This window comes from Dendrobium catenatum, unplaced genomic scaffold (genome assembly GCF_001605985.2).
Source record: "Dendrobium catenatum unplaced genomic scaffold, ASM160598v2 fragScaff_scaffold_839, whole genome shotgun sequence".
Lineage (NCBI taxonomy): Eukaryota > Viridiplantae > Streptophyta > Magnoliopsida > Asparagales > Orchidaceae > Dendrobium > Dendrobium catenatum.
Window position 1 is genome coordinate 313,640 of NW_021319301.1, and position 72,089 is coordinate 385,728.

At 35.8% G+C, this 72,089-nt stretch overlaps 1 protein-coding gene across 5 annotated transcripts; it reads left to right on the forward strand.

Annotated features, from left to right (window-relative positions):
- The first annotated feature begins 11,703 nt into the window (after positions 1-11,703).
- Positions 11,704-52,590, forward strand: LOC110114043 (protein root UVB sensitive 5). Of its 5 annotated transcripts, none has more exons than XM_020846793.2 (15): positions 11,704-11,928; positions 12,003-12,053; positions 12,224-12,369; positions 25,324-25,424; positions 25,616-25,674; positions 34,261-34,307; positions 34,375-34,453; positions 34,528-34,600; positions 35,414-35,503; positions 46,147-46,206; positions 46,286-46,399; positions 46,540-46,600; positions 46,675-46,793; positions 51,887-51,982; positions 52,144-52,590. In XM_020846793.2, the coding sequence occupies exons 1-15, from the start codon at positions 11,753-11,755 to the stop codon at positions 52,393-52,395; spliced, it is 1,524 nt and encodes a 507-aa protein (XP_020702452.1). In that variant the 5' UTR covers positions 11,704-11,752; the 3' UTR covers positions 52,396-52,590. The 5 variants fall into 5 exon arrangements, with proteins under 5 accessions (XP_020702452.1, XP_028552573.1, XP_020702453.1 ...); XM_028696740.1 differs by having other exon boundaries at positions 25,336-25,424; XM_020846794.2 differs by lacking the exon at positions 12,224-12,369 and having other exon boundaries at positions 11,754-11,928.
- Positions 52,591-72,089: the final 19,499 nt, after the last annotated feature.

Sequence of the window (72,089 nt, forward strand, 5' to 3'; positions counted from 1 at the left end):
TTAAGTATGGTACAATGTCATGGCAACAATAGATTACCACTATGGTGACATTATTGACACCGTCAAAGCACTCAAATATGGATATGGAAGTGCCGAGTCTCTGTTTGATAGCACCATAACATCGGAGGAGTCAGTGCCATAAAGCTTAGCCAACTATCCCAAGATTACAACATCAGAGGAGTTAGCTCCATAAAGCCCAGTCTTTGTCTGTACAGCACCACAACACCAAATTCTAGCACCAATAAGCCAAGGGAGTGCCACTTGAACATTTTAGTACTACAGATATAAATGTTCAATCCATAATCTGTCAATGAAGCTACACATTGATTCATTAAACAGTGGTTCCATGTCAGGAAGTGGTGCAATGGAAGAAACCCTTGAGCATTGCGGCGTTAGTTCATTTTATGGGCGCCACGACGCAAGTGACTCGAGTCCCATGGTGCCAGAATCCATTTTCTATATTTTTTTTTTATAAATAGTTTATTTAGAATGTATTTATCTCATTTATGTATGAGATCATCATGACATATCCAAACTCATATATATTGATATGATGATTGATAATCATTTAGTTGTTAATCATCTAGAATTTAATCTAAACTTCAATCCAATCTTTAATCACACTTCAATCAAGTCTCCATTAAAACTTCAAATATACAATCTTCAATTAAACTCCAATCAATTAAAATCATCAAGTTAATATCAATCTATGATTACTTGAAGCTACAGCCTTACATTGTAGCCAAGTGATTTAGTACACTATCCAATCTAATGCACTATCGCCTAGTGAACATCACATGATTTCCCCCTTCTAATAATCACTAATTACCTAATTGATTGTTATTTATGTGGGTTAATGGTTTGGCTTAGGCCTTTAACAAAACCCTGGTGCAAATCATCAAAAAGACCCTCGATGACAACAAACATCAATGGGATGAGAGGTTGGTAGAAGCCTTGTGGGCCTATCAGACCACTTATAGGACCCCAAATAAATCCACTATATTCGCACTAGTGTATGGGTCCAAAGTCATACTCCCTCTGGAAGTACAAATTCCTTCACTCAAGCTCACAATACATAATCAAATTACAACTGAACAAAATGTATGACTCTGATTGGAAAAACTCGAAGGCCTTGAAGATCTCCATCTCCTATTTCAACAAAATTAAGAGTTGTATAAAGCCTGAAGGGTTCAAGCTCATGTTAAGTTAGTATGACCAATAACCTTCCAAGTAGGAGACTTGGTCCTGCTTCTTCGGAGGCCTTTCTTAGCTCACCGAAAGATTGGTGGGAAGTTTGAATAGACATGGGAAGGACCTTTTATCATATAGACAGTCAAAAAAGGGGACTAATATCATCTAGTTAATTGTAAAGGAAATCACCCGACATTTTCAATCAATAAGCATTTCCTTAAGAAATACTATTCTTAATGTAGCTGGGCATTCCAATAAAAAAATCTCTTTGAGTTTTGAATCAAGTTGGATCAATTTTATTCATTTTTTTTAGAATAAAAAATTAATTAACCCAGTTGTATTTTCTTAATGTTAGGTGTGAGTCCTTGAGTCCTTGTACTTCCTTTTCTTAGGATTAGATTCGCTAGTGATGGTGCACACCCTTTGTGGAACCATCCTAGTTTCAAATCCAATTTTAGTCCCCTGGGGTGAGAAGGCTTCCTCCCCACATGATCAATTACTAGTGATGAAAAACACCCTTTGTGGCACCATCATAGTTTCAAATCCAATTTTGATCCTCTGTGGTGAGAACGATTCCCCCGCCCCCTACATGATCATCCACAAGTGATAGAGCACACCCTTTATGGTGTCATCTTAGTTTCAAATATATTTTTAATCCTCTATGGTGAGCAATCTTCCTCCCCACATGATAATCCACTGGTGATGGAGAATGCCCTTTGTGGTACCATCCTAGTTTCAAATCTGAATTTTATATTTTGTGGCGAGCAAGCTTCCTCTCCACATGATCATCCACTAGTGATGATGAATGCCCTTTGTGGCACCATCCTAGTTTCAAATCCAATTTTGATCCTCTATGATGAGGAAGCTTCCTCTCCACTTGATCATCCACTAGTGATGGAATATGACCTTTGTGGCACCATCCTATTTCCAAATCCAATTTAGATCCTCTATAGTGAGCAAGCTTCCTCCTTATATAATCACTTAGTTTTTTTTCCCCTTAAGGTTAGATGAGAGCCATTCAGTTTTCTTACCTTTGGATTAAATTTATTGGTGGTAAAGAAAGCTCTTTATAGCACTACCCTATTATCAACTCAACATCGATTCTCTGAAGTTAGGTACAACCTTTCCTTAGAATTAAAATTTTAGATTTCACCATTCTATTCAGTCAAAGCCAAAATGTGTAGTATAACGAAGAACTTCATTCTACTGCACATATTAGAGGTCCATTTATTGATTTCATTTTTTTATGAGGACATCAGGATCTATTTAAATTTCAATTAATCTCTAATCCAGACTTTAGTCTAGACTTCAATCAAGATCTCAATTCAACCTTCAACTAATCTTATATTAAGTCCTCAATTCAATCTTCACTTTAACTTTTAATTTAGCCATCAATCAAGCTTCAATCATATCTAATCATTAGCAACCATTCATTTGATTGTGATTGATGTGGATGATTCAAATTCTATTAATCAAACCAAAGTCCAATTCAAATCCAAAAATTTAAATCAAAATCTAGGATTAAGGACCCTTGTTCTGAAACCCCTTTTGAGTGTTTTTTCAATCACTTCAAAATTCCATCAAATGACCCCCAATTTATAATCTGTTAGTTTTAAATTTATTAGACATATACTTAGGGTAAAACCCTCTTAATTTGAGTTCAATATGACACCTCTAACCCTACAATCTTCTAAAGGATGTAAAACCTTCAAATATTTATAACCTACGCCATTGGACCTTCCACTTTATGGAATTTAACCATGGGAGCCTTCCTGAAATCCTTGACCGTGTCCATAACTTTAGTTATGACATGTTTATCATAAAAATGTTTTTTTTTTGGACCCACTTTGACCCTCAGTTGATAAGGGGTCCAAATAACCAAAATGCCCTTTAAGGGCAAAATTGGGATTTTCTTCAAACCTCAACATGGCCCAGTCAAATAAACTTTGAAACCTATTTCAATGCATCCTAAACATCATTAGGAGTGCATTGAACCCAAATACATGTTTTGGTTTGACCAAGTTGACCAAGTTAACCATGGTTGAACAATATGCCCTTTAAGGATCTAAATGGTCATTTCAGATCAAATGACCATTCCAGTGTATGAGACCACTTCCATTGGTCCCAAATCACTCTCCTAAACATGTTGGACCCAAACTCAACCTCTGGTTTGAATTGGTTGACCATGTTAACCATGGTTAACCAGATCAACCATAAACCCTCTTCCATACTCAATCAAGCTTCAAATCCATTCTAAACTTCATCAAAACCTTTTGACCACCTTTCCTAGTGATTTGGATCTAATTGATCACTTTGACCCACTAAACAGATGACTTTGTTAACTAGATCTAGATTTTAGTCAAATTTGACCCATCTGAGTCAAATCACTCCACTTAATCAAACTAACTCCTTCAAACTCACCCTTATATTTTATGTGAGATCTTCCAAAACATTGGTGAGTCAACTTTGATGGGTTTGACCATGTCAACACATTGGGCTTGGTCAAACTCCCTTGCTTTTAGTCAAATCACTATGTGTATTCAATGTCCTGCATAAAAGATAAAAATCTTCATAAGTTATACACAACATAGTAGGGATAATGAATATTTTTAAATCAAATGATTATCAAGTAAGCCATCCAGCTCATCCTTATAGTTAATAATGTTTCTGACAAACAATTATCAGAGCTGATCCTTAGTCCACCTAGATAAAGACAAAATCATATACTTAAAAATGTTTTACTTTGAAAAATTTGCAAAAGATTAAGGTCAAGTTTATTTAGAATCTGAATCTGACACTCAATCTCTCAAGCTGTACTAGAAACGAAACATGAAGTGTTGGGCGGCTAACATGTAGGTACTCCAAAGCCCAAATCTTCAACAAGTGAATGCACCTAGCTATATTCAACATAATAGGCTTCATCTTAACATTGCCACACAACTTACAACATGTGCACATGGTATATGGTATAACAAAGTCCTACCATAGCTACACATTAATATTCTATCATCAATCAAATCAACACGATATGATTATGATGACATGTCAACAACTTGAAAATCATGCATGTTCGGGTGGATTGGTTTTGGCAATCTCCTAGCCTCTTGTTCTACCCTTCTAACTATAGCTAAAAAATGTGGGGCAAACAACTATTATTTTTTATCTCCCCAACTTTAATAAACTCTAATAATCTCATGAACATTGCTACAACATTATAGTATATGACAATGATCAAGGCTTGAATTGGCTAACCTTGAGCTCTTTTGAATACCCCATTGAATGAGTCTGACACATTTGTAGTCATAAACTCCATATCTAAAACCAACATCATGTGTTTAGTGACCAACATGTAACATCTCAGTCTAGCAGCCAATAATGAATATCAGGTTTTACCTTCTTAATGCCCATCATGCTTCGATTAAATATGATAGGTTTGTTAGTATTTTTGGATGTATACATCTTTTGACACATAAATTCAACACCACATGCTCCCATTTGTCGTGCTACTTTTTTGAAATAATCACATTGGTGGAAAAAGGAAATATTTCTCTACAGCCACGAACCAAACCAACATGTATGGCATAGATGATATAGAGGTTTGCCTTGTTGGTTACTATAGGAAGAAGCTCGTGCATCTTCTTAAGAAACTAAACTCAATATTTTGTAGACTATGACTCCACTATTACAAAAGCAAGTAGAAATAGGCAGTTATTCACATCTAAGCCCACTACACTTAGTAAAGTTTCTTGATATTTACCAAGCAGGAATGTGCCATTAAGGCTAAGAATAGGCTGACAAAAGTTTCACCCACTATGATCTGAATCATATACAATGTTTATGGCATAGTAGAAATAACAACTTCCATGAACAAATTCAGAGTCATGTAGGACTCTTCCCATCTACAAAAAATTGCCTTAATAACCTTTTAGCGAGCATCCCAAGCCCTAATGCAGGAAACATTGATATTAAACTTAGCTTCAATTCAACAAATTATTTTCCTTGGCTTCATGTCCATCTATTTTCAAATGGTGGGTAGTATATAAACTTATGAACTACAAATTGCAATAAAAGTGCCCAACATCAAGAATTATACTAGCACACATATGTTGATGCGTAAATGTTTACTAAGACCATAATGTAGACATCATAGGAAAGGAGCCACCAATCAATCATGCTTTGCACATGCAACCATAAATTTATATCTATTTGATGCGATAACAAGATATTGAACATTATTTCTGATTGTCATCCTTGTATAACAAATTGTAAATATGATTTTTTATATGAAATACATCACTTAGATCAATTTGTTGCAAATTTGTTGTTTCATGAATTACACTTTTGATGATTAGCAAACACAATTATTTCTTTTCTTATAACTGACATTTTAGGGCCAAGAAATCAGATGACAAATCAATCCAGTTCAAGATTGCGTAGGTTAAGGTTGTGTTAGTCTGTATTTTGTTTTTTTCTCTTCTTGAGTCAATTTGTAATGTTCAAAGAGACTGATGCTAAGTAACCCTACACACACACACTTGAGTGAGTTAGAATTTATGTTTTTAATCAAATCGGCCAGGACGATATTTACATCGGCCTGGACGATCGGGCTCAAAACAGAAGTTCTAATCAGGGGTTCTTAATTAAGGCAGCCGTCATTAGCCAATCGTCCTGAACAATACTTGTATCGGCCTGGACGATATGCTCAAAACAAAAAGATATTGCCTGGCCGATTTGAGGTAATTAAGGTATTCTGTATTTTTGGCAATCGGTCAGGACGATCTTGGATCGGCCTGGATGATATTCACAATTATGCCTTAATTAATCAGACAAATCAAGGAAGTAATTAAGGATGATTGATATGATCACATCATCCTGAACGATCTTAGGATTGGCCAGGATGATCTATTCAAAAACCTTAGTTACTTCTGGATGATAAATATCGGACAGCACCAATTCAGGGCGATGTGCTGGACTATCGGGATCGGACAGCTTGAATTCAGGGCGATGCTCTCGACGATTTTCCTCTGATTTGAACTGATCGATCGGGACGATCGTGATATCATCCTGGACGATCAAGCCAATTTTCAATCGTCCAGTTTTCATTCAGGGCGATGCTCTAACCGATCTTATAGGATTTGTACTGATCGGCCAGGATGATTTTCATATTGTCCTGGATGATATAATCAGCAACTTGCAATTAATGAGCTCCTTTGAAGCTCTTCTATTTAAGATCTCTTGTTCAATATTTTGACATCCTTGCTGGTGCCTGACCGCTGGAAAACCTAAAGGGAGAGAGAGAGAGGAATCTAATGAGGGAAGCTTGTGAGGGATTCACAAGGGTTCTCCAACATTGTCACTTCTTCTTCTCTAAGTCCTTTCCTTGAAGGGTTTGGGATAGTAAGTTCCAGCAAGCGATCGAGGTTCTCTGCCTGCCTTCAGGAGGAAGCAAAAGGAGAAAGGTCTCTGGCTTGTCGGGTGTGGCAAAAAAGGTGCTGTAAAGGCTTCATCCGTTCTTTATCTTGGGTCTAAAGGAGTCACATTGTAGTGAATATCGAGGGCGCCCTCCGGGAAGTGGACGTAGTCCGAGTTTACCGTAACGCATTATAAAACCCTTGTGTCTGGTTTTATGCTTCTGCATTTATTTTCCTTTCGCGCTTATTTTTTGTGGTGATTTTGGTTTGTAGTGCTGCCTAAATATTTTTTAAAATACCAATTCACCCCCCCCCCCCCCCTCTCGGTTATCCTTGGGCCAGTTCTATAGGGCTTAACCTCCTAACGAACTTTCACAATTCCAATAAGAATAAAATTTCATCTTTCTACTACATTCCAACTAGAGAGATCTTAAAGTTTAACTTCGAACCCCCACTATTCTGTGGTCCCTAAAAGTTCATCATAGTTATATTGGTTTACCATTATGTGCTCACTACTAATAGTCTTATAGTAATCATCTAGGATGACAATATGTATGCCATCATTACAATTTCATTTCCTTCATTCAAATATGGTAATAGATTATTAGCATAATCGTAACCCTACTCGCACGTATCCTAACTCATAGTTTTGTAACCATCATCAACAACAAGGAGTGATGTATTGAAGGGTCAGGATCTTCGTGCCACTGTTGGTTTTGCATATCACTACTGTAATATCCAAAGACCATTTTTTTCAGGTAGCCGCTTATATTGTGTGAAGCTTTAAAGTAGTAAGCTAAAGCTTTTTTATTAAAAGGCATTAATTGGATCAATTAAATGTGGAATAAATAATTACATTGAGTTTTTTAATTAGCAACCAAATAGATGTTTTGGGAAACTATTGGAAGTCGGTTGTAGCAGTGGGACCACTCTTTTATCCATCTATGAAATCATTCATAGGAAACTGCGCTGGCTCAGTAAAAGAAATCGAGAATCCTGTACAAGTTCAGCATAGTGGTTCCATTACTGTAGCAAGAGGCGAGAGTTGGCTGGTGCGATATACATGTAAAAAAAAATTACTGTAGGAAGTTGAACTCCTAGACAGCATTCCTGCAGTGAAGTGCAACACTTTGAGGAAAGGACGTTGGGTAATTTTCTATGAGAATGTTCAAACATTGTTTGGGAAGATTTTCTGCGGCAAAATCTGAAGGCAATGGTTAATTTGATAGTACAAGAGGATTTCAACACTATTGACAGGAAGAGAAGTCAGGAAGTAGTGTAATTCATTTTGTCAGTGAAGGCTGTGGAGAAGAATTATTTATTAGGTAAGTAAAATGCGCAAGAATTTATAAGATTTTAAATATGATTAATATAGAACTATATGATGAGTGTAATTGATGTAAGTTTTCAAACTATGATTTGAAACAGTGAGGAAATTAAGACTAGACCTGTCAATATTGGACCCGACCCGAAAACCCGTCCGAACCGGCCCGAAATTTTCGGGTGGGTTGACCCGAACCCGAAGCGGGTCGGTCGGGTCCGCGAAACCGACCCGTTTACAAAACGGTCGGGTTCGGTTACCCGAGGTTGCCGGTACCCGAAAACGTTCTAATTAAAAAAAAATGATTCCTGGCCCTTCCCCCCCTGCCCCAGCCCGCCCTTGCCCGAGCTCCCGACTGCCTCGAGCAGCTGCCCCGACTGCGGCCTGCCCAGCGTTCCTTCGCGTGCGACCCGCGTGAGGCGTGACGGCTGAACCGCGTCCCTTCGCGTGCGACCCCACGTCCCGCGTCTGCTCAGCTGCGCAACCGTCGTCCGTGCTTCATCGCGCTCAGCCGCAGCTCGCCGTCCGGGCGCTCCGACGTCCGGGCGTCCCGCGTTCTTCACGGTCGCGCTGGAGTAGATTTGCTGAAATAGGTGGGCGGTTGACCCGAAACCGCGACCCGAACCCGAAGCGGGTGTTGGTTGTAGGCGGTAGAAATCGACCGTTGAAAAAACGGTCGGGTCGACCCGAACCCGAAATATACGAGGTCAATTCTGGTTGACCCGAACCCGACCCGTACCCGAAATTGTACGGTTCTAATTAACATGCCGTTCGAATTGAAGAGTGACCTAATCTTAGAAGATAGACAAAGGTAAATCCTAAATTTCCTAACTTTTAATACTAGCTCAATTCAAAAAGTTCTTTGAAGATCATAATTAGGTGATAGTAGGATTATTAGTCTTATGCAAAGAGGAGGTTTTGGAGTGATTTATAATAGAGAGCAAAAGTAAGAAGTGAAGGTTTGCAAAGAACAAACCGTCAGACGAACCGAATGTAAGTAATGCAAATTAAAAAGTATATTGAAATATGTAATGCTTGTTACTTTTGCATTATATATTAGTAGTTGAATGAATGCACGAGAAATGTGTATCACAAGTAATTTTCTGCTAAAGAATGTTCCTAACCTAGTTTCCATATATGAAAGACCTCTTATATATTTTAATCATGAAATTTCCAAATAAGAGTTGTTATGTTTCATTAAAGATTTTACTAGTTGGAAAGATTTTGAAAAGAATATCCATTCTTAACATATGATACATAGTTGCATATAAAGATCTTTATGAAAGCAACAATACAAGTATGAGTTATGTTATAAAAGTATATTGAATATCAATTTAACATAAAGTTTGGCTATATGTATATGTTGTATGATTTACAAGGATAGTTGGGACAAAAGGGTTCCCAAATATATAACTACCTTGTAAGTGGGACAAAAGGGACCCCAAAAGAAATGATACTTGCATAGCAGGTGGGGCAAAAAGGACCCCTAAAGAGGCAAAGGGGACCTCTATGAAATTCAATGGCGATAATACCAGGTTTTTCTGGGCTCCATTGAATTTATTTATGAAAGAATAGCCAAACATTTTAATGAGAAAATTGATATTCAGTATGGATCTAAGATAACAGATAAAGGTAATGTCAAATGAGATGTTTTGTAGTTTCTCTAGTAGTTAAATTTTATTCATGTTTTCCTGCTCTAAATTTTCTATTTATAACTGCATAACTTATTGAGCCTCACAGCTTATCAGTATTTTCATTACTGGCTGTTGTTACAAGAAAAGGTAAAGAAAAAGTGGAGGAAGATTGATAAGTAAGTATTTAAGTTTTATGTCAATGTTTATTTAAATTTTGAAATCTACTATTGAGGTTAATAAACTTGTTTAATGTCGTAATACTTTGAGTTGTTTTGGATTTCATTATTAGCTCTGTATAAAGTCTTAGATGTGAAGGAAATTTGGAGAATTATTAGATGCTTCCTTTGTTATTCCAAATGACATTTATATGATCTTTTATTTAGATCTGAAATGAACTCAACAGAAATTCGAGGTAAATGATGGAAATGTTATGGTTGTGTATGTAACACTCTACAGTATGGTTAAAGAGTAATGTGGGGTGTTACAACTACATTCAAATCATACATGTTTACTTACAAATCAATGAAAAAGTTAAATATTTGACAATTAATAACATGTTTAATGGGGTCAGCTCATTTGGCTCTTCTTCTACTTGAAGCCTTGAAGCACCGTCGAGCACTTCAAACCTTTTATAAAGGCTTGAAGAATCATGAATTTGGGAAGTTAGACGCTTAGTATTATTTCTTGTCACGCTCAGCTCTTCAACTTTCACATACAGGATAAGAATTCCAAAGTAGTATGACATAAAACAACTTTGCACACCTCATAATCTTCAATATTTGAAGCAACAAACTCATTCCTCACAGGCACTCGACCAACTAAGTTCATTGAAAACTTAGATACATCATACTTGATTGCTATGAGGATCCTTAAGTAATTATTTAAGTTATGTAGCTAACAATATAGTTATGTATTTATCAATTAAGCCTTTAACATATAATATAAGTTAAAAATAAACATCGGCTAGAGAAGCATCATTAAAATTGAATAAGTAAATAAAAATTTTTATGTAAAAAAATCCTTTAGAGAGTAATTATAGCGACGGTAAGAGTTGTCTTTCTACAATACTATCAGATAAATACAAATACAATATCAAATACAATTGTACCAATTTAACACTTTCTTATATATGGAGAAGCTATTGCTAAAATATAATTTAACACTTTCCTAGGATATCAAACTAAACTCTACAAAAATTTAAAATCTAAGAAAGTATATGCAAAATTTGCTGAATTCCCATATTTCCTTTTGCCAAATGAAGCCAACCTCTTAATTGTTTGGCAAAAATCAAAAAAAGAAAAACCGCAAAAAAGCCCTAATCACCAAGTCTTCTTTTTCAATTTCTCTCCACCTTCAAATGTTCTAAGCAAAATACTAAATTTACAACAAATAAATAAAGCTAAACATCTCATTTAAACATTGCTTACTCACCCACTCCCTCTAAGCAACAAAATTTTGGAGCTCGACAGAAGACGAAGGACAAACAACCGAAGGAGGAAGTTGAATCAACAGAGACGAACTCGAAGTAGTGGAATGTGGGTTTTCTACCGAGATTAAAGTTGCCCATTTAATGGGCGACTATGGCTCTACCAAGTCATAAAACCTAGCTATCAGGTATGACAGGTTTGATTAGCCGCCTCAGGCATAAGTTGTCCGTTAAACGGGTAACTTTGCCTATTTTTAAACTTTCTTTTAAACATAGGTAAACTCTTTAATCTATTTTTAATTAGGTCTACTTTAAAATTTTATCTCAATTTCGAGTCGAACCCACCCTGACACCTTGTCTCAGGTAACAGAGATGGGAGCAAGCCATGCTGGAGAGTAGGAGGCATGCAAGTTGAATCACAAGCATAGGAGTTTTATGGATACTAGAGGTATATTGTTGATGTGGTTAAAAGATCTAGTAGTCTCATAGATAAATAATGCAACTTATTTTAGACGGTTGGTTGAAAGCTTTGACTATCAATTAAGAGATCTTGAATTTGAATCTTATATATATAATATGTATTTGAATTTCACTTAATTGATATAAATGTCCAAAATAATAATAATAATAATAATAAAGTTTAAAAATAAAAGTTAACGCTGTGTGTAAGTCTCCAAAATATAATAATAATAATAATAATAATAAAACTGTAATCCCCAACCAAACAAACAGAGTAAGCGCTTCGTATCCTTCCACCACTACTACATAGATGTCCGTCGCAGTTGGCCTCCTCCCTTGCTCCACACCACCAACGTTAACGTCTGCCCGAGCTCAGTTGAGCTTCTTGTCATCTACCCATTTTGTTCTTTCTAACCCAAACAACTGCACTCTCGTTTGCCGTTCCTCGCTCGATGCATCCAAGCAACCAGGAGAGTTCGAGCAGAAGTAAATTTTCTCCCGCTCTTATTCATTTTTTGCTTAATAAGTAAGCCCCAATGTTCCTTCTCATGCTATTTTAGAGTCTCACGATCGATCTTGGTGGAACGATATGAAGATGGAAAGTCAAAGAGGTACTTGCTTTCCTCTCTTTCCACTTCTTCCATTTTACATTCCGGCTTTCTCGAATGTTAGGGTTTTGGGTTGTTCAAAGATACAAATTATTCAAAAAGTGAAAAATAAATTCTTTTTGCCGTTTAGGTTTTTAGACTTCCCAATCTACAGTGATATTTTTGTATGCTAGATACGTATTGGACACCAATCGGCATCTGCAAAGCTTCTGGGAAGCAGAAGAAAGATTATTGAACAAAGTGCAAGATGATGACTTCTCAAATCTATCTTTTCTTTTGAAAAAATTTGGAGATTTTGTTCTACCTGCATCTTTTCCTGGTAGTTTCCCCAATGCTGCTTGCTAAATTATTTGTTGCATTGTTCATTACTAAATATTTTGACTAGTTTGTTTGATGTTCAGCCAATTATTTGTTCTTGGCAATTTAATTTTGTATTTACTAGGAAAACAAATACTGGTGAAACTGTATGCAATTTTAGTAGATACAAAATTTGTAATATGATTATTTAATAATTTTTTACAAACCAAATGATGTTTAGGCATGTTATGTTAGTTCTTTTGTCTCTATCATGAAGGAGGATGCTTAAACCCTAATTTGTTCTTGAAAAATTAATAAAAATGTTTAAGATTTGTGGACTTAAAGCTTGGTTGTTAAAATGGATAAATGCATGAGGCATATTATGTTATAATATAGTATTAGGGAGAGTCATGGTAAAATTCATAAACTTAAAAATCAAATGATATTTAGGTATTGGTTGATTATATATGCGAATGGGAATGCTAAAACCCTTATCGGATTTCATTGTTTCGGCTCCCCTCAAATTCTTGATTTCCAATTTCAAAAATTTGGTACCCACTCTACTTACCACCGACACATACACTCTATGATGTCTTCAACTCCTTAAGTATTTTTTTGCTAATGGTTTTGTTGGACATCTCATCGGTGCCACTCATCCTACGGACACCTCCAATCCCGACTACAATCTTTGGTGTCTAATCAATCAAAATATGATATTTTCCCTTTTCCCAACTATATTCCCTTCGATCCTCCATTATGTTCTTTCGTCCTCCACGACTCAAGAAATTTGGTTGGTTCTTGAACGCTGTTTACAACCAATGAATCGCTCTCGGCCCATCCAACTCAAAAACGAGCTCCACAACGTTCAAATGCACGATCTCTCCATGCAACAATATCTTACCCAAATCAAAACCCTCGTTGATAATACCGCTGCATCCGATTCCAAGATTGATACCGAAGACATTATTCTCTACATTCTTAACGGCCTTCCCTCCACCTACAATTCGTTCAAAACTATTATCCGCACATCCCTGCATCCAATCGATCTTGACGTTCTCTACTCTCTACTATGCAGCGAGGAAATCAATCTCCATAATGAACAACAAAAATATTCAAGTTCCTCCTCTGATCAAATTGCTCTCTACACAAATCGCACAAGCAATGCTAAAGGACGTGGTTAATCTTGACCTCCCAAAGGACGAAACTTCTGTCCTCGTTCATTTTTTGAACCTACTACACCTTCGCAATCAGCTAACACAAGCTCCTCGCAACCAACGTGCCAGATATGTGGGAAACTTGGTCACTCTGCCTTTAATTGTTGGCATAGATGCAACCCAAAATACGTGTCCAGCACTTCTTGGACACCACGAGCAATTTTCACTCGACAACCCTCTCCCCCTTCCAATGACTGGGTTCTTGACTCAAGAGCTTCAACTCATCTCACACATGATCTCGCAAATCTGCAGCAATACTCCTCATACCAAGGTGTCGACTCTGTCTCCACAGCCAACGGCACAACTCTTCCGATCCAAAACACTGGACAGGGTCTACTTCCTCTGCCCGATTCGGCTCGTATGCTTTATCTGCATAATCTTTTACATGTTCCATCTTTGACTCATAATCTTCTTTCAATTTCTAAATTAACTGCGTATAATCAAGTTTCCATTTCCTTTAACACTAACGGTTTTTTCATCTCGGATCTTCATGACAACCGTCCCCTTCTTCATGGTCATCTTCGTGACGACCTCTATCAAATTCGGTCCATGCCATCTACCATAATCGCAGGTCTTCAAGCCAATACCACATCCTCTTCAGTCTGGCATTCGCGCCTCGGACATCCTCATCACCAGATTCTCTTTACGTTAGCTCATTACATTTAAGATTTATGTACTCCTCCTTTCGTCTACATTTCATGTAATGTGGCCAAGAGCCGCAAACTGCCATTTAATAAAAGTGATTTTGTTTCTTCTCGACCATTTCAAATAATTCACTCTGATGTCTGGAGTTCTGCAGCTCAACAATCTTTAAATGGTTATAAATTTACGTAATTTTCATCGATGATTTCACCAGGTTCCCCTAGCTTCATCTCATGCATTCCAAACAAGAAACTTTTATTAAATTAAAAAAAAAATGCTTTCTCATTAAAAATAAGTTTCATACTACTCAAATGTTTCGTTCCGATGGAGGGGGCGAATTTATCAGCAACTCATTCAAGGAATTTCTTCTCTCTAACGGGATAACACACCAGATTAGTTGTCCCCACACCCCTAAATAGAATGGGCTTGCGAAACGAAAGCATCACCACCTTTTGGATATCACTCGAACCCTTCTTCTTGCCTCTAATCTTCCCATTTCCTTTTGGGCTGAAGCTGTGACCACATCCAACTATCTAATAAATCACTTACCTTCCAAATCTATATCCCTCCAAATTCCCTATCAAAAGCTTCATGGCACACCTCCTAACTACACTCATCTCCGTACTTTTGGTTGTCTTTGTTTCCCATGGCTTTTTCCTTACGCTCCTAACAAACTATCGCCTCGCTCTCAAACTTGCATCTTTCTTGGATATTCTTCATCTCACAAAGGCTACTACCTATGTAGCACGGATACTCCTATTTATGAGGCATGCTGTATCGGACACGTGTCAGATATGGATACGCCTTCGATACGACACAGATATGTGTCGGATACGGCTTTGCCGTGTCCAATTAAAATATTATTTAAATTTGATCGGGCACACGTATCAAATATGCGTGTCCTATTAAAAAACGAAAAAAAATGGTACCAGAACTCGGTATCTCTCAGTACTCGGTGCTAGGTACCGCTCGGTACTCGGTACCACTTGATACCGCTAAGTACTCGGTACCACTCGATACTCGGTACCGCTCGGTACTCAGTACCACTCGACACTGCTCGATACTGCTCGGTATTGCTCGGTACCTCTCGGTATTGCTCGGTACCGCTCGGTACTCGGTACCACTCGGTACTCAGTACTGCTTGGTACCGCTCGGTACTGCTCGGTACCGCTCAATACTTAGTATCACTCGGTACTCGGTACTGCTCAGTACCGCTCCGTACTGGGTACCGCTCGATACTCAGTACTGCTCGGTACCGTTCAGTACCTCTCCGCAATGCTTAGTACCATTCTCAGTATGAATGCTCGGTACTGCTTGGAACTGAGGGGTACGAATGGACCCCCGACATATCTGCGACATATCTACACTTTTACTTAAAATTTTTTATGTTTCAAATTCATGTGGTTTAATTTGTGTCAATACATCGTAGGATAATGAGCTCTAGTGGCGTAGGAATTGGATCTGATGATGGTCTATCAGAGACAAATTCAAATTTTTTTGTCATTTCAAATATTATGCTTTGATTACTTTCTTAATTTTTATGTATGATTTATATATTATAATGTCGTATCCACGCTATATCCGTATCATGTATTTTTAAGAATTGACGTGTCCCATATCTGTATCGTGTCGTATCCGTGTCGTCGTATCCGTATCGGTGCAACATAGTCTACCACTGTCTCAAAATTCAAACCAAACAAATTCATATTTCTCGGCATGTCGTTTTCCACGAACACAGCTTCCCATCTAAACCAACTGACCCGGTCCCTTCCTCAATCAACTCTTCTCCTCTTCTTCTTGATACAACTTCTATCTTCTCCTCTACTCCCACTCAATTTCCCACTCCAACCATTACCTCTTCCACCAATCACACTACCTCCTCTCAACTGCCCACATCCATCTCTTCACCCACACCACCATCGACAAACCTTGTCCCTACCTCAACCTTCTAACCCTCTCACTCAACTCACCCCATGCAAACCAGACTAAAATATGGTATTTCAAGACCTAAGCAAATTTTCAATCTCTCGGTTACCCACCCTACTCCTGCCATTCCTACTTCCTACACTCAAGCAGCAAAATCACCTTAATGGTGATCCGCCATGTCCTCAGAATTTCTTGCTCTCCAGCAGCAAGGAACCTAGTCAGTAGTCTCTCCACCACCTAACCAACTAATTCTAGGCTGCAAATAGACATTTTGTATCAAAACTCACCCTAATGGCCACATTGAAAGATACAAAGCTCGCTTCGTCGCTCAAGGCTTCACTCAACAATTCTGCATAAAATATAATAAAACATTCAGTCCAGTGGCCAAAATGCCAACCATTCATATCCTTCTCACGTTGGCTCTTCATAGTTAATGGCCCGTCCATCAACTGGATGTCTCCAACGCCTTCCTTCATGAAGATCTTCAAGAAGAAGTCTATATGCGGCAGCCGCAAGGCTTTACTGATGCTCAACATCCGAACCACTTTAGTAAACTCCATAAGTCACTATATGGCCTCAAGCAAGCTCTTCGTCAGCGGTTTAATAAACTCACGACATTTCTTCAAAATTTCGACTTTGGGTTTAGTCATTCCGGTCCTTCTCTCCTCTTATATCATCATAAACATATTTAATTACACATTCTAATTTATGTTGACGATCTCTTAGTTACAAGTAATGATACCGCCACCATTCAGAAGTTGTTCGATCAATTATAATTGAAGTTCATACTCAAACAAATGGGAGCAGATCATCCGCACACCCACTGGATTCTTCCTTATTCAACAACACTACACCAACAATCTGCTTCAAATAGCTAGATTCACTGATTGCAAACCTGCTCCAACTCATATCACACCAAAATCTACCTCCTCGCAATCCTCCAATCAGCTTTACACAGACCCGCAGCGTTACCGCAAATTGGCTGGCTTACTTCAGTACCTCTCATTCACCAGACCTGATATTGCCTTCTCTACAAACTACATCTGCCAACACATGCATTCTTCAACAATTCATGACTTCCAAGCTCTCCAATGACTCCTCCATTACATCAAAGGCACTTCTCACTTCGGTCTTCCACTTACCATCGGCGATCTTCAACTTTGCACCTATGCGGATGCGGACTGGGCAGCAGATTCCCAAGATAGGAAATCCATTTCCGGATATTGCACCTTTCTCGGTAACACTCTCATCTCGTGGTCAGTTAAGAAGTTGCAATTGCCATGTCCACCACAGAAGCTGAATATCGTCCACTCTCTTCTGCTACCACCGAGCTCTCTAGCTCCGACGTGTCGTAGCCAAATTTCAAATTCCCCAAACCTCTCCTACCGTCATCTACTACGACAACACCTCGACCATTGCGCTCACCAATAATCCGGTCTTCCACGCACGAACAAAGCACATCGAAATCGACTTTCATTTCATCCTCGAGCATATGAAAGCCGGAGCCATTTCCATTTCCCACTCAGCTCAACTGATCAACTTGCAGACATTCTTACTAAAACTCTTTCGGGAGCCAGATTTAACGATCTCTGCTCCAAATTAATCATTTAACAAATGAATGTCTAATTTGAGGGGGCCTGTTAGCACTGTCCACCTCAGCTGCCTACGTGTCGTTATTTAATTCATTTCTTGTATCACATTGTTATCTCCATAGTTATATATGCATGTATTCCCTGTACAAGATATATACAATATAATACAACTGTTCTTCTTTAATCCTCTCTTTACTCCTTTCTTCATCTCTACAACGGGTCTCTCAATAACCTATTAAGTTAAAACTTGGTGTTTTAATGAGTTCTGATGTGACAAAATTCATCACGGGTGGTTTGAACAATGCTGTAAAATGATAATATAACTTCTTATACTATTATATGATGTAGTGTGGGGAAATAAAGAAATCATGAATAAGAAATTGATTGTGCAGGAAAAGACAATAGACTTGGATGGTTTGGGCATGTCCAATGGAGAGCAAAAGATGCAATAATAAAGTGTGGTGGAGAGAAGTGATGTGAGAGAAATATGAAGAAATAAAGGCTTGAAAAGATATTATGATTAGAAGTTAGGAAAAGAACTTGTACTTCGTGGAGCCTCAAAATAATAATAAATGGCAAATAGGATGCATATAGTAGTTTGTATAATTTTGATATGGCTAATAATGCTGATCATGAACTCTAATGTTGCACATACCCTTTGATTGAATGAGCAAAGCTAAAAAAATGAATTGAACAAACTTTTGTTAAAAACTTTTGACTAAGCATATAAGATTAAAGTATGACGACATGTTGCATGATATGGAGGCACCTACATTGTGCTAGTTTGTTTGAATGTATGAATTCAATTTGATCTTTTGATCAAAAGTTAGATTAAATTTGTTTTTTTTTTCTCACCACAGCCACAGCTTTTTGGCCGCTACTTGCCAATCAAAGAAAAAGCGATGACTCTTTTATTTTGAAATATTATGTAAGTATATCCATCCTTTATTTGGTGGAGTAGTAGGAACATGACGAGTTATTATAGCCATTGCTTTACCCCCTTTACTTACACCCTCCTATCCACCACTACTATTGCATACTTTACACCTAGGGAACTCCCCACAATAAAAAATATTTATTTCTTAGACAAATTGTTCCATATTTTGTGTTATAGCTTTCTAATGGGTATTGGAAAATAATTCATAAATAATTATCTTTGTGAGGCCTTACTCCAACTGTATAAGAGTTTTAATATGCTATTTATGCTTATTTATGTCATTTCACTAGTGCAAATATGTATTTTTTAAAACCCCTTCTTTGTCAGGCCTTTCACGAAAAATAAGCCTATGTGACTTAAATTATTATATTTTTGTTGTTACAATACCATTAGATTCCTCTTTCAGTATTGTAACATTGATGCATCATGTTATTATTATGGTTATGATATTAGATATATTTAAGAGCAATTACTATGAAACATAGACTCATCACAGTTAAAAAAAAAGACTCATCACAGTTAACTCTATCTCTTTTTTTTTTCATTTTGCTAGAATTTGTTTTATTTGTTATTTGCTTTATCATATCTACTAGTCATAAGAATGAGTTATATTTTTAAAAAACCCAGTGAAGGTCATCTAATCCATTATTGGCAAAAACGACAGCTTGCCAAAGTGCAATAAGGGATACCTCGTCGAACCCTAGATTGAAAATGTTGGTTGGTTCCAACAATGCATTTCATTGTTGTATGCGTTTTGGACATCAAAACATAATCAATTTGTTTTGACACTGCATGCTGATGTAGGCAGGGGGGGTCAAATCAAATCCTAATATTTGATTTTTGACTTCTCTAGCTCATTAATGTCAAGTAGTTGTGAAGCTCATTATGAGCTGATTTTTTAGTTCATTTATGGAACTAAAAAATTAGCTCATTACTTTTTTAACTTGGCTTTTCGCCTTCCCCCCTTTATTCTTCTCATTTCTCTGTAATTTCACTTGCCTTTTCCTCTTCATGTTGCCTCTTGGACTGCTGCGATTTTCTGCTGGTTTTCCTCCCATGGGTTGCTTCGGTTTCTCTGTCCCGTGGTCCCCCTTTTACCGAAATTAATTAAGGCTTTTTGGTCCCTGTGCTTGGCTGCTGGGATCCGTGAGTTTTAACCTGGCTGGAACCGTGGCCTCTGTTTTTTGCTGTGCCGTTTGGGATTTCAGTAAAAGGACTGTTGGCCTTTCATTCCTCATTTATTTGAGTATATGAAGAGATTTTGGGCTGTTTTTGTACAGAATTTGAACAGTTTTATGGGACTGTTTGGTGGCTGTTTTGGGAGAATTCCAAGAAGACTACAGATTTCTTGGACAGATTTCCTACTACAGTTTTAGGTGCCTTTTGGCCTTCTATTTCAGCTTTTAATTAATATTTTGGGGCCTGTTTGTATCCTCTTTATACCTATAATATATAGAAGATGTTTGTGACTGTTTAGGAGGTGAAAAATGTTATTTTTGGAGTAAGAAAACCTGAGGGTTTCTTGGAAAAAGCTTGAGAGCTTTGTTCCACTTCTTCTACTTGTATGGAAATCTTGCGATCTCTTTCCAACCTTCGTCTTGGCTTATAATCTCTTTCTTCTATCCGCAAGTGTCATTCCATCTGTATCTTTCTTCTCTAAGTGAATAACTATAGGGTGTCTTGTTTGAGTCGTTTGTAGGGTGTTTGTGTTTCTAAGTGTCTTGTAAGCATCTTTAATGTTATGTCAAAAGTTTGTAAGTCCTTTTATATGATATAAAAAGTTTGTGTTTGTTTTAATTTGTCTAGTTTCTATGAGTTCTTGTCGTTTTCTATTTCTTAGAAAGGTCTTGTTTTTATTATAAAAAATTTGGGTCCCTTCCCAAATTTTTGATTGCATCAATTTTGGTATCAGAGCAAGTTTGGAAGTCCTAGGATTTGGTTGTCAAATTTAGTTTGTCAAGTCAAGTCTTGTCGTGTAAGTCTTGTCGTGAGTCCTTTTTGTGAGTCTAAGTTTTTTAGGTTGAGTCTTTCTTTAAGTCTTTTTTTTTTGAGTCGTCTAAAAAAATGGAAAAGGACAAAAATAGTAATCCAATGGAAGAAAGCAATCCAGAAAAACTTGAAGATCCTCTTTCGATGGACAGATGGATTCCGTCAGAATCAACAGATCCACTACAGTATGAACTGTACAAACTTTAATCATGGATGCATTTGTGTACAAAAAGATACATGAAGAAGAAGCAACATTTACAAGATCAGTTTCTACAAAAACGAGAAGAGATCCTGAAGAAATATGAAGCTAAGATCAAAGAGCTAGATGATCAGTATGCACCTCCTCGAAAGAAACCAAGAACTGACTCATCGGGAGCTGAGTCCTCAAGAAGGGGAGTCTGATGTAGGCAGGGGGGGTCAAATCAAATCCTAATATTTGTTTTTTGACTTCTCTAGCTCATTAATGTCAAGTAGTGGTGAAGCTCATTATGAGCTGATTTTTTAGTTCATTTATGGAACTAAAAAATTAGCTCATTAATTTTTAAACTTAGCTTTTCTCCTTCCCTCCCTTTATTATTCTCATTTCTCTGTAATTTCACTTGCCTTTTCCTCTTCCTGTTGCCTCTTGGACTGCTGCGAGTTTATGCTGGTTTTCCTCCCATGGGTTGCTTCGGTTTATCTGTCCTGTGGTATCTTCTTTGTTGAAAATTTAATCCAACAACATACCGAACTAACTCTGTAAATCTTTCTTATACATGTTTCCAATCACATCCAATTAGAAAGGCTCCTGCTAAGTCATTGTATTCTCATCGCCTCTATATGTAGTGTCAACTCTGTTAGTTACTGACAGAGGATTGATGTTCAAGTCAGTTGTATGCTTTTATTAATGAATTTCCCTTTTTATAGACCTTGAAGGCCTAACATGAACGTATAAAACAAATATCACAGTCAATACCGCGACCGTATATTTGTTTGATGGTTCGAGCTGTGTCGAGTCGTATCTACCTGCATAGAAGGATCGAGCTCGAACTTGGGTTTATTGTCTGACCCGCGCAACATCCCTAGACGTCACGTGTGTGCTCATAACACGCTCGTCGGGGCTCATGTGGGTGTATGATTGTATATGCATTTTTTGTGTTTATGTTTATACATATTGTAGTACATTTGTGAAGGCATTTTTTTGAATATTTCAGTTGTGCGGGCAACTATCGTCTGAGTGTGCGCAACATTCTACTTGAGAGCTTATGTATGCCTTAAGTCCGCTTGTATGAGTGTTGCAGATCCGGTGGCGTAGCGTCGCATTATGGTCATTTGTCCGTTTCATACAGGTAGACTGTCGTGCACTACTAGTCGCTTTCTGCAAGTAGATCATTATGCACTAACTAATCTCCTGTTATTATTCGTAGGTAATTGCATTTTCCTCAATTCTCTTGTACCACTCACATAGTTTATTGAGTGTATAACTTGCCTTATACAACGACCTGTAGGGTCTTGTATTTGTTGTAATATTGCAGCATATCTACTATCGCGGCCTGCAAGTTTTTGTGCATTTGCCTTCTATTGGATAGTTGTTTTGGTTATAAAGATGCTTCGGTATCCTTGCTACAATAGCTCGTAGTACTTTGCATACGCTAGAGGTTTCCCTACAATGATTCGCAGGAGCTCACATCTGTTATTTATCTTTCCCCACATACGACTATGAGAACATTTATACAATCATTGCATGCTAATCACCATGACTTGTAGATGTATGGTGTGTTTTCTTATGTCCTTTTTAATTCTCGTAGCAACTGCCACTTGTAGTCGAGTGAATGTATTTATTTGTATATTGGTACTTGGCAATAGGATTGAGTTGCATCAACGTTAATTTCCCCATTCATATTTTTAGGAGGATTCATCTTACTTGCAACATACCCAGTACTATGACTTGTAAGCACAATCGCTTTATCCATTACAAGTCTTTTGTTATCCACGGGCGAGATGCATTTAATGCAAATCTTCTAGCACCGCTCGTATGTGTTCATACTTATCACGTTTCTTATGTATTTTGCTTTTGATGTGTATGAGATCTTCTATAGTGATTCGTAGGAGCCTGTACTTGTCATAGTCCTGCATTTTGTTCGTCGTCACTTGTAAGTAGATTATCGTGTGCATGACAAGTCTTCTACATTGGTCTGCAAATATCCAACACATTGTAGATTTTTGTCTTTGCTTGCAATTCGTAGTATTATTTAGATGCTTTGCACATTTGTTTGCAATCAAATTTCCCCTTATTTTATTGCTTGTAAGGTTGAATATTATTGCTTGTATTTTGATGTCAATTGTAGGACACATTAACAATCATTGCATGTCTATCATCATTGCTTGTAAGTAGACCAGCATGTACAATTATCAATTGATTGTCATTGAGTGTAGGTAGACTACACTGTTCATAACTTGTATGTTGTCATTCCTTCGTTACCGAATCAATGCCTTTATTCTATCAGCTAACCACTGTTGATTGTAAGCTAGCTAATATGACTGTAGGGATGTCATGGCATTCTCTGCATGTCTCTTTGAGTGCATTCGTAAGGTTGTTTGCATGGTCGAATTACCATTATTATTTATTGGCATTTGTATTCTGACAGATATGACCATTGAAAATGAACTGCGACATCTGTTGAAGCTTTCATATCATTGCTTATGAGCATTTCGCCACATTCTCTTGAAGTTCGCTTGTAGCTTGTATGACTGATGTAAATGTCATATATCACCGGTCATTATTTGTAGGTGAAATGCTTTGCCAAGGGTTTTATATATTCGCTTGCAATCAAGCTACACATTATTTTTGATTTCCATTGCTTGCAGGTTTCAATATATTCTCTTGCAATCAATGCCATACGCTCGTACTATTTGCTTGCTTGCCGGTGAAATGCTGGAATTTTATTTAACATCAATCATTAATTGCTTATAAATGCTCATTTGAAACTTTAGCGCAAGTCCCCTGTTTTATTGATTGATGTTTATTTGGATGACCCGGATTTATCACTTAGCAATTGTATTTTGAATCTTGATTGTATTTTTATTAACTTAAAGTTTGGTTCCTTGTATTTTAGTTTAGATTAATTTCCATATAGTTTGTGCTGAAATTCAAGTTCAAATTCAGATCATCGTCATATGGTTCAAGTCCAGGTCCTCATCATTTGATTTAAATTTAGGTTATTCTTAATTGTTCAAATTATGTTCAGGTCCTCTATTTTTGTTCAAGTTCTAAGCGTCTTTAGATGGAATTTCGACAGCCTCCCGGTGTCTCTCCCGTTTACGGGAAACTACAAGAGTCTGGATTTTGGGTCGTGAGCTTTGCGGCTAGGGCAGAGGAGGAAGATGTCGGGTGTGGCATCCGACTTCGGCACAGGAAGGCACGGCCGGATGCGACCTGGTTGGCGAGGGTTTGGGAGGTCAGAGGGGTGAAGTCGTGAAAGCTGCGGGAGGAAAAGGATCGCAAGAGGAAGTTCGTGCAAGTTTGGGTGTGGAAAGAAGAAATGAGGGCCTCGTCTACCCTCTCATTTTAATGACATTGAATAGTAGCGATCGAGGCACGCGTGAGATGACTGCAACGGCGCCAAATGCAGTGGTATGGGCGACTACAGCTAGTAATAGGATGTGATACGAGCAGGATTTGGCTGGTGTGTTTTATATAAATTTCTTTTGGGTACTACTTAGAGGTCAGCATTGTCTTTGCCAAAAATGGGTACCCTTCACTAACTTTCTTAAAAATATGACTCCTTATGGCTAGTAGATATGATAAAACTAAGACAAATTGTAACAAAATAGAACTAAGAAGAGCGAGAGGTAACTGTGGTGAGTATATATTTCATAGTAATTGCACATAAATAGACCTAATGTTAGTTCAAATTTAAGCACAATAATGACATATTCTTAAAGAAGAACCTAATGCATTAATGATTTGTCACATACAAACTAATTTGTCCTGAGAAGTTTAGATATCCACAATCACCAACTGCATTGAATTCTTCTTTTAGGTCTGTCAAACATGACATCAACAAAGGCTGCCTAAGTATGTAAAAGTGGGTCTGCAATTACTAATGATTTGTCATATCAATTAAATTCACTTTATTTGACATTGTATACAAAATAAAAATTAAAGTTAACAAGTTCTAGATTAATCAATTATTTATATTTTTATATCTTTAATTAAATATTATTTTTAGAAATTTAAGCAAACATTAATAAATGTTAAATTTAAACATGATAATGTTTAAGTTATTTATTTTATATTTATAATTATATTTTTTTTGAAACTTGAATTATTAAAAATTATAATACATATTTTTAAAATTTTAAATATGATATATATCTTCTTTAATTAATAAATATATATCTCCTTTTCCTGAATAATTGCTGATTAGGCTATTTTAACTTAATTAATTTCAAAATACGCTCCTAAAAAATGGCCTTTATTTGGATTCATCACATTGTTCATAAATAAAACACTACCACATATAGATTACCTCATTTTGGCAACTTTGAATAGTATTGATAAACAAAGTATGACATTCTAATGATTTTAGCTGAAGTTAGTATATTTCATAATCTAAATATCATCCGTGACTGTATATAGTTATTCCTTTCTTCATGACGTTGTTATTTATTGTTATTTTTAAAAAAAATTGCAGCTTCTGTATCAGATGATTACTTGGATTACATGCTTTTGCAATTTCCGACAAATGTAACAGGATGGATTTGCCATACATTAGTTACTTCTAGTCTTCTTAAGGTAAGTAGTTATGAATTTCTTTGATTTCAAGAAAAGATGTAACGTATCTGCATGGAATATTTGCTAAAAGAGGGTTTTAACATATATTACAGTGTGATGTAAGTTTTTTTGTCATGAAAAACTTTTATGATCACTTTATGGATTTCTTTGTTGGCGTGAACATCAATATGCTGCATATAATGTGTCCCCAGGCTGTAGGTGTTGGCTCCTTTTCACAAACCGGTGTTGCTGCTTCTACTGCTGCCATCCAGTAATCTCATCTACATTTTCTGTCCGTTTCTTTATCCTTATCACGAGCATTTGAACTTTCCTCAACTTAATAGGCATTTTTACCACACATATATTTACATATTTATATGTTATTTATTTCAAGTAGATTATAAAGAAATATAAATTAAAGTTTCAGTTGGGATAGCTTTTGACCATTGATTTTTTACTACTTTCAAAAAAAAATTTGTACTACAAAACTGTTTTAAAAAGCAGTAAGAAAACTATCTCAAATGAAACCGAAAACTCGAAGGTCTTATTGTTGTTCAAAGTATTGTTTTCCATGCATGCCATAGATTCTATACATATATACATATTCTCTAAGTGAGATGAGATTAAAGTGACTTGAGATGGCAAGAGCAACATAAGGCAAAACAAATGGATTACATGTTCTTACATGACGCCCTCCATATAAGAGAAACTTGCTTATGATTATTTGTGAGACCTCGTTTGTTTAAATTTTGTTTGAGTGACAATAGGCATGCCATAGGGACTCTCTTGCAATTTCATTTTAAGTATATTATCTTAGGGATTTTTACATATATAAAACCTCAAACTATTAAAAATATATATTAAACACTCAAACTTTCATATTTACTTATATACCACCTAAACAACATTCCAAGTATTTGAAATGAAATTCCGTAACGTTCCGTCAAAACACGAAACGCCACTTCTCCGAGCCGCTGATTTTTCCTGCGTGAAAGGTTCTGCGACGAACCGTCGCCTATTCTTTGCTAGATCAGGTAGTCGTTGTGGCTCTCCCTTTGCACTCTCCTTCTCACATAAGAACTAATACAGTAGAACAAAATTATAAGCTAGAAACTGTGCTTCAGAAGCATTCTTTTTCTTCCACCAATACTATGAGAATGGACTCTTCTTTCATATAGATTTAGAAAACTTCTGTTCGTCACAACTAGGTTCAAATATTTGATATTCATCATGTTTAGATTTTCCAATCAAGTCAAAAAATTTTGAAAACCTAATCTTTCTTCCACAATGTCATCTCAAAGTTCTTTGCAGCATTGCGATTATTTGTTCCTCCCTTAGGAAAGGAAAAATAGTAAGACCTACAGCTAATCCACGCCACCACAACATTTCATTGTCACCATTACCTTCCAATCTATTTCACTTCGATGATATACTTCCCAGGCATCTGTGGTTGACCCTTCACTTTCTTAAACTTTTTTATGTTTTGCTCCACATCACTCAGCTTCCTTAAATTTTTTGTCAAAGCATATAACTTGACTAACAAATATAGTTCGTACATTGTAAAATTTTTTATCTAAAAGATAAGTTTAACTTTTAGGAATGCATAATTCAGAGATAAAAAAAAATCTCGGAGAATGTTGGCAATTATGCACTTTTTCACTATTGCTAAATCCATAATTATTCACATAAACAAAAATGGATTAGAGTAATTTTTACTTCACTCAAATTTGGTGGATATTGGAGTGAAGTGCATGGTTAGAGTTGAACAAAGTATGTGATGAGGTCATCGACAGACATTTTAGGCAGGTCTACTGGCGAAGGAATCGTAGATCGACGGCTACGATTGGGAGCTTATATTTCTGATGTTGCCATGTCATTTTATGTTATTTTTCTATGTATCTTTTATTTCAAGCCGTAGTTTACTATTTTCCCTATATGAAGGTTTAGTCTTTGTTGTAGCCCGGTGGGCATTTGAGTCATGTTATTTTCATGTTATTTTCTGTCATTGAGGCCTTTATAAAGAGGTCTCATCCTATTATATGAGCTTAATGTTGGATTAATAAAATTTATGAGATTTTCCTTTGTCTTCTTGCTTAAGAGCTTGAGAGAAAGAGAGGAGACCTAGGAGAGGCTCCACCCGAAATACCCAACAGCCCACCTCGGTGAGCTCTTGATTTTACTTGTGTTTTTGTTGTTTTCTTCTTTCCCCACCACCTTCCCCATACACCCGTCCCCCTTCCCCTTGCCCTTTGCCCGTTTCTCCCTTCCCTCTGTAGCCGCTTCAAAAATTTCCCACCCCCACCCAGATCCCGCCGACTCAACCCCCATCTCCTCCAGCCCACCGCCTCCCTTAGCCCAGCCCTCCTCTTCCCTCGTAAAATCCCGTCGCCCCCTTCCTCTTGAAATTTGAATTTCATGATTTAATTCCTTCATTACTTCTTTCCTAAAATAACACCCTACATTTAGGAATAGATTTAAATGAAATCCTATCTGTTTTGAATTCAAATTTCAAATCTCCCTAATTGATTAAAATCTGAAAATTGAAATCAGGTTTTAATTAGCCCCATGGGCCCCACTAATTAATCAAATTCCCTCTCTTTTTTTTTCTTGCTTGGCCGGCCCCTCATCTAGCCTATTCTCTCTCCACTTGCCACCTAAGCATCCACTTATTAACCTCTTAATTTCCCCCCTAATAGCCGCCCCTCTCTCTAGCCTAATTTAGGGAGATTTTAATAACAAATAATCTCTTTCTCCAATCCAAGAAATTCTGAAATTCAAATTTAGATTTTCTCCAAGAAGGATCTCCATCCAAATCCCTCTCCCTAGTTCACGGCCCAACTCCTCCTTCTTTCTTTTCTTCTTCCCCTCCCCACTTCAATGTTGAATGGCGGATCCCGAATTCGAGTAGGGGCTTGTGTTCAACGCCGACGGTAGTCTCAACATCCTACGATCCCCGTTCTTCGACGCGGGGTTTACGCACGAAAACACAGTTGGTGAATGCTTGGAGCGAATCCTCCCATCACTTGTGCGCATCATCGACCGCCAATTTCAAGACTACGATTTGACAATCACCAGGCGCCATCCACCACCTCCTCCACTGGCGGCTACCTCTCCGGTAACAAAGTCTTTCGTCTCCTTTTCCGTAGTGGTGCTCTCCATCTTCGCATGGTTTCTTCTTCTCCGCTAAAAGCCAAAGAGTGGTTGAGTGAGAAGGTGCTCGAGGTGAATTTTCTCACTGTTAATCGTGGGATTTTGTTATGAGCATTTAAGCAGTTCTTTTATCTTTGAAAATTTATGAATTGTTTGGTTATCTCAAAGCAACTCTTCGCCTAAGCAAGTTGATTACCTAGAATACATTTAATCCTTTATTTTATTGGTGATAAATATGTGTTGGCAATGCTTTAATTACTTTCATCTTAATTTTCGCAAGCAACTCCTGTTTGATTCACATCAGTATGTGGATGGAAGTCAGAAAACCTTAAAGCTTTAAAGAGATGAAATCAATTTAATGTTGCTAAAAGAACGAGTTGAAGCATTTTGTCATCGGCTACGGGGTCAACCATTTGACTTACACTATCATGTTAATGGGACATCACCTAAGAATTACATGTTGGTTTCAAGCAATGCAAATGTAGTTGACATGCTTAGCGGTTCTTATGAAATGAATAGAATTGAGGTGACGGTTGCAATGAAATATCACAAAGAAGATATCTCACAAAACAATCAAACTGAAATGCGTCAGTTTAGCTCAAAGATTAGGGATATAATGATATTGTTGTAGATGATCTGTGCGATGATTTCTTTATACCCTAAACTAATGAGGCAAACAGTCTATGTGTTTGTTCACGGTTTGAAAATGCTTAGAGTTTGAAGCAAGCAGTTAGGTCTAATGCAATTTTAAAGAATTATGCTATAAAGATAAAGGCTAGTGACAAAACCAGAGTCATAGTTACTTGCGCATATAGAGATTGTCCATGGAGAGTACATGCATCATTATCTCCTGATGGTTACTCATTCAAAGTTAGGAAAATAGAATCAACTCATTTATGCCCTGGGGTCAATAAAGCAGGAAACAAGCAAGCTACTATTAGTTGGGTAGCTCATAAAATCAAGGACATTGTAAAGAAAAATCCTGATATCACACCAAAAGATATTAGCAATAACTTGGAGACAACTTACGAATTATCATTGTTATATATGAATATTTGGAGATCAAGAGAGTTAGCAAGAGATGTAATGTTTGGCTATGTTGACGATAACTATATATGGGTGCCTATGCTGAGGTCAGAGTTAATCAACAGGAATCCTGGTTCTCACATTACATACATGTGTGAAAGTAAAAGGAATTCATTTAAGCGATTCTTTGTTAGCTTCAAAGTATATATTTACGGTTTCATTGCTGGATGTAGATTTTTAATTGGGGTTGATGCTTGCCACCTCAAATCAAAGTATCTTGGCGTATTGCTATCCACCAATTGTTTGGATGGAAATAATGGTTTGTTCACAATAGCGTATGCTGTTGCATAAATCAGAATCTAAGAAATCTTGGAAGTGGTTGATGAGGAACTAGTTCGAAAGTTTTGGCTGTGAAATTGAATATTTAGCTTTCATGTTCGACATGGAAAAAGGCCTTGGTGAAGCTATAAAACTTGTTTTCTCAAATGCTGAGCATAGAGTGTGCATGAGACACCTGTGGAAGAATATAAAAAAAATATTTCGTTGCGAAGATGGCATCAAGCTTCAGAATTTGATTTGGACGGCAACAAACACTTATAACCTAAATGTTTTGCATATGAAAGTTGAGGAGATCTTTAAAATCAGTCAACAAATGTACTCTTACTTGAATTCTTTGTCGTGCAAGTGGTCTAAGGCGACGTTCTCAAAGCACATTAAAAATTACTACAATACAAACAACATGTCGGAATCGTTTAATGCATGGGTTGAAAAAGCTAGAAGTAAGTCAGTCGTTGATTTGGTCGACATGATTAGGGCAAAGGTTATTGAACAGCGCTCGTCAAGAAATATAATTTCCTCCTCTTGAAGAGGTCAACTAGTTCCTCATGTGGAAGAGTACATTAGGGACATCACAACTAGGAAAGAGCATTTTATCATTCGCCAGTCAACATCGAGTACAACTGAAGTTGAGGGTCTTCATGAAAGGCACGCGGTCGACTTAGAAAAGATGGATTGTACTTGTGGATTCTCGCAATTAAGCGATATACCATGTATACACAGTACTGCATTCATTGGCACTACACAACATTCTTTATGTTATACATATGTTGATGATCACTACCATGCGTATATGTTGGTTTTCTAAATTTTTTTTCCTAAATGATTAGATACAAAATGGCATATGATGGTGCAATTTCGACCATACCAGGGAAGGAGATGTGGGCTGCAGTTAGTGATGGTGAGGTAGTTACAACACCACTTTCACTACGACCATGTGGTAGACCCAAAAAAAAAGGCGTATTAAGAATTTCTTAGAAACAGGGAAGAAAACAAAACTTGGACACATGTGTAGTCGCTATAATTTATGCGGCCATCATAGAAGTACTTGTAAAAATCCATTAAATGTGGAAGGTGAAGAGATTGGTACTGAGATTACACATGAAGATCAACATCCTAGTTCATCGACTGCTCATGCCAAATTGACTATACGCCGTCCAAACTGAAGATCTGATGTTGTGTTGGAATAGAGCTATTTATGTTCAGTTTTGTCTTTTGAATGCCTACAGATTTTTGGGAATTCTAATTCTATTAGGGTATTCATCGCCTAAAACAAGAAGTTAATTCAACCATATGTATTTCTTGTAGCCCCTGCCTAAAATTCAGATGGATACTTTCAATCCGATACTTTCAATATGATACTTTCAATCCACGACATATTCAACACATATTCTACCGAACATTCAATCTAATATTGAAACAGCATGGAACAAAGAAACATATGTTAACCACAGTGAACATTCAACTCATCTTGAAACCAAATTACATAAACATAGTCAATGTTACAATCAACAGTTATAATTATAGCTCGTGAGGATATATCTAACAGTTATAATTACATTCAAACTTAGGATTACCAGGATCACCAACAAGATTTTTATCTGCAAAAGTTCACCTCTAACTGACACAACATCAGTTTGGCTAGCTTCGAAAACTTTAGCAGTAGTATATGAATTCATATCGTGCGGTGAATTATTGACTTCATCACTCCAACGAAAAATAAACTACAATCGTCTTATGATCGGTTCTGGGAGCATCTGTATAATTTTTTTCCATTGCTATGCGACTTTTATGACGTATATATTGTACATTGCAAATTGCAATGACAATATATTTGATTATTTGGGTTTTTTATTGGCGCCGCTGAGGAGCTCGAACTCATTGTTTATATGTAAAATTTTAAACAAGATTATTATATGTAAAAGTTTAAAGAATGAAGACACTTTAGACATTAAATAGAACCTAACGCCAAACAGATTATACAATGTAATCAAAATTTGTGGCTGTCAAGTTTCTTGCCGACCACGGATAACGAAGAATATCCATTCAAATGGTGAAAACAAAAACAATATGCTGAATGTGCAAATGGATTTTACAATGCAACCCATCCTCTGCAATGCCGACGTGGAGAAAACAAAGAACGATTGGTTGGAGAAGACGAAGAGCAAACAACAACTCAAACATTCAAATGGGGAAAAAACATCTAAACCTTTCGTCGTTCACGAAATGGAGATCAGGAAAGGAAAAACCGCGCCGATAAAGCCAAGGGAAGACGGGGCGTGTGAAAATCTTCAAACGCGATGGAGAAGACCCGCTCTCGCTCGACTGAAGGGGAGCCAACGTGCGGTTAGGGCTTTTTGACGGGTGCTTAAACGGAGTGATAGATTAGATAAAACTAGGGATTTTAGGTGCTATATAGTAAATATTGAAGTTAAGTGTTGAATATGTATTTTAAATAGTTTGAGGTGTTATGTATGTAAAAATTCCATTATCTTAAATATCTTGCTTGTTCATGTTTTTTTTATTTTTTTAATGAATTTTCTATCTTCAAGATGAAGATAAGGTGCGTGATATTACTAGTAGAAATGAATTGAACCTTTTTCTGATATTAAAACTAGCCTCGAAGATGAATCTTGAATTTTGATCATGTCTGGTGCATTGTAATGTGAGTTTAAGTTTATATACCTAATTAAATCATATTTTTAAGGACTTAGCATGGAGATTCTAGTTTGCTTCTGCACATCATCAACTCATGAGTTTTGTGATTTATAGAATTTTATTTCCACTTTACTCCTACAAAGTTATTGTGACAAAGTAGGTTTAGAAGTTAATTTTTTGTATGTTATGCATGTATTTGAACAGGATTATTAACTGTCCAATCTCAAGCCAACCTGAATCTTGATCAAATCGGTGCAAAGTAATTTGTTCCAATCTCAAGCCTAGCAATGTCTAGCTCCATCTGATCTCAATTCAAGCTAAAAATGGCATGTTATGTTTGATTTGATCTCAATTCAAGCCAAAAGTCAATTTGATTTCGACCAACTTCATTTTGAGATAAATTCGTAGCCTAACAAAATACACCATCGGTGCATCTAAATTTCAATATGATCTTGAGCTAAGCTTAATTCAATCTATATTCAACTCTCTTTAAGTTTGATTCAAGCAAATCTAGCTCATTGAGCTCAGTGCAAGCCAAAAACAGTTCCAATTTTTAAAATGTCTTTGTTCTCAAGTAAAATACGACTCTATCCAAGAGTTCTAGTTGCACATTTTGATATTAGGAATTTCAATGAAGATCATGCACCACTTTAAGGTCTATTTTGCGCTAATTGCCGTTTTCAGGCAACAGCCACTCTTTTTTCATTTGCATCTAGGTCACTATTATAGATCCTCAGTCTAAAAAGGCTTTAGCCCTTGTTTTCACATTTAATGGATCTTTTAGTGTATCTTGTGTTACTATTCTGATAATATTTCTTAAGTTCTTTTAGAGTGTTGTATTTACATCAAATTTACCCGAATTAATGTTTTCTTTATTGCATTGTAGTTATTTTATGGTAATTCTTTCTTTTTATTGTCCTTATTTAAAATTTCTTTGAGATGCAAAATTCATCCTGCTGATTTACCTAAAGAGATCCCAATCTAAACTGTTTTGAATGTTGGTTCCATTTTTTTGTGCGCCTTTTCACAAATTGCTTGCAAGTGCATAAGAACTATCTTCCTTGGCCAATATTAACACAAGGAGAAAATGATCAAAATTGTCCCTTTGAGTTTTTATGAAATATCAAAATGGTCCCCAACTATATTAAATGACCATTTTGGTCCCTCAAAATTGTCCTTTTGAGTCTTCATGGGACTATTTTGATTTATTTTTAAAAACATGAGGGACCAAAATGGTTCTTTAATATAATTGAGGATCATTTTGATCATTTTTCTTATAACACAAATATAGTGCATCTTTTGTCTGTATAGTGTTTACCTGGTCTAATATCTTTTTCATTATCTATAATTGGTAGTTTCCCCAATAAAAACCATGCTTGATCATTGTGATAACATTAGCATTAGCTTCATTTCCGGGAAATAGCAATCCATATAAAAGCAATTGGGAAGTTGACAGAGTGCGAAGGCTTATTTAGGTTATTGTCATGAAACTCATGTTATCTTTTAATCGTAATCTGGTATATTACTGAGGAATGTTTAAATAGTTGATCATATTATTGAAGAATGTTTACATGATCAATTGTTTAGCCATAATTCTGAAATCTTGCCATGCCTGTTTGGATTTTGGTTTTTGTCACTTTATGATTCTCAAACACATTTGTTTGAGTTACAATTATTTATTTTTCAGATGGGTATCAAAAGATGGCTTAGGCGCGATTGGACGTCTTTTCATTGGTACGAACTAGATTTTAAAAAGTAAAACCACAACTATTTCTCTCAATGGTAATGATTTATCTCATAGGTGGACGCTATGGTTACCTTTTTGATGATGATCCAAGACAATGGAGGATGTATGCGGATATTATTGGAAGTGCTGGGAGGTTTATATTTTTCCTTGACCAATATTGTTCTCATTTAATTAACGATACTTTTGATTGATTGGCCCCTTTTGCAGTGTCTTTGAGCTTACCACGCAACTATATCCTGCATATTTTCTTCCACTTGCTTCATTAGGGAACTTAATGAAGGTAATCAAATATTAACGTGCTTTTGTTTTGGATACTATGATTTATTTCTGATTTAGCTAATTAGTTTTTTTTTTTGGGTCACCAATATTTTTTTGTCATGTATAATAATGAATGGAGTCACCTTAGATGGTTTGGTCACATTAAATGGAGGCCTTCTGATGACCCAATTAGGGAAGTTGATGTATTAAATTTGACTGTTAAGAAAGATAGAGGTAGACCTAAAAAGACTTGATTAGAAAATGTTAGAAAGGATCTTTCTTTATTAGATTTAAATGAGAATTTGATTTTTAACAGGACATAATGATGAAAAAGGATTCATGTAGCCAACCCCACATAGTGGGACAAAGGCTTGATGATGTTGTTGTTGCATAATAATGAATGGATAGCCAAATGGTATTTAAGAAATAGAATCCGAAATTATACCTACTATATATGGTATTTATTTAGCCAATATTTTTATGCCACCAATTATAGTATGATTTATTCCAGATTTTTTCAATTATTATTATCTTGGACACCAATAGTTTTGTCTTGTATACCGAATGGATAACCAAATGTTACTTTATGTTCCCTTCATTTATTTTACATTCCATTCTACCTTTTCAACATTTGCTTACAATGTTGACAAAACTAGCAGGCTAACATGATGTTTGAGGATCTATACAATTATCATGCATTTAAGTTGTACAGTTGGTTGAAATATTTCCCTGCTCTGGTCTGGTGTGGCATAAATGTCAACCAAACTAAATGAGATGTACATTTTACTTTTCCTCAACAGCTCTTTGGATTTCTAAGACAAAGCTGTGTACACAGGCCATAGCAAGAGGGCTGAAGGATCCTTCATTTCGTGTAATTCAGAATCATTTTGCTATCTCTGCAAATCTGGGAGAAGTAGCTGCGAAGGTACTATAAGCTTATACAACAAGCATTACAAAATTATTTACTAGATCACTTAAATGTCATCAAGCAACTCGTACTGTTAAGAGAAACGGGATATTCTCTTCGAATTGTATTCTAAATAAAAATGACTTCACCTCCCAGTTAGGATGGCATGGATGTATAGACAATAATATAGACGTTCAGTATCTCATTTATTGTTGTCTTCTGGTCATTGTGATCCTCTATTCTCTTGATTTAAGTGAGGCATTCATGTTGTAAGAACAATAACTTCGAAGGTTTGAAAATTGTTTTCTTCTTTTTGATGGGGAATAGAATTAGGTAAAGTGTGCTGTTTTGATTCATGGTCCATTTAAATAGTTGCAGCAGTTTGTAGAAATAGTTGTTGAATTTTTGTGATAAAAAAAGATTTTTTAAAGCTTTCGTGATTATTATAATTTTTTTACTGTTTAACAGCAGCTCTAATTTGTAGGACACTAGTAGATCTAGTTGCAAAAAGATGCTTTTCAGCAACAAGATGGTTATAGTCAAACAGAAGTATGATAATAGTGTAAAAAGTAATGCATAGAAAAACTACCTCAAATAGACCCTTAGTTTGTTCATCGTCTAAGTTCTCTCATTTTGTTGCCCCTATTTGGTCAATCAGAGAAACTTTGTGAGTAAAATATGGAGAATAAACTTTCACTTTGTGAATCTCCGGACACAACTATAGGAAGAAAGGAGAGAGATTCTCATGATGTAATAACTTTTTGCTTCTACCTAGTGTCTTATGGGTCACCATTGAAGACTTTTATAAGATTTAGGCTTCGTTTGGAACGGCTTTCTTACTGCTTCCTAAATCAACTTTTTAGTACAAAAATTAAAACTTTTGTATTAGAAAGCAGCTTTAAGAAGTAGTAAGAAAGCCGTCCCAAACTAAGTCTTAGTTTATTTCAGGCTGCTGCACAAGCTCAGCATTGATCTAGGAAGATGCATCATTTCTTTCAACTTATTGTAGGATGCTACTATATCAGTTATTGATGTGCTTATAGTACCACATCCTGGTATATTACCATGCCATGAACTATGATATTACCCGGAACTGTATTAGGGTCGAAATAAATGGCAGATCAAATTCAACCAAACCTGTCCAAATTTGGTTGAGTCCATTTTTTTTAAATAGGGACAGTATCACTGAGAGATGTATGACCAGTTGTTGAAAGTTTTGATGGCGAAATAATGGTGGAATACTGATTAGCCCTATTCCTAGTAATTTTGAACTAGTAGAGCTATTCGACCTTTTGGGTTTACATCATCACGAAGCATGGGAAAAGTTGGTGATCAAATTTTATTGTTCAAATTGTTATGAACTTGTAAATGCCCAATCATTTGTTAAAAAACACCATCTACAAACAGTGGTAGAGCTAGGAATATTTTTTTAATAGAGGAATAAATTGACTTTTTTATTATCTATGCTTCTATTAATTATTATGATAAAATTTTGATTATATTATAATATTGCAGTTATTTCCATATAAAAATCAAAGCTACTAGGAGATATAAAGGATAAAAATGATTAACTATACTTCTATTTTAATATTTTAAAAAAGAATAAATAATAATAATATAAAAAATAGTATAATTCCCTTCCTACTTCAAGCTTGCAACACGATCCGTGTATATCATCGTAGACGGAATGATGATGTGAAAGGTAAGTATTAGCTAGCTAAACAGTCAAATATACAACATAGTATCTGTTGTACATATATGAAGGTGACATGATATGATGGATCTCATTTTGAAGCTCGTAACAAACTTGAAGTATACTTTGACGTCCTACAAGGATGATATTTAGCATGGAAAAGTGGAGATACTTTCTATGATCACTCATAGATAATGGCATCGAAGGTCGATGGTAAAGGCATTAGGAAACTTCTTGCACAATGGGGACTAATGGCGCTTCTCAAGAGCATCCCTACTGACTGGGAAGTAAACTTGTTGGGGTTGTATAAGGCTAGTATATATCTAGAAGTGGATCCATTCAAGTTAGTAGGAGATTAGTACAAGCTACACTTATCTAGAATCCAAACTGACAGGCCACAGGGTAGTGCTGAAGCTGCTCGATTTGAAGACACGAAGACATGGTACCTTGTAGTACTGTCAAAATCGGGTCACGAGTTGGGTCCAACCTGAAACTGACCTGACCCCAACCTGACCCATTTTTTAAAACATGTCATTTTCTCGGACCCAAACCCGACCAGCTTCGTACCCGGGTTAACTTGACATGACCCACCAACCTGTCTTTGTTTTTAGTTCCGATCTAACCAAACGACGAGCTGCTAATGGAGGCGAGAAAGATAAGCCAGAAAGGTTGAGGAGGCGGCACCGTCCATCTTCGCCAGTGGCAGTGAGGGCTTCACAACATAACTTGGGATTGACTTCGAAAACGCCGCGGGAGATGAGTGACAGAGACTTCGGATGTCGATAGATGCAACAGACAGCTTGTTCTAGTGAGTAGGAGGTGAGGAAGATAAGGCTAGTGTTCGAACTTTGGAGTTTTGAAACAGGTCGGTTTGGTGAACCCGAACCTTACATGTTTGACAAACAGGTTGACCCTAACCCAAAATTTTTGGGTCAGGTTTTCAGGTCGTGTCAAATATTGACACTCTTAGTAACTTGGTGCTCAAGTGTTATGAGATCACTATGGTTACTAGCCTGGGAAGATACGAGTAGAACATAAGAGGTGGCACTCATCATACAAGAGGACAATATTCTTGGTAATCAATGGCGAGATGCACATGACATCAACCTGATTGGTTGTACCTATAGTTGATATCACTAACAAATAAGATATGAAGTAGTAAGATTTTGCATTTGCTTCAATTTTTATGTCAAGCTCCTAAATGCAAAATCTGAGAATGCTTTGCGAAGTAGCTAAAAGTGTTCAAACACCCCTACAATAGCTCTGATCTATATGTTAAATTATGTTCTGTAGGTGCTTTGTCTTTATATCAAACTCCTAAATGCGAAAACTGAGAATGCTTTATGAATGGGCTAAAACTCATACACTTCGATGATAGCAGCGTTGATAGAAAATTTTAATCAGAAAGAGCTATTCAATTTTAAAAAAGCCCTTAAAACTGTAAAATCATTCATTCAAAATCTAAACTCAAACCATATTAAAAGCCTAAATCCTTAAAATAAAATATGTCACAAAAAACTTAAAACTAAAATCCATCCACACTTCGCAATGGTTTGACGAGAATGTGAATTAAAGAATAACTTCAGCTCACAAAGAGCAGTTGTTTTGTGGAATGTATTACTACAATTCATTCTCAAATAATTTACCGCCAGCGGGAATGTAACACGTGCCCTCATATTGGGTGCACTACAGGAAATTCTTCAAATACCGGCGGTTAGGCCGCCGGTTAATACTGGCGGCCAAACCGGCCGTTTGGCAAGTTTATGCCGCCGGAAATAGCGGTGGTCACAAAATCGCAGGGTATACCGCTTGCCCTTAAACTTACCGGCGCTATACCGGCAGCCAAAACCGCCGGTGTTAAGTAATTTTATTACCGGCGGTTCATACCGCCGGTAAAAGCCCTAAGATGAACCAGCCCGAGCCTCCCATTTCATTTCATCTCGTGCTCTCTCTCTCTCTCTTCGGCTTCGCTCGCCCCCTCTCCTCCGCCCGCCCTCTCGTGCGACCGAGATCATGTAGGCCGCTGACGAGCTGTCTCCGGCCACCGACGAGGTCCCTCTGGCCGTCGACGAACTCCCCACTGCAAGGCCGAAGTTCTCTCCCAACTCCCGTGCACAACGCCGCCTCCGAGGTGAGCGTTTTTAATTTTATTTTTATGTTTTTTATTATTACAGTTGGTTTACATCAAGGAACAAGTCTAAGTCCATATCTTTTTGCTTTAGTCATGGATGTTCTCACTAGACATTTGCTAGAGGATGTACCTTGTTGTATGCTTTTTGTTGATGATATTTTACTTGTTGAATTTTGTTATTTGGGTTAGATTACATCAAGGATCAGTCTTAATTCAATATATTTTTTCTTTAGTCATGGATGTTCTCACTAGACATTTGCGAGAGGAATGAACCCAATATTGTTTTTGCTTTAGTCATGAATTTTCTAAGTAGACCTTTGCTAGAGGATGTACCTAGTTGTATGCTTTTTGTTGATGATATTCTACATGTTGATAAGACTAGAGAGGGAGTTGAAGGTAAACTCGAATTCTGGAGGTCAACTATACATTCTAAAGGTTTTCGCTTAAGTAGATCTAAAATTGAATATATGGGGTGTAATTTTATTAGCAATAGACCTAGTGAGCGGTTTGTGACTTTGGGCGATCAAGTAATTAATAAAAGTACACGTTTTAGATATCTTGGATCATTTGTTTAGAGTGATGGTGAAATAAAAGGGGATATTATCAGCACAATTCAAGTTGGATGGTTGAAATGGAGAAATGAATCGGGCTTGTTGTGTGATAGAAAAGTCCCCCTCAAACTTTAGGGAAAATTCTATAAGATGGTGGTGAGATCTGCAATGCTTTATGGTGCCAAATCTTGGTCAATAAAAGAGAAGCATAATACTAAGTTAAGTGTTGCAGAGATGAGGGTGCTTAGGTGGATGAGTGGCTTTACCCCTAGAGATAGAATACGGAATGAGCATATACATGAAAATGTTGGAGTACCTCCAATGGATGATGAGATTAGATAGTGTCACCTTAGATGGTTTGGTCACATAAAACGATTAGATAGTGTCGCCTTAGATGGTTTGGTCACAGCCTTCAGATGACTCGGTTAAGAAAGGGGACTTATTAGATTTGACTTATATTAAGAAAGGTAGAGATAGACCTAAGCATCCTCATCTCTGCAATACTTAACTTAGTATTATGCTTCTCTTTTAATGTCAAACATTTGGCACCATAACATTTTGAACTCTTTTTTGCTTGGGTGGATGAGCGGCTTGACCTTAGAGATAGATAGGATACTAAGTGAGCATGTACGTGATAAGGTTGGAGTAGCTCCAGTGGAAGATAAGATTAGAGAGAGTCGCCTTAGATTGTTTGGTCACATAAAAAGGCGGCCTTCCGATGACCCGGTTAGGTGAGTAGAGATATTAGATTTGACTTGTGTTAAGAAAGGTAGGAGTAGACCTAAAAAGACTTGGTTAGAAAATATTAGGAATGACCTTTCTTTATTAGATTTAAACGAGAATTTGACTTTAATAGGACACAATGGAGAAAAAGGATTCATGTAGTCGACCCCACGTAGTGGGAAAAAGGCTTGATGTTGTTGTTGTTGTTGTTGTATCATAGGTAAATATGTGAGTGTTCTAGGAATGAATGACACTTATTTAGATTATGAGTGGTGGAAATATCTAGTTCAATACGTAGTGCTTGTAGGAAGAGGCGGTAGTGATGGTTAAAGGCATTATTATCTCATGCAATTCAGTTCCATTAGTGATGTCTAGTGGTGCCACAATGGAGAGCAACACTATTAAGTGCTAATAATGTGGAATGGCATTTGCAATTTGACAAAGAGATGTTGTAAGATAAATAAGAAGGCATAGTCAATAAAGAAAGACGAGAGGGGTTTCCGCTTAGTGGATGGAAGAAAAAGATGATAACATGATAGAGATGCATGTAATGGAGGGATATTACAAGTAGTGCATGGAGCTCGAAACAATGTGGTTCACAACATTTTTTTTTATTTAACGATGTTCTTTTGCTTGACAGAGAGATGGAGTTGATGATGATAATCTCAATTAGGCAAGGATGAATTAGTTGACGATGACAAGGAATTGAAGTCACCGATGCATGCAGTCGTCAATGGTAGCATGGTGATCAGGAATGTGAAACTTAGAAGAATGATCGTGACCAAGGATGTCAAAGGCTAAGTAATGGTGGTGGGAGACCTCTTAGTGAGATTGGTTGCTAGAAATTTTTATGGATATTTATTTTAATATGTGAGGATGTGATTTTAAGCCTTTGGTAGGAAACTGAGGTCCTTAGGGGTATGGTAGATGGAATACCAAGACTAGTTCATATTGGGCAAGTTTGAGTTGATTTATAATATCTTTTTAAGAAATGAGTTTGGAGTTGTTTAAATGGAAGGGAAATAATAGTGGAGGGGTTAGTTTGAGGTGCAAACTTATGATTTGAATTTTGTGAGGTTTAAGACGTCATCATGGTGTGGAGAACAAGACAAGGTAATTGTTCATTTAGATTAATTCAAGGGCTAAACAAGCTGTTTTAGGGTGGTTTTGAGGGATGGAATGGTTATAGTTGCTGACTGTTGCTAGATGATAAGTGATGAGATGCTCATTCATTTTCTTAAATAAGGCATTAGCAATTGAAAAATCATAAACTAAACAAAAATCTAATATGATCTTGCCACCTTCATTCGTCGTTCCAAATCCATGGCCACCATGAATGTTTTTAAAATCATCTACCTCTCTACCAACATGTCCATTTAAATCTCCTCCAATAAAAACTCTTTATTCAAGTGATATCTTTTATATTAATTCTTCTAAGTCATTCCAAAAATTTAATTTAAAACTCATATCCAAACCTACCTGAGGAGCATAAGCACTTATAATATTAACAATCTTATCCTCAACAACAATCTTTAAAGCTATAATTGTATCTCCAATCCTATTAATTTTTATAAAATTATCCTTTAAACTCTTATCTATAATAACACCTACACCATTTCTAGTACGACTCCTACCCAAATACCAAAGTTTAGATCTTAAACTATCAATTTCCTTAGCCTTCCCTCCAACCCACTTAGTTTCCTGAATGCACAAAATATTTAACTTCCTATGAATCATAATATCTATTAATTCCATTAATTTTCCTGTAAGGGAACCTATATTCCAAGTTCTTACCCTAATTTTAGTTTCATGGACTAGCTTCTTTGCCCACATCCATCCTTGATGTGGGAACCCTTGCCTATTTAACACTGCACCCGGGCGCCGCTGCAGCGGCCCTTGCACACTTGTCACTGTATTCAGGCAATCGCGCAGGGGACGCCCTAGCATTAACACAATTTCTTAAAGGATTCATGTCATTATTATTCGACAAGTTTTACGCTGGCTGTCGACTACCTAACACAACCCTCCACTTTTCTCATCCAAGACTTGGGACCTGGCAACGACAGTGTCACTGTATTTACCTATGATAATAGATCAAATTTCCTCTTCGATTAAGAGAGCATGCCCATTAACATGCTCATCCTCGGAGTTTGCATATCTTATGTCAATGTCTACTTGATTGCTATCCTCTTCTGCTCTTTCCTCTATGACCAGCATGGAATCCACTCTTGTCTCATCCTTGCCCTCAAAATACCTCATCCTAATTGGACACACTAGCTTGATCATCTGTAGAGAACTCTTGATTATATGGAGTTCTTTTAACTCTAAGTGCTTGTTTGCCTTCCCATCGGCCAAGATTGTTAGTCTTAAAGTAGGCTTCCATGCAAACCTTCTTGGACGTTCCAGTCTTTGATATCTCGTTATCAGCTTCTACACAGCATTTTTTGAAATAAACTCTATCATACACCATATGCTTCATAGCAACATTTGCTTGTTGATTGTCTCACCTCACCATCGACACCATGTCATTTTGCCGGCAACTCCAAGGATGCTTCTATGTTATGGTCATCTTCTATAACATCATCGCCCAACGATTGGCACTTTAGTGATATCTTCATCGATACCTTCATTGATGGTCTTTGTCAATATCTCTTTCGATACCTGTGTTTATAACTTTGTAGAAACCACGGTGATATCAAAGTTTGTTTCCAATAATCTAGTTCACAAACATAGTTTTCTTGTGAAAATGCCATGAACAATTCCTCTACACATCTCAATGTTGCCTCTATCATTCATGCTTGCCCTTTTTTGTTTATGAATGATGTCAGAGTTAGTTTGTTTCCAATAATCTAGCTCACAAACATATTTTGCTTGTGAAAATGCCATGAACAATTCCTCCACACATCTCAATGTCTCCTCTATCATTCATGCTTGCCCTTTTTTGTTCATGAATCTTTGAATCTTGCCCATCTGAATTTCTAGATTGTTACTCCATAGCTTCTATTTTGTTTGCAAACCCTCGATTGATGATCCCCCTTTTTTTTTTTCTCCCCCACACAACTAATATCTGTTCTCTATTGCTTGTGCCAAGTCAAGCATTTGCTTTTCTTTAACTGTGATCTCCTTCGTCACTTAGCCTATGAGTAACCTTATGGGTTCCTCTTGGTGAAATTACCAACCGTCAAACCTCCTTATTACACACACTCATTTTATCATAATCATCATAGCCTTACCCTTCATCATAGTAAGCACATGCCATGCCATGCTCATGTCTATTTCTCTACTACTTGATAACCTCATCAGGACCGCTATTACACCTCCAATCACCCACCCGCCTTCTAAGTTGTTACTGGCATCATAGCGCTATCCACTCATGAATTGTGCACGGTTGCTGAAGAACATTGTGACCTCTAAACTCTGTAAATGTACACCCAAAACAATCTTCTTTTATAAATGGCTTTTATCTTTTATGTCGATGCACTCTATTAATATCTCCATCAACTTTGTATTGATATTTTTTAAGGATTTTATCCATGTCTTCTCTGTCGAGGAACTTGTTGACAACTCTTTATATCCAATTCACAGGTCTCCCTTTTTCACAAATCAGTGACACTTCTCTTGAAACGCTCTCAAACTTTCTCTGTAAAATCTTTGACCACTTGATCTCGTCTATTATTTCCAAACTCAAATTGACATATCCTGCTATTGCCATGTTTAAATGGTCACGTGTGCTAATTTATTTAGAGGAGTATGTGCTATTTATTATTTTAATATTTTCTCATTAGGATATTCTCTTTCATTGTACCTTCTTTGATTGTTCTTATCTCTTGCAAATACATAAGCATATATATATTTGGTACTAGCAAAACAATTCAGTAAATATATACTTTCCAATTCTCACCCTTATAGTAACTTCAAATGAACAATTCAGTAAATTTGAAGAAAAGTTCAAAAGTTCTGATACCAACAACATCAATTGGCTAAAGAAAGTAAAACTTCAACCCAGAATTCTTTTTTTCTGGTGGAGACTTGGAAAAGATGCACTTCCTACCAACAGTTGGCTTAATCATAGGAATTTACTAAATTCAAACCTTCGTCCGAGAGGTTGTCTTCTAGGGTTCTAGGGTAAAATATTCTTCATATTACGATTTCATGCAAAAAACTTTTAAGTGTTTATTGTTCTTAATAAGTGGGGAGTTCAAATTCCATCTTTCAGTTCAGTTTCGATGTGGCAGCAACTTCTCTCTTTGTCAAAAAAAAATCCAGTTCTGGTTAGAATTTACTGCTCTTCTGTTTTCTATTGTTGGAAAGACAGGAATTGTATCAAGCATGGAAAACCTTCTTCTTCCTCTACATTTATTTCAGCTGAAGTTCTATCAGTTTCTATTAAGCCTTCTCTAAATCCTATTTTGAATAACTGGGGTGCTAATCGGTTCTCAGAACTGAATTGTAAATTTTGGCATCCTCTACCTTCAAAATGGATTAAAGTAAATGTAGATGCTTCTCTTCTTTGTTCCAATTGTGCAGAAATTGTTAGTATAATAAGAGATGATAAAGGAAGATTTATATCAGCTTTTGAAAAGCAATTATATCATTGAGATATAGCTCAACTTGAAAGCATTGCTATCCTTTCTTTAAAGGATATTCTTGAAGAATGGATGATTGAATTTGAAGGCATTTGGATTAAAGAAGATAACGCCAATGTTATTAAGTTTTTTCAAAGATCTTGGACTTCTCAATTTCGGAAAGATGCAAATTCTACCTCTTTAGACTTATCTTTTTATATGATTTTAAGCATATCATTTTTAATTGTATTTCTAGAAAGAAAAATAAGATCGCGGACTTTTGTGCAACCTATGCCTTAAATGATAGTTTCTTTTGTGACTTTTTTCATAATAATCTTCCTTCCTTGTTTATTTCTTTGTTGAAGGATAATGTGATAGGTCACCTATCATTTAGTTGTAATTTTCTTTTTTAGTAAGAAATTTGCTATTTGTATTGTTTCAAAAAAAAAATTTATATGGTGGGGAAAATATTGTATATGCAGACTGTACTAATCTCCATCTGGGTGAGTAGTTTTTAGATTGAGTTCTCAAAATTAAGTCTTACTTCTGAAGAAAGCTTCACTATCAGAGTTTAAGTAGGTATCAATTATAGGCGATAACTTTTAGTAAGGTCACTGTATTAATTGGTAATGCATACGTCTCTATTTGGCCAAAAAATTAAAGAACTCCAATGTACATTGATCATGTTATTGGATGTTTGAATTTTGTATCAGTTGCTGGTAGAACTTGGAGAAGTGACCTGTAATCTTAGGACACATTCGGCATATAATTTGCTATGACTAGTAAAAACATTTTTTGAAGAGTTAAAGGCGTTTTGAGATTTCTATTAACAGTTTCTAAAATATGAATAATTTTAATTTGCTATTTAACTTTTAAATGTTGAAATAAATCCCTAGTAAGTATATAAAGGTTAATATGCATCAGCGCCTTTTTTTGTTTTAGTATGATTTTAGTGGTGTATCCTTTTCTTATTTTAAATTTTACAAATACTATTTCAGGAGGAAGTATGGGAAGTAGCCGCTCAACTGGTGGGACTTGCTCTTGGCATACTCATCATGGTAAACATGTTTCTTCAGGGACCTTAATTTAATGCATCTGGCTATTTTTTGTTTTCTAAATATCAGAAAAATCATGCAGGATGCACCTGGATTAAGAGAATCATATTCTATGCATGCTTTCACATGGTTGAGCGTGCGCCTTCTGCACCTCTGGTTGCGTTATCAGTCACTATCAGTACTGAAGTTTCCCTCAGTAAGTTCAGAAACATGAAAAAATATTCGTGATTTCAAAGTATAATTTGCAATTTCATTTATATGTGCAATTTCTCCATTGTTTGCTTGTCCTTCTCCCAAATTCTCATATCTTTACTATATTTTACTATTTTTTGGCAGATAAACCTCAAGCGTGCTCGCATTCTTGTGAATTCACATGTTTTATATAACACGGTTCCAGGTGCATATTTGACCATATTGTGATTTGGGATTTCTTGTTTGTGTTTCTTGACTAAGTTATTGAACTCATTATAGGGTATATTGACGTCAATAAAGAGGAGAAACTTCTAGCTTGGGAGCATTTTCTGCAACCAAAAATTACATTTGGTGTTCCATTGAAGAGCATGATTCCTAAGGGTGATTTCAGCCACGTGGTATGTTCAGTTGAGTTTGTATGATTACTGAAATTTAATTAAAATTGCATGTGTTTGTTGATTCAGGTAAGAATCCCTATAGAAAAATCTCGAATTACCGGCGGATTTTCCTGCGAAAAATTCTGAATTTTCCGGTGGATTTCGAAATTTCTCGGTAAATTTCTGGCGAAAACGTTTTCGACAGTAAATCGAGTGTCGGTAAACTGTTTCGTAAAAAAAAAAATAAAAATATGTTTTTTCCAGAAAATTTAAAATCCACCGGAAAGTCTGCCTGAAAATTAGTCAAAAAAATTTCATCGTTATCCGTCGGAAATCCGCCTGAAAATCCATCGGTAAATGTTCCGTTAGAAATTCTGCTGGTAATCGACGATTTTCCTGTTGTGTATACCTTCGCTTTTTATGCCATTTGATTCCATTTTTTATTAGTTTGGGGTGAGACTATTTTGGTCTCTATTTAAAGATGCTGAGAATTAAATTGAAATTTTTATATAGTCTCAGATCATTTTAATATTGCATTCATAGTTGGGCGAGTATTTTAGTCCATTTCTCATTTAAATATTATTTATAAGATAAAATAAAATCAAATTGAAATCAAATCCTATTAATCCTAAATAATTTAAAGTTAAAATTGTATTATCCATTTACTCTAATTTTTAACTAAAATAAGTCCAAATTCATGATAGACTGAATTAAAGCATAAACCTAATTTCTTCTACTGCAAAGATTCCCTTCCATGAATAGTTGCGGAGAAAACCTTGCTTGAGAATTTTGACGGCTACGATGCTGGAAGTGGTGGAACTATTGCATATACATTCCTTAAGTCATCTTTGGAGACATTAAGATAAACACTAATTTATAAGTAGAATTAGGGGTGTCAATATTTGACACGACCCGAAAACCCGACCCGAAAATTTTGGGTTCGGGTTGACCTGAACCCGAAACGGGTCGGGTTCGGGTTAAGGATTTCGACCCGATTGTAAAACCGGGTCGGGTTCGGGTTGACCCGGAAACCCGATAGTAACCCGTTTTGACCCATTTGTAAAACAGTTTCCCGCTCATTCGTGTCCATCTGTCGCATCGCGTCATTTGTCGCATCAGAACTCAGATGGCAGACGCTAGTGCCAAGTCACGTCCGCCGTCCGTCGTCATCTGTCCGGGACAAGGGCGTCGCTGCATCAGGACTCAGGCGCGTCGTCCGTGACCGTGAGGTCTGTCAGCGACTGCGTCAACGCCGGATTGACGCACAGTCCATGCTTAAACGTCTTAGGCACAGACGCACAATCCATTCTCCCGTCCAGACCCGTCGTTAGAACTTACATGTTCGTCGTTCTCTTCAAGCAGCAGCAGCCGCCGCCACAGCTTTTACCGGATTGACGCCTCTGCGGCCGCAGCTCGTGTCGGACCTCCACCGCCGCCACTATCGGCTTTCCGCCATTGCAGTCATTGCTGCCATCCCTCACTACACTTTCCACCTCAGTCCGTCAGACGTAAGCTACTAACGCCAATCAGCCGGGTCGGGTCGGGTTGACCCGAACCCGAAACGGGTCGGGTTCGGGTTTGAAAAACTAACCCGTTTCTAAAAACGGGTCGGGTTCGAGTTGACCCGAATAATGCCGGGTTAGTTCCGGGTTCGACCCGAACCCGACCCGTGACCCGAAATTGACCCCCTAAGTAGAATATTAATAGATTCGCAAATTGCTAAAAGTTACCTTTGATTTGGGATGCATAATTTGAGTTCTTCACATTGCATATCTATGGGCAGTGAAAGCATAAACTCAATAGCAATAATCAATATTAAAGAATGAAATTGAATTGTCAACTATGGATTATCCTCTACTGTAATCTGAGCTACCCTCAATAGTAGTAATGATCTCTGTAAGTGGTGCAAATATAGGCTCATTCTTAGGAGAGATTATTACGTACGGAGTTCAGATCAGAGAACCGTCCGGTTTTTATGAGTGTGTACAGTAAAATCACAGTTACTATTCACCATTATGCATTTATTACGCTTTTGCTATGCCACTCACAAAAACCAAAAGCCGTTTCGGAGCTGAGAAAGCCTTTCACTTGCATGATAATTCATCTATAATCTTGATTATTACAATATTTAAACTTTAATTATAATCTTCATAGATTAACTTGAACCATTAGGGTTTGAGATATTGCATGATGATTAAATCATATGAAAGTAATTATCTAGATTTTTTTTTTTTTTCCAATCTTCTTGATCCATGTATAAATCATATTCAAAATGTGTCTCCACTAATAAGCTATGCATCTTGAACAAATCCTTAGCTGTACTGATATCATGACATCATATGAAGAAGTCTAGAAAGATCAACTCCATAGTTTATGAATTGATAAAGTAAATTGTTTTAGAGGCCAAATAATGATTGTTATAAGTTCAAACTAAATTGAATTCATTTTTTCTGTAATCATAAGTTCTAAGTTCAAACCAAAATGGATAGTTTATTCTAATTAAAAATTAAAATAAATTTAGACATCATAAAAAAGCTATAATAAATCCTAAACCAAATTTTTATGTTGCATTACTTATAAGTAAATTTTATAAAAAAAATTGAAATCTGATATATAGTTTACTATTGGGTGATAAACTATCAAATAAAGTCTTGGGAATACACCAATGCTATGATGAATATGCAGCGAAACATGAAAAGAAATATTGAGAACGGCTTATATGATGACTATGAATCAACATTTGTTGAAGCTTAGGAAAAAGATATTAAACTGGTGGTATGCGCACATTTAATGAGGAAGAAGATGCACACTTATTAAATACAAATCAAATATTATCCAAATTGATGGTTTATTCTAATTTAAAACTAAAATAAATCGAAACATCATAATAAACTGAAATAAATCCTAAATCGGATTTTTATCTTGCATAACTTATAGATAAATTTTGATGGTTATATAGATTTTATTGTTGGGAGATAGACAATTTGATAATCGAGTGTGGTGAATGCATGAATATCAAGATGAATGTGCATCAAAACATTAAAAAGAAATATTGAGAGCAATTTAGATGATGATCGTGAATGTTACACTTATTGAAACTTAGGAGGGAAGGATTAAACCGGTGATTTGTGCACATTTAATGAGGGGAAGAATATGCACTAATAAAATGGTTAAACAAAAAGTAACGTTGACGGATTAGGAAGGAAGATGGGTAAAAAATGGTTGCATGGATTGATTTTGTGTACTATTTTTTTTCTCTTCTTGCAAAGTATATTTAATAATAACTTAAGTAGCACTCAAATAGAATGTATGAAGAATGATAGATTAGTCATAAAGTAGACCTAAATTGTTGGGATAAGGCTTAGGAGGAGGATGATGGTTATATGCATGCATATAATTTATATATCATTGAACTTTCCTCCATGGAAGAAAATGTTTTTCTCTTTAAATTTAGTTGTTATGACCTTCAAATGCAAGATGAAGGCTGTTAATTATCTTTATCATTAAAACTTGTGGCATATGTGAATAAAAAACTTTTTAAGATAAAATTAATGAAATGCATCCAAATTCTCACAATAGATAGTTTCGATTTTATAAGAAAATTGCAATTTTCAATGTGTAGATTATTTACAATGTCTTGAATTAAACATGATTTTTTAAGTGGGATTATCATTGGTTATACTTTTTTTTTTTTCATATGATTGATGAATTACTAAATAAGTATGAAAATTTATTTAATCAGTTAATTAGTAATTTTCTTGTCTTTGATGAAAATCGATGTTATATACCGTTAATTTTCTATGACAATGGCTTTGACAAACAAGAGATTACATTCTTTTTTATATTTAGCATGATTTAACCCGAGGTTTATCTTTATGATTGTTTAGCCATGCATTAAAGAAGTGATATTTGTGTGGAAATTCCATTGCATGAAATATGTGATTCTTGAAGGAAAAGGCTTTACAAATTATCGAAACTAATATATAAACCTTTTTTATTGCAGAGCATGCTTAATAGGTTTGATTCTTGGATAATTATATAGTGTTGTTTTATGGGATGTTCTGTTGGATCCAATGTTTATCTGTCGACTTTCATCAAGATCTTACTATAGAAAGAAAGAGATTATGGTTTCAGAAATTATGTTTACTTGAATTGGAATTACAGTTGATAAGGTTGACCCCTTCAAGATTGAAAGGGGTGTGTTAAACCTAGTTTAATAAGAAATTTAAATAGATAAGTTTTGAGAAAAGCCTGGGAAAAGAGTTTTGCCTAAAAGGTACAAAATTTTAGTGAGCCTTTATTTATAGGTGAGAATTAGGGTCCATGGCACATGATGTGTTATATGAGAAAATAATTAAGAAAATTATATAAGTGGGCTTAATGCAGTCATTTTTGTAACAAGTTTTCTTTGCTAACTATCAACTAGGCGGGAAGTTCAGATAACTTCTAGATAAAGGGCCGAGAGTATACTTAATGAGTTTTTCTAACAAGAACCCTAAGCGAATTCTGGCGAGAACTCCTAGTTTGTAGGAGAATATTTTGGTTTAGTCGTGATATTCAGGAAAGTAGCCAGAGAGCTTTGTCGCATTTGCTTAGAAGAGTTGATGAGTTTTAGTTCTAGTGATTAGAGATTCCAGGTGACTTAAAGCTTAACAATTCCTGAGTTACAGGAGACTTGATCAATTTCATGATCGACAAGTTTCTAGATTTGGCACAAGCTTGATTAACTTGACTGATGCGAATCAAATATAAGTTTTCACATTAAACATCATAAATAATTGAAGTAAAATGCTTGATTTTACATTTAAAGGTTATTGGATATTGTACACTGAAAAGGCAGATTTAGGCGGAGAATCGTTCTACGTTAAGATACGACTAAGTATCTCGGTAGTCATTACTAAATACCTTTATGAATTTATGTTTGTATGATGTACATACAATGAGTTTTAAGAAGCAATAAAAAAATCGTTTCATATGAAGACTAAGCATCTCGGTAGTCATTACCGAATACCTTTATGAATTTATGTTTGTATAATGTACATTGCTTCAGAACCTGGCCCAAGTTTTACAGCAGATCACAATGTTTTCTTACCCTCTACTGGTTTTCGATGAAGGTTAAAGCAGTTCTGGAACTTTACGCACAAGAAAAGCATGTTCTCTTTGTTAACCGGCATGGATCAAAAGTGCTAAACTACTACATAACATACAAGGTTCTTTTCTATTGCCTATTGTTTCAATTTGCAGTTTTTTTATTGTTATTTGAGCTAGACAAGAAAGTTTTCAAAGAGGTTTCAAATTCTTGATATATTTTGAAATAAATATAATCCAATTTTTTCTTTCTGATGATTTGAACAAACTTGATAATCCTTAGGTTGGTGCCACAAGCCTATCAGTTCTGAAGAGTTTATGGCAAGTGTATTGGTTGCATAACCACCATAAGGAACTTGACAGGGATGATGTACTTGGTTGGCTCAATGAAAGCCTCCTGAAAGTAGAAGCCAGATTTACAGTCTTTTTAAAACAGTTAGAAGAAGCTGGATGGCAGAAAGACCAGATCAGTCTCAAGGTACCTAAGCATCTGCTTTTTGAAGAAGCAGATTCACTTGCAGAGCTTTTTCAGTGATGGATAAATCATTTTGGTTACTGCTTCTTTATATAGATTGGTGCAGAGCTATAAAGTATTGTATGTGTATATATTTGAAGACAATTTTAATTTGAAATTGACTGATTTTGGGTGGCCCATCTTAGCATCAAAGCATGATTTTTTTAGAAACTATTTATATCATTTCATATCTATCAATGCTAGAATTGTTATTCAGTACCTTAGTACCTTAAATATGCTTGTTTAGTATGCTTTTAATTTTTTTAATTTTTTATTTTAAAATATTAATTAAATTATTTTAAAAATATTCAAAATAAAAATTTGAAGTATTTTGAATGTTTTGAATATATATCACCATCTCTGATAAAGAGTGTCATCATCATTATTGTAATCATATGAATTATTTTGATTGATATTCGATAAAAAAATAACATATTTTTAAATGATAAATATATTTTATTTCATTTAAAAATAAATAGAATAAAATAAAATAATAAAAAGATCACAAACAAGCTTTTTAACATATTCTAGTATTTCTTTTCATGAGTTCTAACATTTTAAAGTAAAGTTTTCTCATTTTCATGTATATGTGGGCTCCGAAAATTCGTGACTCGACCTCTCCATGTTTTTGGGGGAGTTTTAATGAATTAATTTACGTAATAAATTTTGAAAAGATAGATTGAGTTTGTAGATAAAGACATTACAAAGATATTTCACCCTCATTATTTTAGGACTTTAGATCTAAGTTCTGGTTTTTTATAGGCGCAAGCCTTTATAGTTAATTACCCATCCAGATAATAAGAATGAACTTTTGATTAAGGCTAGTCGTCGATCAGATACATAGGGAATACATGTTATTTGTCATATAGTACCGCATTGATTTTGAGTGTTTGAAGATTTGATATTTAAAATTGAAAATTTCACCATCTTGTACTTAAAGTAGATGGTGGGGAATGGTTGATGGACTCGATCAAGATCTAATGGTTCCGTTGTCCTGGGTAAATATAGTCCTTGGTCTACTTAGTCAAAGGAGGTAGTCGACCTAGCCTGACCGAAGGATCCTTGATGGCAGTCATGGGTTGCTTCATCCAATGGTACCTAGTAGACTTTGGGTAGATATTTGTTTAAAGGGATAAATTTGAGTCCATCTTAATTAACAGAGGGTTTTGTGCCCTATCGATTATATCCTATTGATTTATAAAGGATTTGATGCCATTGGAGAGCTTATGGGCTCTAGCCATAATCGTAGTTTGGTGGTGCCATTTGGCGGCAAAGCACCCGGTTCAAAGGGTCATGGTCATAATTGTATACCTGCGGTGCCATTAGGTGGCAAAACCGTCGATTAGTTGACATGTGCCACATCCTTACTGGTAAGAAATTATTTTAGAATGAATTCTAATTATATTCTCGACCAAATATCAGCTCTTTGTGAGCTGATAAGATATTTTCAAATTTGTCCACCTCGACAAACTGTTACGGATGATGGATGAATTTTGCACTGTAAATATTTGGTGATTTAGAGGTTCTGACCGTGGAAGAAAAAAAAAACTAATATTTTAACGATGACAGAAACATTTGTCTGAGGTAATCTGCTGGATTTATGGGGTATTTTGACGAGATATCTAGGAATTGATCGGAGTTCATAGCAAAATATCTAAGGATGAAATGATCTGAATTAATTTTGGATTTGACATAAATTTTGACTTTCAAATTAATCTAATTAATAACATTGATAATAGTTTAAAATTATTATTAATATTACTAATTTGGAATGGCTAGCATGCGTCTATTAACCAAAATTGTTTAGATTTATCTGATTTCTTAAAATTCATACATTTCGCCTTGGAATGTGTGACTATCATTGGACAATTTTAAAATGCATTTTGGGTATTAATGACGTTCCAAATGTAATGGCAAAGTCTGTTTTGCGATTGGATGTCATTTGGGCAGCATCGTGCTCTAATTTCTTTAATTTGCATATAATTTTCTCGAGCTGCATGTCAACCTCCTCGCACATCTTTTAATTAATCTAAATGGATTTCAATTTTGAGTAGTGAGGATATTCTGGATGTAATAGCGAAGTCTGCTTCATGATCGGGCGTCATTTAGATGACATCACGTGCTAATTTATTAAATTTACATGTTATTACCTTAGGATTCATGGCACCGCCTCGTACGTTCCCTATTGAATGAATAAAATGTATTTTTTGGAAGTCAATGACATTTCGAATGCAACAACAAAATCCGTTCTATAATCGGACATCATTTGGGCGGTGTTGCGTACCAGCTTCCTCAATTTGTGCATCGTCACCTCGAGATTCATGTCACCATCTGGGTCGATCCCAATTGATCGAATAAAATATAGTTCTTAAGTGATGATGATGTTCCGAACCAAATGATGAAAATCATTTTTTGATCGGATGTCATTTAAACGACATCAATTGCCAATTTTGGGTGTCAGTGGTCCCTTTGGATCGATCTCATCCTATTTGAATTCGAGGGGTACCACTTTGGTGAACTCAATATCCTGGTTGCAACGTTGTAGTTTGTTTGGCAATTGGAGGTCATTTGATCTTTCAAGTGGCACATCACACTGACGCGTGCATTGCTTGTTTCATCATTTTTGCTCTCTTTGCATGGAACTTTTATTTTATCCAGTGAACGTACGCTCCTCTACGTTCGGATCTAGGCAAAAAAAGCGCAATACCGAGTACCGAGTACCGAGTTGTACCGAGTTTTTTAAAAAAACTCAGTATTGCGCTGTTTTAGTCTAAAACCGAACGTAAAGGAGCGTACGTTCACTGGATGTAATAAAAGTTCCTTTGCATGTGGTTTGATATGTGAAGGTCAACAAATGTGGTACACGCCTAGAGTGAACCACGTTTGTTATAGGCTGATTGATCCTTTAGATCTTCAATTATTTGTTATGGATGTTACATCAAGTGCTTTCATTTTTTAGATCTCCAAGAAATTGTTTGAATTTTATGCTGAATGTCTTTCTTGGCTAGCCTCCATTTGTATATAGGGATATTGATGCTCAAGAGCCAAGTGTTAAATTCGAACATATTCCTGCTCAATAGATGATAGTTTGTTGAGTCAAAAGCTGTTGTCATTAGTCTTATGTTTTATCTTGAAGAGATTTATTGATGCCAAATTCTTTTGATAAATGTGAGTGTTCCTTCGACCTTAGCTTTGTGATTATACAAATTTGATGAAAGAATTTTACTTGAATTCTCTTTTTTTTTTTTTACTTGTTAAATACATGGATTGTCTTGTCTAACTTATTAGGGTTTGAATATGCCTTCTTCCCCGTGCTTCTTAGTTTGACGAGATTGATGAAGGAGTGGATGCCAGTGGCCTAAAGCCTTTAGGTTTATATCAGGTCATTGGCGATGATTCATTGGTCCATAGCTTTATGAAAACAGACTTGTAATGACAAAATCATCTTAGTTCAGCATTAATCTTTATGTGAACTTTGGGATAATTTCGTTGGTCCATTGCTTTGTTCTTTCATGTACTTTTTGAAGAAAAATTCCTTCGATCCTTACTTTGTGCTTTATAGATTTGTTGAAGGATTTGAAATTACTAGATGGACAAGAGGGGGGTGAATTGTGAAAGATTTATAGCAATAAATATAACCTAAACATGAGTTCTAATATTTTTGATATTTTTAAGGTTTTAACATGAAAATAAAGTGCAACAAAGGAATCCTGTTCAATCACAATATTTCACCAAGCAAATATACTGAAAATGAAAAATGCACACAAGAATAAAAAACAATAAGGAAAAAGCACACCGAATTTTTATAGTGGTTCAGTCAAACCATGACCTACGTCCACTCCCCGGAGCCCCCCGCTCCGGGAATTTCACTACAAGCAATAGCTCACCTTTTGCCCCCCTTGGCAAGGCGGAGAAGCCCTTACAATACTCCCTTTCACCAACCCGGCATGGCAGAGTGCCAAACTCTGTTTTCACCCTCCTGGCGACGGCAGAGAACCTTCTCATTTTTCTCCCTCCTGGAGAAGGCAGAGAACCTCGAGGTCGCGGATGTAGAAGAGTCTCCCCCCCAGAGAACCTCCCACAAGTTCTTCTCAGGCCACAGGAGGAGCAAGATGCAGCAAGATCGGAGCAATCGTGTGATCTCCCTCACACCTCTTCTCCCTCACCAAGCTCACCTTCTCCTTCCTCTCTCAACCCCACGGAACTTCTCAAGAGCTCTCCCAAGGATTTCCTGTCTAATCACGTTCTCCTCTCTGGTTCACTCTCAGAAAACATAACTATTTTGACAACTAAAAACGGGCTCCAAAATCCCTAAAATTTCAAAGTAGCCGTTACTATCATACAGTATGATTTCTCATCGTACAGTACGATATGTATACCAAGCTTCGTCCTGGTATGAAGATGTACGAACAGTTCAAAATCAATCATGCAGTACGATAATGAATCGTACGATACGATCCTCAACATTATTGATCGTACAGGACGATAGCCGGGGTGATCAAATGTCGTCTCTGTTCATCGTATTGTACGATACATATCGTACATTATGAATGGTCAAAATCAAGGCATCGTCCAAGACGAATTCCGGGACGATCGAGAGTCATCTCTGTTCATCATATAGTACGATCTACATCGTACTGTACGATGAGGCAAAAATAATGGATCGTCCAGGACGATCTCCGGGACGATCAGAATTTCTCTGTTCAACGTATTGTACGAACTGGTTCGTACAGTATGATATTAAATTTGAAATTAAGCCTTGAATTATTCCACTAATCACGGGTTAATTTAAGTAAGTATTTAAAATAAATCGTACAGCACGAAATACTTCGGACAGTACGAACGGCGGAGAAAAACTTACTTAAGTTAATTTGACTGCTAGGGTTTTGGATTTGAATATGTCATACATTATGATTTTGATTCGTACGGTATGATTTATTCACAGAATCGTCCTATAAGCTCAGATCGTACGGTACGAAATAACATCATACAGTACAATCTACAGAGAAAGAAAATCTCCAAATTTTTCTTTTAAAAAATCCTCTCCCCCTGTGTGTGCATGGTTACTCAGACTTTTATGCATTTTATGGCCAGACTCAAGAAAATAAAAATAAAATAAATAACAAAATACATTGTCATACTCATACTCCTAATCTACCCATTCTTGAGTCTTCCTATCATCCTGAGTAGCTTGTGATCTTCCTGAAATGTTAGTACTCACGGACAATAGCAAACAAAATAATATTCAATGAATAGATAATTCAGATGACATTATTTTTCATCATCAAAATCTCAAACTCGGGGTCATGGGTTGCAACAGGATTTATATATTTTGGATTTAGTTGATAGTAACATGTGTAGGTAGTATCTTGATTCTTAACAAGTTGGAGAGACTTCAATTCGAGTCAGTTAAGCTCATTAGTTTAGGTGAGCTACGATTTCATAGCTTTTCATCCTCTTATTTCTGAAATGAGGGTTCCTCTACTGCAACATTTCTTATGGCACATTGAGTAGATGAAATTTCCATTGATCTGATCATATTTTGGTATGTTAGATCCGACATTTTACAGTAATTCAGGATTCATACTTGAGCTATGGGAAATGCACTTCCCAATATTGAATCTATTGAAGTTGGTAGATTTGAAGTCATCCTTTGTGGTTAAAGATTTGGAGCCTACACACATTCGATAGTTTCTCATGACTTATCCTTCCCACTAAATTTTTTTATTTTCCAGTCAATTCGAAGAATCTTGTGGCCTACGACTACTTGAACTTGTCAAGTCGAATTAGCCTTCATGCTCTTATAGTCCTTACTGATGGGTTAACGAAGTGGGGGTTTCTCTACTATGGTCTTTCTTAAAGCACGTTGAGTAGATGGAGCTACCAAGAATGCGATCATATTTAGGCTTGTTGGATCTGACCTCTTATACCCATTTGAATCTTAAGGTTCAGGCTATAGAAAGTCTTCAAGCTACTCTGACTCAACTTGTTGGAGTATGTAGTCACAAAAGTCTCTTTCTTGACTTCTGAATCTTTGTACATTGGAGAAGGTGGAGTCCCAAACTAATCGAAAGATCACCTGTGTATGCATTGATAGAGAAAATTGTTGAATTCTAATTTGAATGAATGTTTGTAATTGATGATTTTAAATGTTTATACAAGGATTTTGACACACGGTGTAATATTGACCCAAATAAATATTTAAAATACCCCTATCTGATAGTGAGATTTTAACATATAACAAATCTTGAAATAATTTAGGATTTTAAATATTTACAAAGGGATCTCGATGCCCATAACATGATATCAACCCAAATAAATATCAAAAGACTCTTTATTTTGTAGGAAAATTTTAAAATGAAATTAATTTGGCATTTTAGAGTTTTAAACATTTAATCAAGGATCTCGGCACGCCACACGATGTTGACCTAAATAAATATTAAAAGACCCATAACCTCGCAGAGAGATTCTAAAATAAAATAAATTTGGCATTTCAAAGTTTTAAATATTTATTCATAGATCTAGTCATGCGACACAATATAGACCCAAATAAATATTTAAAATGCCCATAGATTTCTTTTTTTTTTAAATGCATTCTTGTAGTACAAGAGATTTTTGAAATGTACGTCATACATATGTTAGCATATACATATGAAGTATATAATAAAATTTTAAATACATATTTATCCCTTTACATGATCCCTTTTCAGGTATTGATTATTGATTTTTAATGACAAGGGGTCATCGAGTTGGATATAAAATTTTCACCAATTTTTTGGTGTGAGATGATTGGCCTTATCAGTACCAAGACTAACTCTCCTTCTTGAAATGATTGATAATGCACCATTTGATCAAAGGACTTTGCCATATTTGTTTGATAGATTTTAAAATTCTATTAAGCCTATAGTTTCACTTCATCGAGCGCATCGAGCTCTTCCATTCTCAATCGAGCATTTTACTTATGTGTCGGATCATACTGGATAGCTACATAAAGTGACAGTAGATAGATCTCTAGTGGTAACATGGCTTCAGCCCCAAACACTAGTGCGTAGGGAGTGGCTTTGGTCGGCATCCTATAAATAGTATGATATGCTCATAGTGCCTCCTCTATCTTCATGTAACACTCTCTTTTGTTCTTGTGAGGATCTTCTTCAACAACTTTACCAGTGTCTTATTGAAGGCTTTCGCTAAGCCATTGTGGGCTCCGAAAATTCAGCCACGGCCTCCGCCAGCTGATTGCTTTTCTTTTCGGGGAGAGTTTTAAAGAAATAAGTTTCGGGTAAATTTTAGAAGGCAGATGGGTTTGTAGATAAGATACTACTCAGAGATTTCGCCCTCATTTTATGAGGACTTTGTGATCAGAGTTCTGGTTTCTTATAGGCGTAAGCCCCCTATAGTTAATTACCCCTCCTGATAACGAGAGAGAACTTTCAATTAAGGCTAGTCGTCAATCAAATACGTAGAGATATGTGTTATCTAGCATATAGTAGCAGCATGGGTTTGGGATTTGGAAGTTTAAGTTTTGAAAGATTGGTATTTAAAATAAAAAATTTCACTATCTTGCAGTTAAAGAGAATGGTGGGGGAATGGATGATGTACCCGATCAAGATCCCATGGTTTCATCATCCCGGGCCATCGTGGTTCCTGGTCCGCTTAGTCAGAGGAGGTAGTCGGCCCAACCTGACAGAATGATCCTTGTCGACAGATATGGGTTGCTTCATCCAAGGGAACCTTGTAGACCTAGAGGAAATATTTGTCTAAGGGGATAAATTTGAATACACCTTAGCTAACAAAGGGCTTTGTGCCCTATCGATGATATCCTATTGATTCATATCTCAAGGATTTGATGCCATTAAGGAATGCATTGGCTCTGGCCATAACCGGTATTTCGTGGTGCCATTTGGAGATAAAATCGCTCGGTTCAGAGGGCCCCGAGTATAACAGTTTATCTTGCGGTGCCATTTGGTGGCAAAACTGCCAATTAGAGGACACATACCACGTCCTTACTAGTATGAGACTATTTGAGAATGGATCCTAATGATATTTTCGACTAGACATTAGCTCTATGTGAGCTGAAGTAGTTTTAATTTATCTACCCCGGCAAACTGTTACGGAGGGTGGATGGATTTTGCTTCAAATATTTTGATGATTGAATTTCAATTTTAAACATTTTGATTTAGAATTTTATGGGGTTTTGAATTTTCGAATATTTAAGTGGAGCTTGGAAAGCATTTGTGAACCTCTCTAGTTGAGATCTTCATTTAACACGACCATCATCGAGGGGCTTTGAGGTCACTAGTATTTTTGTAGAAATATGAATTTAATGGAGATTTGGAAGTATTTGAAATTGTTTGTGAACACATCCGGTTGAGATAAACATTCAATACGGCCATCATCGGGGTGACCTTTGGGGTCATATCCATTTAAAAATATTTGCATTTTGTGGATGAACCTTGTCGACTCTGTCGAGCTGTCGATAGAGGATCGGGTTTCATAGGCTTTATGCCATTATTAGTGAATTCTCTTGATTATAGGCTTTGAAGGCCTAGTATGAATGTATGAAGACAAATATATCGATCACAATCACTATATATTTGATTTATGATTTGAACCCTATCGAATTCAATTGATCCGCATAAAAAGATTGGGTTCAAACTTGAATTCACTTATTGACCCGCACAGCATCCCTAAATGTCACTTGTATACCAATAACACGCTCGTGGGGGCCCATGCAAGTGTTTGGGGGAATTTTGTAATTATTTTTAAAACCTTATCGACTCCTATTTTTATGCTTAGGAAGATCAAGTTCAAATTTATTGACCCGCGTAGCATCCATGGATGTCACGTGTGTTCCTACAACACGCTAGTCGGAGCCCATGCAGGTCATGATTGTATTTACCCTTTTATTGTACCTATGTGTATATAAATTATGGTACATATGCAGGGGTAATTTGAAATATTTGTAAATGCCTTCTGTCCACTTGCATAGATGTTGCAGATCCGATGGCATTACGTTGAAGCTTCTAAATATAGTTGTTTGCTGCTTCATACAGGTAGACTATCGTGCACTACTTATCACTTTCTATAGGTGGATTATAGTGCACTAACAAATCTCCTGCTTTAACCCATAGGTGCTTACATTTGTTTTGGTTCTCTTTATATCTGCCCGTGGATGGTGTGTTAGATGCCCGACCATTTCTCATCAAGAAAACTTGCAAGTCTCAATAATCTTATCCAACTCAATGTTTAAGACCCGGTTGAAGTAAGATCATTCCATTTTTTAAAATAATGATTTGATCTGGTTTTCTCTTCTTAGAATTTTTATAGGAATTAGTGGGCAACTCCATGATTATGTTATCATCATCATCTTCTACTGTTGGCTTAAATAAAGAATTAATCATTTCAACCTTGGATGATTGTGCCCTTGCTGACGTCCTATACATCAAAATCAATAGTTACTACCTCGAGAAGGCATTATAGCGATTAAAAGTGCATCAGGTCGTATAGGATAAATATACGAGATATTCATTCCTAAAATGATTGTTGCAGCCCTTGATGTAGTTGGAGTAACGAGTGTACTTTCTACTTGTAGTTGTGAGTTTAGATCGCTAAGATTCGCATTGATATTTAACAACACATTTGTCAAACATTGATAATTAACTCGTGTAGGCGCAATACAGTGTATTGACGTTCACTTTATGCATTTTGATGTGTCACATCATCATTTTCACTGTATATCAAATCCTTCTAGTTCCAAATGGTGTGTTGATTGTGGTATGGGTCTCCATAGCAGCTCGTGATAATCTTTATTATGTACTAATCCTTACTCACTATGAGAGGTGTATAATGAGACTTTCCCACCATTGTTTGCAAAGAGGACCATTGTAGGCATTTTTTAGTCTTCTGTGAACAAGTTGCTTTGGGCGCAGATCTTCCAATATTGTCTATAAATATTGTATTAATTATAAATCTTTCATATCTGTTCGTAGATTGTATGTCATGTGTACGACAAGTCTCCCTCTGCAACTTGTAGGCATTCATGTTCATTGTGGTCATTTGGTGTATGCTTGTAGATGATGTATTGTACGCACAATAAGTTTCCCATAATGACCCGTAGGAATTTGCATCTATTAAAGTCCTTTAACATTTTGCTCGTGGATGATTTCTAGTGTGTATGACAAGTCTATTGCAAGGTTCCGTATGTACTTGTGTTTACTACAATATTCTATTTCATGCTTGTAGAAGATTCATCACACCTTGCTTTTACATAATATGTAACCTACATTATAGCTCGTCACATATTCTTCATGCTTCACTCAAGAATACTCCTTGTATGCATTGAAACTCCTCTATTGCTTGATGTGTTTTCTTATAATGGTTCAAATGCAGGTTCAATAATTCTTATCATCATTTGTAGTCATCCACGCATATCCACAAGCTTTATGTGGTTGTTTGTAAGTGGACCATTATATGTGTAGTAGGTTCATGTATATCATACATCATTGCTTACAAATGCTCATTGATATTCACTTGAACTCTTTGACTTGCCTTCATGACCTTTGAATGGCTCAAATTTTCTTTGGCTAACATTTTTGCATTCATATTGAGGTGATAACTCTTTATCATTCCATTGAAGTTTTGATGCCATTATTTTCAATTGTCCATTGGTATCCACTTGAGTTCTTTATTTATCATTCAAATGATTACAAATTGTTAATTTTAAGGTTCAACCTTTTGTCACCCATTCGAGTTCGAATCTAGCTCGAGTTTGAGTTCAAGTATAGTTCAGGCTTAAGTTGAGCCTCTTCCATTTGTTCGAGAGCCCTGTAGTTGACTTGAAAATCTTTTCTTGTGTTCAAATCATTCAAGCCAGATCCTTTATGACTCATTCAATTCCATATTAAGTTTGTCGTAGTCCACTTAATATTCAATTTAGGTCTTCTATTATTCATTTAAGTTCCCTTATCATTTTATTCAGTCCAAGTTCCAAGTACAAGTTCAAGTCCTTCATAGTTAAATTGCAAGTCTTTGCTTGTGTTCTAGTTGTCCAAGTCTTTACTCACATCATTTGATTTTCAAATCAAATGCAAGTTCAAGTTCGTTTAAAGCTCAAATAAAGTGTGAGTGTAGTCCTTTGTAGTTCATAAAGTCCCTACACAATCTTGCGTTTACCCAAAATTTTGGCAGTCTTCCGGCGTCTCCCCGTTTAGGGAAAAACTACAGGAAATTGGGCCTTCCCACCATGCTAAGAAAAGCATGTATGGTAGGTGTCTTCGGACAAGGACATCGCGGTCGTATTTTTTTGTCCCCACCATGTTAAGAAAAACATGTATGGATCTTCGGTACCTATTGCAAAAGAAGAGCAGTTGTTTCATTGCAAGCGGGTACTTATGGGTATCCCCACTTCACCATACGCATCACATCGGGTTCCCATCCCACCACACTAAGAAAATCATGTATATGTGATTTCTCGATGCACTACAAACTATGAAGAAGGGATTTTATGTGATCACCTGATTCGTCGAGAGCGTTGCGATGAAATTCCTCCCACCATGCTAAGAAAAGCGTGTATAAGTGATTGTTTCATCGTGTTGCAAGCATCAAAAGTGGGTTCTCGGAGTCTTAGGGTTTAGGAATTATACCTTTGCATGTGAACTGATGGCAACAATGTTGGTAGCATGAAGATCAAGGCAAGAGAGGCAATTCTCTTTTTTTTTTTTTAATTTAATTATGATTAAAAATAATAATTAATTATTATTAATGATAATTCATTATCATTAATTATAATTAATTATAATTAATTATAATTAATGATAATGAATTATCATTAATAATAATTAATTATTATTTTTAATCATAATTAAATTAAAAAAAAAAAAAGAGAATTGCCTCTCTTGCCTTGATCTTCATGCTACCAACATTGTTGCCATCAGTTCACATGCAAAGGTATAATTCCTAAACCCTAAGACTCCGAGAACCCACTTTTGATGCTTGCAACACGATGAAACAATCACTTATACAGGCTCAAATGGTGCTGAATCGGTGCGATTTTGGCAAGATTCACGGATCCAACGGGAACGAGGTATGTATGCGGTATTTATATAGAGGTTAACAACCATTTACTCCTGTATTATATATTAATGGGTACCGCAAAATTGATTTTGTGTCAATCGAGAAACTTATAGATTTTAACACTCTTAAATGTCATGCCGTTATTTGAGATCACATGGTGCGGTACACCAAATCTATAGATAACATTATAGGTGAAGAAATTGATCATGTTCTCAGGCATGACTTCTTTGAATGGAGCCACCTCTACCCACTTAGAAAAGTAGTATGTCGCTGCCAGTATAAAGCGGTGTCTAGCTGATGACGGCGGATTTATCGGCCCAATTATATATGTGCCCCAACATTCAAATGTCCAGGACGCCACTATTGGGTATAGTGGATTTGGTGGCTAATGTATAACATCACTGTAAATTTGACACTCATGACACCTCTTGATATAGTCAATGCAATTTATCACCATTATTAGCCAATAATAATACATCCTCTTAATTTTAGCGGCCATTTTAGGACTTGAATGATATGCACCATATAGTCATTTGCGGACTTCTGTCACCACTCTATCAGCTTCTCCGGCCCCTAAGCACCTTAGCCGCATTTGCTCAAAAGCTCGTCGCTAGAATGTTTCATTGACAAACGCATATCACAACACCCTCTTTTGAATTTTTGTGGCTAGAGATTTATCCATCAGGAGTTTGTTTTCTTTGAAATGGTCGATGAATGATTGCCTCCAATCACCACCTTCCTTAAAATTTAAGCAATGTAATCATAATTTCGAGCATCTACTGGTTTTACTTCTTTTGACTACATGTTGTTCTTCTGATTAATTTTTAATAATGATCTGTTAGGAAGGTAGAGGATCAACCGAGGTTGTATCCTCCTGGCTTAAATCCAGTATTCTCTTTGCCTACGACAATTGCAAGATTACTGGTTCAAAGACCGACGGCTATAAACTCCAATCAGTATAGGTTCTTCTTCATACGTATTCGCCACATCCTTTGCTAATTTGGACAGACAATCTGCTTTGTTATTTTGACATAGAGGAACTCAAGCTATTTTAACATTTGAAACTTATTTTCAGAAGCTCGAGAGTTTTCCAATGGTAGTGGGCCAATTCAAGTTTACAAATCTTATAAATGTCCATAACTAAATTTATCACAAGTTGAGAGTCACTGGAGATTTGGAGATTTATGATTCTAACATTGATCGCAATCTCTAGTCGCGCTATTAATACTTCATATTTAGCTTCATTATTGATCATAGGTTCAATTAAACTCAATGATAATCACATTATACCTCTTTTAGGCACTACGAAAATAAAACTGATGCCTACTTGGGCTCTTGCAAGATTTGGAGGTTGGGTAGGTTTAATCGGTGATGCCCCATTAAAGTACATCTCCCAAAATGGTAGTTTTTTATTCTCCTTGACTTGCATGATATGTTCATCAGGTAAATTATCATTCAACAGTGAATCTGTAGGGATAAAATATGTGGCGAGAAAATCTGCTAAGGCTTATCCCTTTATCATCTTATGTGACATATACGTGATATTAAACTATAGTAATATTACTGCCCACCTAGTTAAGTGACCTGTCAACACTAGTATTTTCATTAAGAATATCGGCATATTGATCTTCTATATGAATGTTATTTTATGAGACAACATGTAATAGCGGAGTTTTTGGATTATAAAAATTAATACCAAACAATGTTTCTCGATTGAAGAATAGCGTATTTATGCTCCAATCCACCTCCAACTGATGTAGTAGAGCGCATTTTCTTTGCATGTTTTATTATGTTGAGCCAATAGTGCTCCAAGAGACTCTTCTAGTACCAATGTGTACATTATAAAAGGCTTCCTCAATATTTATGCTATGAGAATGAGAGGGTTCAATAGGTATTTATTAATAATGTTAAAAGCCTCCTGGCATTCTGTGTCCAATTTGCATAAGACATCTTTCTTCATCAACTTTAAAAATGGATACAACTACCATAAAGATTCAATATGAATCACCGAATGAAATCCAGTTGTCCTTGCAATGAGCGAAGCTATTGGAGATTTTTGAGAGGTGGCATCTCCATGATTGCTTTGATTTTGTTAGGGTCAATTTCAATTCCTCAGTGATGAACAACCCCCCATAAATTTGTCGGAGGAGACCCTGAAAGCACATTTGGGAGGGTTCATCTTCATATCAAACTTTATGATCCTCTTAAATACAATCCTTAGGTCATTTAAATGATCTTTTTAGTCCATGCTCTTAATGTCGAGGTCATCTACATAACACTTAACCTTCATATGTATCAACTCATCAAAAATATATGTCATCGCCCGCTGATATATAGCACCAACATTCTTCAAACTGAAGGGCATGATCGTATAACAAAAAATGCCAATGGGCATTCTGAATGATGTGTGCTTCTCATCTTTAAATTTCATTTTGATTTAATAATATATATCTTAAATGTTCATCCATAAATGAGAATATGTCAAAGTTTGACATGTTATCTACTAATAGCTCTGACACCGGGATCAATGAGGAAAATCGTCTTCCGGACGCGCCTTGTTTGGGTCCCTAAAATCTATACAGTCATAAATCTAGCTGTTCTTTTTCTTGACATGGACAATATTGGCGATCCAATCAGCATTTTTTTCTCATAAATGAAGCCTGCTTCTATAAGCTTCTTTGTCTTTATAATCACCTATTTTTGAATCTCTAATCTCATACTCTTTGAAGCTTCTTTAACAGGTGCCACATCCAGTTTGATGGCCAATCTGTGAACTATTACATCAAGGGTAAGCCAGGCATCTAAACGTGTGTTCAGGCAAAGCAATCCCTGAATTCACAGAGGGGTTCTTTTATTTCTTTCACTTGGTCTTCTGATAAAAGGGAGTTAATGAAGGTCAGTCAAGGGTCTTCCTCAGTCCCCCAAGTTAACCTCCTTTAGCTCATCCACAATGGTCGCCTGCCCACCATTTTCAAGCTCTTCAGGTGCAGGTTTGGCTTTTATAGGTTGGTCATCATAAGTGTCAACTTCGTACATTTCCTCATCACCACTATCACCAGATTTGATTTATATGCATGTGATTACTCTGAAAGTCTACTTTTAGGGATATTTTCATGTGATAAATTCAAAACATCTTCTTGTAACAATATCCTTCCGTCATAATGAATGAGGATTTCTTCGATACTAGAAGCTTAGGTAAAGACAAAATTATTGTATGGCGGTACGAATGCTAATTTGTTATCATAACATTCTATGGATATTTTTAATATTATATTTAGGCATCCTCATAGGTACTAAGCCTCCATAATCAATGAGTCTATAAAACCAATCACAATTTGCTTCTTTTTCATGCTCTCCACCTTCATAGAATAAAGTCCCTAGCCCACCCCTTTTTCTGTGAGGAGGCACATAGAACGTTACGAGCTCTTCGACATTATATACCTCTCATGAAATATTTTCTTTTAATTGTTGTAGGGAAATGCGTGTGACTACAAATAAAATATCTGAAATTGATAGGATGCCTAGAATATACAATGCACCTTATTCATATAAGTAGCCTCATAGTCAAAATCAAAATTTAAATATTTTGTCTTATTTTTCCCTCTAACTGTTGATTATCACACCTTCTGAGATTTAGTAAGGGTGACATCATCTTCATCCGGGTCACTCCCTAGGTGAGGCACATATTTTCTTTCTTTAGGAGTGGCGTTTATTTTGAAAAAATTCGGTGTGGTTTTCTTTCTCCATATCTACTTTTTCTCACCTTCCTATTTGGTCCGCTTTACAACCTTTAAGTTTGATGCCTTAGCCTTAAGGGAGCTAAACAGCTTTGGCTTTCTTAAAATGAAGTACTTGGCATTTTCATAGATTGTTGCTTCATGCACTGCAAAGGGCTAAATATTGCCATAGATTCTGAACTCATATCCATCATAAGGTACTTCATGCACTGGTGTAGTGTTAACGATAATACCGTAATCATGCAATAAGGGGCGACCTAGGAATGCCTTGAATGAGGTGTCTGTATCAATTACATGAAATTTAACTTCTGTATGAAGCTCTCCAAATTTTAGGGAGAGCATGAATGATCATAGAGTCATCTTCCCCTTCTCATTGAAGCCAAAAACCATCAGCTTATATGGCTTGAAATGCTGCACGTCGAGGCATAACAATCTCAATGCTTTCAGGCTTATAAGGCTAATGGAGGATTCTAGATCGATTAGAATTCAGCTGATTATCATTTCGTTGCACTCTGCAGTAACATACTGAGGACGATTATGATCTGCATTTTCAAGCATCATTTCATCTTCAGCGAAGGTTATAAACAGCTCGTTATAGGCTTGTAGAACCTCCATCATGTTACATTCAACATAATATACCTCGTATCTTTTGAGGTCATTGAGAGCCTAAATCAAAGTCTCCCGAAGATCTCTAGACATCACAAGAGTGTCGTATAAGCTGAGCTACGCCAGGATTTTTCTTAAATGGGATAGGACATTATAATCTATCCCCTTTGTTGAATTGTATTTATTCCCAGGTCTTTGGGGATGATATTTTCATTGACAACTATCTCATTCCCATTGTCTTTATTGGAGACCCCTTCTTTCATGGAGATGATAGTATCTTTCCACTCCTCAACTGTACATAAGCCACTTCATCCGATTAAGACTCATTTGATGGAGCATTTTCTTTAAAGCCGACCATTGCTACATCTGGAGATTCGTCTGTTGATTCAGACTAACCACCTAGATTTACATGCTCCATTTGTGAAGCAATGTCGGGGTCAGATTCACCTTCTTTGAAATATATAGATCTTTCTTTGAATTGTATTCCATCAGTGACACCATCATACAAAATTCAAGATCTGCCTCCTCGGTGCATTCTTCTCTTATCGGTGTATTTGGCACCACTGAGATGATCTAGTATGCTTCTACAAGAAGAGAATCTTCATCATCATCTTCTTTTATCAATGTATTTGACGCCACTGATATGACTTGAATATAAACATTATTGACTTCTTTCATTTTAATAATTTTCTAAAGCACTAAATCAATAAACATCATATGAAGTTCCACATTATTCTCTCTACACTTCTCCATCAAACTTCTCAATAAATGTATAGCTTGCATAGTAGACCTACCCGGTATGAATCCAAATTGATTTTAAGAAACATTAGTATCACATCAAAACCAATGCTCAATAACTCACTTTTAATGTATGACACATTAACTTAATTCCTCAATAATTCATACACTTTTGTATTACATTTATTCTTAAAAACCTAAACCAATAAGCTCCTTCTGTGCTCATCTAACATCTCCTTAATATTCAAAATAATATTAAAAGCATCCATAAACTAAGAAATTCCTTCATCTCCTAAACATTTTTACACCTCAATTGGAATATCATCAGGTCCAATAGCTTTTCCTCACTTCATTTGTTTAAAAATCTCTCTAACTTCAGCTTTACTAATATGAAGATAAAAAAAATCTCTATTGTAATTTAGGTGCTAAGATCACTAAAATCAATTGCACTCTCACAATCTTCATTGAAATGTTTATCGAAATATCTCATCCACATATGTTGAATAGCATCTTTAAAAAAAAAAAAACTTTTTGATCTAAATCCTTAATACACTACACTTGAAATAAATTCTTGCTATTTTTAGCTCTTTGTTTGGCTAAATTATACATCCATCTTTCTCCCTCCTTGGTATTTAATCTATTATATAAATAATTAAAAGTTAAATTCTTTCCATCACATATTATTTACTTAAACTCCTTACGAACCCATTTATATCGTTCACAATTTTTTCGAGCTTTTATATATAAACCAATTTTTATAACAAAGCTTTTTATTTTTCATATTTTCTTGCTCATTTTGATTCCATTACCAATTATTTTTACTATTAGAGATTTTTTCTTTTGATACTTAAGCACACATTTTATAATATTTTTAATATTACTAGCTATTTTTTTATCTATAATATTAGTTTTCTCATAAATAGTTAAAATCTTAAAATTTTGAATCCTACTCTAAAAAATATTTTTATTAAAGTTGTTTAAATATTCCCATCTAATCCTAAAATAATATTTTATTTATTTTTTCTATTTCACACATTGATCTTAAAGCCCAAAACTAATAAGCGGTATTAGGTACATAAACTTTATAATCTAAATGATGTATTTTTTTTTATAAGAAAATAATCAATCTTACTATATCAATTCTTATAAGTGATGAGATATTCCTCCTTTTTCTTAAATAAGGCATTGGCAATTACAAAATCATATGTTAGAGCAAAATATAATATGGTCCAACCACCTTCATTAGTCACTTCAAATTCATAGCCACCGTAAATTTTTTTAAAATCTTCTACCACTCTACCAACATATCCATTTAAATCTTTTCAATAAAAATATTTTCTTCAAAATGTATCATTTGTATTAATTCTTTCAAGTTAATTTTAATTTTAAACACATATCTAAACCTACTTATGAAGCATAAGCACTTATAATATTAATAAATTTAGCATCAACAACAATCTTTAAAACTATAATTTTATCTCCAATTATATTAATGTTTACAACAATATCTTTCAAACTCTCATCTATAATCATACTTATATCATTTCTAATACAACTTCTACATGAATACCATAATTTAAATTCTAAACTATCAGTCTTCTTAGACTTCTCTCCAATAGATTTAGTTTTCTATATGCATAGAATATTTATCTTCCTATAAATTATCTTATCTATTAATTTCATTAATTTGTCTATAAAAGAATTTATATTCCAAGTTTCTATCACTAACTTCTTTTCTCACATCTGTCTATGATATGAGACTCCTCGCTTATTTAATTAACATTGCACCCAGGTGCTAGTACAACAACCCTTACACACTTCTTATTGTATTCAAGCAATACAACATGCCACTTCAAAACCTAGCATTAACACAATATATTAAATTATTCATATAATGATTATTCGACAAGTTCTACACTGGCTATCGACTACCTAACATAATCCTCCAAATTTTTCATTCAAAATTTGGGGTCTGATAATGACAGTATTAAAAAGATTAAAATAATATATAAATAAAATCTATTGAGTAAAAAAGAAGGCTAGAAAAAACACTTCTGAAGAAAAAAAAAAATTGAACAAACATAATATTAAGATTTTATGTGAGGAAAACCCAACATGTACTAGTCTGAATCTCATAAACAAATTCAATTGTGTAATCTCATAGCATCAAAGTGGCGTAGAGAAAAAGGAGGCCCAACGAGAAGTAATGGAAGAGTTTAGGCAATACTTATACATAGAGTTTTTAAAATCGGACCACACTGACTGGTTTGACCGATTCGACCGTGAACCAGTTCGATTGCTAGTTTGAAGAAGTTGAAAATTTAGATTTGGATTGAACTAGTTTGAACCACTATATCAACCGGTAAACTGTCGAACCGGCTGGTTCAAAAATTAATATTTTACTAAAAAATAAATAAATTTTATTTAATTAATTTTAAATATAATTTTAAAATCATATGATTGTGTAAATAAATTTAATCATAATATAAAGCTGCTAATTTGCCACATCATTGCTTTTTGTTTGTGATTTGTGCTTCATAATATGGGTTTTGTGGTTGATTG

Bases quoted from the DNA above. Each gene is read 5' to 3' on its own strand.
- LOC110114043 (XM_020846793.2), top strand. From the start codon at position 11,753: ATGTCCGTCGCAGTTGGCCTCCTCCCTTGCTCCACACCACCAACGTTA. The intron at 12,054-12,223 runs GTACTTGCTTTC...TTTGTATGCTAG, and splicing joins GAAGATGGAAAGTCAAAGAG to ATACGTATTGGACACCAATC. The intron at 51,983-52,143 runs GTTCTTTTCTAT...GATAATCCTTAG, and splicing joins ACTACTACATAACATACAAG to GTTGGTGCCACAAGCCTATC.